Below are 68,707 nucleotides of genomic sequence, written 5' to 3'. Positions count from 1 at the left end.
GCCTGCAAAGTTTCTTTTGAGAAATCAGCTGACAGTTTTATGGAAACTCCCCTGTAGGTAATTAACAGCTTATCTCTTCCTGCTTTTATGATTCTCTCTTTATCTTTAACCCTTGGCATTTTAATTGTGATGTGTCTTGGAGTAGATTCGTTGCATTCATCTTGTTTGGGATTCTCTGTATTTCCTAGACTTTGCATGTCTATTTCCTTTGCCAAATTAGGGGTTTTCTTTCATTATTTTTTCAAATACATCTCCAATTTCTTGCTCTTTCTCTTCTCCTTCAGGCACCCCCATGATGAAAATGTTGGTACATTTGAAGTTGTCCCAGAAGCTGCTTACATTATCCTGACTTTTTAAATTCTTTTTTCTTCTTGTTCTGATTAGTTGTTTTTTGCTTCCTTTATGTCCAAATCATTGATTTAATTCTCAACTTCATCTACTCTACAGTTGTTTGCCTATAAATAGCTCTTTTAATTTCAATTAGTATAACCTTCCTTTATGGCTGGATCTTTTTTATGCTGCTGAGGTCCTCACTAAGTTCCTTGAGCATCCTTGTAACTAGTGTTTTGAACTATGCCTCTGATAGGTTGCTTATCTCCATTTTGTTTAGTTCTTTTTCTGGAGTTTTTATCTGTTCTTTCATTTGGGCCATGTTTCTTGTCTCCTCATTTTGGCAGCCTCTCTGTTTGTTTCTATGTATTAGGTAGAACTGCTATGGCTACCTGTCTTTGTAGCATGGCCTAATGTAGTAGGTGTCTTGCAGGGTCCAGTGGCACAGACTCCCCTATTACCCAAGCTGGGCATAAGGGTGTGCCCTTCATGTGGGCTGAGTACACCCTTCTCTCATAGTTGACCTATCATTGTTTTTGACAAGTCAATGGGGGGGAGGAGATTTACCCAGACCAATCAGCTGCAAGGACTGGCTGTGACCACTGACCATCAATCTCTGTCCTTTGTGGAGGATAAGCTGTGCAGGGGCAGGGTGGTGGTGCTCCAACAAGGTCTGTAGCTGTCCACTGGTTGCACTGACCCTTGGATTTCCCAGGTGGTCCATGCCAAGGTCAGCCCCTACCTGTGTTCTGCCTGGGGCCACTCTGCATGAGTTATAAAACAATCCAAGATGACTGCTACTTGTGCTGGGCTTGGAGGTTCCCAGTCGAAGCCAAGATGTGAACCTAGGCTGGCTGCTGCTAGTACTGGGCCCGGGGTCACTTAGCAAGAGGTATAGGGGCTGCGGGCTCACTGAGGCTGGCTGTTGTTTATTTGAGAGGATTTAGGGAGTTGTGAAGCATAAGCCAAGACCAGACATTCATATGGAAAAGCCACTCTTAACAGCTTGAGTGGGCCCATAAATTGGGTTGGACGGAGCCTCAAGGGATCCCAGGGTGGGGCAGACAGTGCTGGCCAGGTTGATGGAGTCTCAGATATGGCACCCTCCTGCTGGCTCTGTGCCTCTGTCGGAGGAGGGTTCTGAAGAGAGACAATGGCGTCTGCCCACCTTTCTGTCTCGAAGAAAACTGTCTCCCAGCCCTCACCTTGATGCCAGACACTCCCGTTCCTCTTCATAGGCTACTGGTGTTTTTTAAGCTGCTACCCTGATGCTGGAGCTCTGAGGGATTGAGTCTGAATGTTTGGGTTCTTTAAGAGGAACTGCTTGGGACTCTAGAATTTTCTTCCGCTGACTCAATCCTGGCTTGTTTTTTCAGCCAAAAGTTATGGGGACTTATCTTCCTGGTGCTGGAACCCTGGGCTGGGGGACCTGGAGTTAGGTTGGGCTCCTCACTCCCTGTGTATCCCTCCTGAATTTTTATCCACTACATGTGAATGTGGGACTAGCTAATTCCACATCTCTACTCCTCCAAACAATCTGGATAGATGTAGGTTCTTCAATTCCGTAGTTTTTGGACTTCCATTCAACTCAATTTTTGGTGTTCCTGAGTGAAGGTTGTTCTATAGTTTAGCCATAATTTCAATGTGGTTGTGCAAGGAGGTGAGCCGTGTTCACCTACGCCTCCAACTTGACCATAAGTCAGAATATACATTCTTTTCATATGCACTTGAAACATTCTCAAAAATAGATCACATGCTAGGACAGTAAATAAGTCTGAACAAATTCAAGAAGATTGAAATCATATCAAGCATCTTCTTGGATCATAATGGTATGAAACTAGAAATCAACTACAATTTAAAAAACAAAATATTCAAACAATGGAAGTTAAATAACATGTTATTAAACAATGAATGGGTTAACAATGAGATCAAGAAAGAAATTTAAAAATTACCTGGAAACAAATGAAAAATAACACACAACAACCCCAAATCTATGGGACACTGCAAAAGCAGTCCTGAGAGGAAAGTTCATAGCATTATAGGCCTACTTCAAGAAGCAAGAAAAATCTCAAATAAACAATCTAATCCTATACCTAAAAGAACTGGAAAAAGAATGCTAAACAAGCTCAGAGTAAGCAGGAGGAAGGAAATAAGAAAAATCAGAGTGGAAATAAATGACATATGACTAAAAAAACAATACAAAAGATCAATTAAATCAAGAGCTGGTTCTTTGAAAAGATGAACAAGATTGACAAACCTTTAACCAGACTTATCCAGAAAAAAAAGAAAGGACCCAAATAAATAACAACTGACATCACAGAAATATAAAGGATTGTAAGAAAATATAATGAACATCGATATGCCAACAAATTGGATGACCTGGGTGAAATGAATAATGGAAATTCCTAGAAACATACTATCTTCCAAAACTGAATCAGAAAGAATTAGAAAACCTGACTAGACCAATTACAAATAATGAAATTGAAGGAATAATTAAAAATTCCCAGAAAGCAAAAGTCCTGGACCATATCATCTCATGGGCAAAATTTACCAAACACTTAAAGTAGAATTAACACCTATCCTTCTCAAACTATTTCATAAAATTCAATAGAAGGAAAAACTTTCAAACTCATTTTACGAGGCCAGCATTATCCTAATTCCAAAACCAGATAAAGACACTACAAAGAAAGGAAATTATAAGCCAATATCCTTGATGAAAATATATGCTAAAGTACTAAAAAAAAAAAAATCAGCAAATTGGATCCAGCAATACATTAAAAAGATCATACATCATGATCAAGTGGAACTTATTCCAGGGATGCAAGGTTGGTGCAATATTTGTGAGTCAATAAATGTGATACATTGCCTAAACAAAATGAAAGGTAAAAATTTCACGATCATATCTATAAGTGCAGGAAAAGCATTTGATAAAATCCAGCACCCACTTATTATAAAAACTCTCAGCAAAGATGGATCATACCTCAACATAGTAAAGGCCATATATGGTAAACCTACAGCCAACATCATACTCAATGGACAAATACTAAAAGCATTTCTTTTAAGATCAGGAACAAGACAGGAATGTCTGCTTTCACCACTCTTATTCAATATAGCACTAGAAGTCCTAGACAGAGCAATGAGACAAGAAGAAGAAATAAAAACATCCAAACTGGAAAGGAGGAAGTAAATCTGTCATCATTCACAGATAACATGATATTGTACATAGAAAACCCTAACGTCTCCACCAAAAAACTACTAGATCTAATAAACGAGTTCAGCAAAGTAGCAGGATACAAAGTTAATACTCAGAAATGGATGACATTTGTATACACTAATAATGAGCTATCAGAAAGAGAAACTACAAAATAATCTTATTTACTACTGCAACAACAAACACAAAAAGGTACCTATGCTTGACTGGTATGGCTCAATGGGTTGGGCATTGTCTGACAAAGCAAAACATAATCAGTTCAGCTCCTGGTCAGGGCACATGCCTTGGGTGTGAGCCAGGTCCCTGGTAGTGGCTTGCAAGAGGCAACCTATCCATGTTTCTCTCAAACATCAATGTTTGTTTTCCTCTCTTTCTGCTCCCTTCCCTCTCTCTGAACATAAAATCTTTTAAAAAATAAGGTACTTACCATAATAGTCTCCAGTTCCAACCATATTGCCACAAAAGGTAAGAATTCCTTCTTTTTTACCGCTGTGTAATGTTCCATTGTATAAATGTACCAGTTTTTTAATCCACTCATTTACCAATGGGCACAGTGCAGGGGTTGACTATGGGAGTGACAGGTGGGCTGGGTGGAGAGGGACAGATGGGGAAAATTGGGACAACTGTAATAGCATAAACACTAAAATATTTTTAAAAATAAAAAAATAAGGAACCTAAGAATAAATTTAACTAAGGAGGTAAAAGACCTGTACTCAGAAAACTATAGGACATTGAAGAAAAAAAATTGAGGAAGATACAAATAAGTGGAGGCATATATCTTGTTCATGGATTGGAAGAATTAACATCATCAAAATGTCCATACTACCCAAAGCAATTTATAGATGCAACACAATTCTTATTAAAACACCAATGGTATATTTCACAGGTTTAGAACAAATACTCCAAAAATTTATATGGAACCAACAAAGACCCCAGATAGCCTCAGCAGTCTTGAAAAAGAAGAACAAATTCAGGGGGAGCACAATACCTGATATCAAACTATATTACAAGACCACTGTAATCAAAACAGCCTGGAACTGGCATAAGAACAGGCACATAGATCAATGGGACAGAACAGAGAGCCCAGGAGTAAACCCACATCTTTATGGTCAATTAATATCTGACGAATGAGGGAAGAACATACAATGGAGTACAGACAGTCTTTCCAATAAATAGTGTTGGGAAAACGGGACCAGTACATGCAAAAAAACCCAACCCCTCCAAAAAAACCCAAAAAGCCCCCCCAAAACTAGAATACCAACTTACATCATGTGCAAGAATAAACTTAAAATGGAAAAAAGACTTCAATGTAAGTCATGAAACCTTAAAACTCCTAGAGGAAAACATAGGCAGTAAAATCTCATACATCTCTTGTAGCAATATTTTTGCCAATATATCTCCTAGAGCGAGGGAAACAAGTAAAAAAATAAACAAACAGGACTACATTAAACTAAAAACTGAAAGAAACCATCATCAAAATGAAAAGGGAACCCACGGTATGGGAGAACATATTTGCCAATAGCACATCTGAGAAAAGTTTCAATTCTAAGATATATAAATAACTTATAGAACTCAACACCAGTAAGATAGACAATCCAATTAAAAAATGAGCAAAGGACCTGAAGACACTTCTCCAAAGAGAACATGCAGATGGTTAATAGACCAAAAAAAAAAAAAAAATTTAATGTTCTACTCATTAGAGAGAGACAAATTTAAACCATACTGAGATATCACCTCATGCCTGTTAGAATGGCTACCATGAATAAATCAGCAAACAGCAAGTGTTGGCAAGGGTGTAGAGAAAAGGGAACCCTAGTGCACTGCTGGTGGGAATGCAGACTGGTGCAGCTACTGTGGAAAACAGTATGGAGTTTCCTCAAAAAATTAAAAATGGAACTAATTTTTGACCCAGAAATTCCATTTATGGGTATGTATTCAGAGAAACCCAAAATACTAATTTGAGAGAATCCATGCACCCCTATGTTCATTGCCTCATTATTTGTAATAGTCAAGATATGGAAGCAGCCCAGGTGCCCATTAATAGAAAAGTGGATAAAAAAAGATGTAGTACATACATACAATGAAATACTACTAGGCCATAAAAAGAAAGGAAATCTTGTCTTTTGCAACAGCATAGATGGACCTGGAAATTATGTGCCAAGTGAAATAAGCCAAAGAAAGACAATACCATATGATCTCCCTTATACTGGAATCTAATGAACAAAATAAACAGGAACAAAACAGAAAGAGAGGCATGGTTACATGGAACAGAGTGACAGCTGTCAAAGAGACAGGGGGATACTGGATGAATGAATATAAAGGAATTAGCCAAAGAACATATATATAAAATCACGTAGACACAGACAACAGTGTGCTGATGGCCTGAGGGAAGGGGGGTTGGGCGCTGGGTAAAAGTGAACAAAGCAGGGGGGAGCAGAATGGGGATATTTGTAATAAAGTATCAACAATTAAAAGAAATTAAAAAATAAAAGAAAAAACTACTTTTATCATGAGATTATTGTAAGGATGAAACATGCTCATACATCTGAAGTGCAGAAGACAGGGCTGAGCAGAAGGTATCTTAAAGAGTGTCAGCTGTCATCATCACCTTCCTGTCATTGTGTCTGTCCCTCTATTTTTGGGGTGTATTGGACAAAGAACATCATTCCAAGGCAGGACCATGTATCCTTGTTAGCATTTGTGGCCATGAAAGCTGCTGCATGCTGTCAAGTGTCCCAGAGACCCTGATTTATTCAGTCAATAAAAGTTTATTAAGCATCTACTATTTGCCATTTTAGGTACTAGGGACACATCAATCTAAAAAGCAAAAATATACACCCCCCGCCCACCAAATGAACAAACAAATCACGCAAAATCCCTGTCCTCATAGAGTTCATATTTTATCGGGGATTCAGAAAATACACAAGCAACCCAATAAGAAAACATATATAGTATGTCAGAGGGTGGTAAGTGCTGTTGCTATGGATAGCGGTCAATAGGAGCACCAGGGAGTCTCCCCCATTGGCCAAGATGACTGTAGGGAGAGGTTCTTTTACACTGAGCATGCCAAAAGCTAGACATATGAATGAACAGGGCCCAGAATGTGCCAAAAGCTAGAAAGGTAATGGGTGGGGGAAGCCCTCCCCTCCCATTCTCTGTAAGAAATTCAGGCTTCAGCAGGAATATGGGATAGTTTTCGAGAAGGAAGTCCACCATTCTCCCAGGCTGCCCAGCACCCGAATAAAACCTCTTTCCTTTTGCACTAGCACCTGCCTCATGCACTTGGCTTTTGTTGCGGCAGGCAGCCTAGCCTCGTTTTGTTCCATTACACTATGAGGGGAAAGTGAAGAAGGTAATGGAGAAGGAGAGGGCTAGTGGGAGACTGCAGGCTACAATTAGTCAGGGAGGTCTAACTGGGAAGGCAACATTTGTGTAAAGGCCTGATGGAGGGAGAGAGGAAGCCATGGAGATATCAGTGGGGGGAGGGGGCACGGACAGTGGGGGGGACATTCCAAGGACAGGAAACAGCAAATGAAAAGGCCAGGAAGCTGTTTGCTGTGTTTGAGACATAGCAGGGAGCCAGCGTGGCTGGAGTGGAATGGGTCAGGCGGAGGTTGGGAAGTGAGGTCAGGGAGGCAACTGGGCAGATCACTGAGGGTTTAGGCAACAATGTGGGGACTTTGCTTTTCCCAGGAATGAGATGCAGCTGGGGAGGTCTCTGAGCCTGGAGGGCCCTGACCTGATTCTGGGTTCACAAGCTCCTCCTGACTGCATGTGGGAAGCAGATTGTGGGGATGGGGACCAGAGCAGAACACCGAGGAGGAGGCAACTGTGATATCCATGAGGGAGAGGACGGAGGTTGCACCACCGTGGGAGCAGAGGAAAAAAGGAAGAGATGATTGCATTCTAGACATAATTTTAAGATCATGGATAAGGATAGCCTGACAATTTTCTGAGGATGGTTGACCTTTCCATATCTGGAAAAAAGTGGGAGAGGAGTAGAACATAGGACATCAGCCTGCCAGCTTAGCTAGGCTGGGACCAGACCTCAACCCCACTTGTTGACCTTAGGCCGGCTTAGAGAGGAGGGAGTAGGTCCCTGCCTGCCCAGCCCCTAGCTTCAGCCTTCCCAGGGTCTGGGGGTGGGATGGGGGTGACACGCCCAGGAGGTGAAGGGCATTGCTAACTCCACTATCTTATCAGAGAGACCAAGCACATACCAGAAGTCACGTCACAATGAGTTCTTTCACTCAGCAAACACTCCCTGAGGCTAGCTGGGGCTGGCCCTGGGCTAGGCAAGGGAGGGCACAGTGGGGACTGAGACATCCTAGATCCTGGCCTCATGAGTCCAGGGGGAAGATGAAATGACACCAAATAGTGACAGCCAGAGTGGTCAGGCATGTGAGGGAGCAATTATGGATCAGAGTGGTCAGAACTGGGACAGGGAAGCCTGGGGTCCATGATAGCCCAGGGGAGGCACCAGACCCAGCCTGGTGGATGGTCCAAGAAGGTTTCCTAGAGGGGGGAACATCTGCACAAGAACAGAAAAGAGGAGGAGCACTGAACATGGGGCACGGGGCGGGGGGATTTGGGGGGAGGAATGCAGGGTGAATGTTTCAGGCAGAGGAAACGCATTTGCCAAGGTATTGATATGCTCCTTTTGGCAAACAGAAGGCCTGGGGAGGGAGGTGCTCTGAGTCCTAAAACATGAAAGGTAAATGCCATTAGGCCTTGTAGGGCTAAATCCCTAAAATATGTTTCACATGATTCCCAGAGGCTTGTTAAAATTCCCCTTAAAACTCACTGTTCACCATTTAATAGTATGTCCTCTGCCCTTTCTCAGGAAAAAGACTTTTTAAAATTGTTTGTAGTTCTCAAAAATCTCCAATGATCCATGTGCCAGGCTCAGAGAAATCTTTCAGTACAATGCCAAATGGATCATGTTACACTTGCCACATTCTTGTGAGAAGCCTCTGCCTCCAGGTCGTGTGGGGAGTTGCTTGCCAGCTTGAAATGGCAAGGCACAGTCCACCTAGGGTTCCACTGCAGGGTGCCAAAGTTGCTGGCACACACCCGGATCCTGCCTGTGGGCAACAGCCTGTGTCCACCCCCAGGCACAGATTAGGATTTCTTGGACTCATAATGAAAGAATAAATGCACAAGCAACCCCCACACGTTCTGTTCCTAAGGGACAGAACTTGAGTAGCATCGGAAAGCTGTGCAATCAAAGGGGCTGGTTAAAATGTTTAAGCATCAACAGGGCCGGGCATCCACCAGTCAGAATGGACAAGGCTGTCGGGCTGGAGTCTCGTCAGGCTGGGCTGTCAGCCCCTTGAGGTTGTCAGGTGTGGGAGGTCTAGAGCTCAGGCAGCAGCTGCTTCTATTACTTTAGTCATCAGTACAGCTGAGTGCCAGTGTGGCTGTGAGTGTTTTCAAGAAAATAAAGAGATCATAGAACAGCTCTCTGGTCATTCTCTGAGCCTCTTGATATCCCCAAATGTCTGACTTCTTCTAGACTCAAAAATGATGTTTGTCTTGACAAGATGCTCTGTGAAGGGAATGCATCACAGCATGTCCCCGCCAAAAGTGCACAACCTCAATCTCATCATGAGGAGCCACTGGCAAACCCTAACTGAGGGAATTCTCCATAATAACTGACACTCTTTCAAAATGTCAAGGAAAACAGAAAAGACTGAGAAAATGTCAGATTGGAGGAGGCTCTGGAGACGTGACAACTTAATGCAAAGCATGATCCTGGGTTGGATCCTGGACCAAGAAAAGGATATGAATGGGAAAACTGAGGAAATTCAAATAAATTCTCTAGGTTAGTTGGTAATGTCATATCAATATTAATATCTTAATTTAGTTATTGGACTGTGGTTATGAAGACAGTATCTTTATTTACAGGAGACACATACCTGAGTGTTTATGGATAAGCATCCTGTTTTCAACTTTCTTTCAAATGATTCAGCCAAAGCTTAAAAAAAGTCTACCTATCTACCGATCAATTGATCTATCCGTCTGTCTATCTAGTACAAATGTGAAATCATTAAGTTTAGGTTAAGGGTAGGCAGGTGGTCATTTTACTATTCCTATAAGTTGTAGATATGACATATTTAAGATAAAAAGTTAGAAATTATCATAAAATAATAAAACTAAGAAATGAGAAAACAAATGAGTCGGATACCAGAGAAGGACAGCCCTGGAGTTCTGACAAATTTCTGCACAACATCGCAGGTCAGCCATCTTCTGCCAATGATAGTGCCTGAATCTCTGCATCTGTGACTGGGCCATAGGTTTCCTAATCTGTGGAGACACAACCCCACCTCTGCCCTAGGCCCTGGACACTTTGGCAGGTAGTTGGCTGATAGGCCAGGCTGGGAAGACTGGAGACAGTGAGGGGCACCTGAGGAGTTCCCAATGACTAAGACCTCCTGAGGGCCTGCCCAGTGCACCAGATTTGTTGATGCACATTCCTAACTGGGGGATGAGATGGATACTATTCAACATTCAGGAATGTTTATGGAGCAACTACTGTGCGCCTGGGTCACTGTTTTGAGTGCTCTGCAGACATCAGCAAACACAACTTAGTCCCAATCTTCCTTCTAGTGCAAAAGATTGTCACCAAACAAAAATAAAATACAAAGTCACATTGGGATAAGGGGTGTGAGTAAAACAGGGTGAGTGGATGGAGCCTGATAGGGGTGCGATATACAAGTGAGGACTCTCTGAAGAGGTGACATTTGAGCTGAGACCTGGAGGTGAGAAAGAGCCATGCAGAGAGCTAAGGAAGAATACCAGGCAAAAAAGCTGCAAGTGCAAAGGCCCTGGGGCAGAAATGACCATAGTCTGTTCAAAGCGCAGCAAGGAGGCTGAGTGCCAGTAGAACCATAGTAGTGACTGAGCCAGGAGAGGTGAGCTGGAGCTATATCTTGCCAGAATAATTGTGGTGTTTATTCTGAGAGAAAAGGGAAGCTGCTGGAGTGTTGTAAGCAGGGGAGTGACACAAGTTGTTTTACAAGTGTGGCCCAGAGAGATGAAGTCCCCGTAAGCAAGTGGGCACTGTAAGAGCAATCAACGTGACTGTGGCCCCACCTGCCTCTGGTTTGGGTTTCCTGTAGCCGGCTGGGAGTAATCAACTGGGTGGGTGTGGAAGGAGCTGGGACTTTCTCAGGTGACCTTCCCCAGAGGAGAAGGACATCACCAAGGCAATTATCTTATCGGATCTACCCACACCTGCCCTGGAGGCATTTTCTACCCCTGAGGCCTAAACCTGAGATATCTAGGACCCACCATTCAAACAGCCCCTCATTGCTGCCCATAGAGGTTCCTGCCAGGGGGATTGGGAGGAGGTCCCCGTCCTCAGATGTGGCACCATACACCAAGTATCAAGATCAAGCCAGGACCCTGGGGCACACCTTTTTCCCACTTTGCACTTTGGTTTCCCATCTGGGCAGGTTGGGGTAGAGACAGAGGAATGACTGAGAGCTGTGATGGCTATAGCTGGATGTGTGGAGTAACTCTAGGAATCCTCCTTGAACCCTTTCGAGCCTCAGTTTCCCTCTGTGCAATGGGAATGATAGTGCTACTTTCACAGAGGTTTGTTGCAAGGGTCCATGAGGATACATATGCACAGTACCTGGACACACTTGGCACTGCAGCTGTGAGGTTTTGTTCTTTTTTGTTGGTGATCCCTTATAAGGGCCAGGCTCCATGTCCAATGTGGGCTGGAATCCTGTTCCTGATACTTACTTGTTAGACTCTTAGGCAAAGTTCTTAGCCTCTCTGTGCCTCAGTTTCCTCATTTGAACAGTGGAACATAACTTTATGGGGCTGTTATGAAGAATAATGAAACATTTGTACAAAGCACAGGGGAAGACCCAGCACACAGTAAGTACTCCATGAATGACAGCCATTAGAGCAACTGCTGGGAGCACCCCCCAACTCCAGGTGTGGCACGTGCAATATGGCCTAAAAATGGACCTTCCACAACCAACCTATTTGGTTCTGAGTTCTGACTCTTTTGCATCCTATCTTGGGGACGATGAACAAGGGACTTTGCCCTTTTGTGCCCCATCTATAAGGCAGGGTAAGAATAGTACTCACTTCAAAGGGGGGTTGTGTGGTTAAATAAGTTACCACATGAAAGCCCTCAGCACAGTGCCTGACACACAATGGCACATATGTTTGCTATTTTTCTTGTTACTATGGATATTCCTACTGGTTCCCTCAGTGGCAGGTTGCAATAGGGCCTGGGCAGGTTGGGCAGCCCAGAAAGGAATACCTGAGCTGCCCAGACCTAGAGGTTACCCCAAGGAGCCCCATAATCAGCTGTAATCAGGCTAGTCCTGCCCCACCTCTTCCCTCCCTGGGTATATCAAGGCTAGTCCAGACCCAGGATCTGTCTTGGCAAAGAAGGGTGGCTGCACTGGGAATCATGGGGAAGGCAGTGAGTGGGGCCTGAGGCCAGGGGTCAGGGGCAGGGATTGGAGGCAGGGGTTCCAGTGGATTCTGATACCTCTCCTCTTCCCCTGTTCCCAGGAGAATTATGAGTTGTACTCAGTAGAACTGGGTCCTGGTCCCGATGGAGACATGGCAGCCAAGCTGAGCAAGAAGAAGGCAGGCAGTGGAGGGGGCAAGAAAAAGGAGAAGCTGGAGAACATGAAGAAGGAGATGGAGATCGTAAGCATGGACCTCAGGGGCTGGGTGGAGGTCTGGGGTGGGGGCCAGTGAGAGCTGGACAGTGAATGTCCTGCCCCCATACACAGAATGACCACCAGCTGTCAGTGGCAGAGCTGGAGCAGAAATACCAGACCAGTGCAACCAAGGTGAGCTGGGGGCAGAGGGAGGAGTGGGTTCAGAGAAGGGGAAAGGTGGAGAGGGAGAGAAAGAAGGAGGAAAAAGGGAAGATGTATTAGTGAGAAAGCGAGAGAGAGAGAGAAGACAAGACAAGCAGAGACAGGGAGAGAGGCAGAGAGATGGGCAAGAAAGAGAAACAGGGGCAAAGACAACAGGAAGACAGAAACAGAAAGATGAGAGGGGAGAGAGATGCAAAGAGAAACATAAAAGATGGAAGAGGAAAGGAACAGGAACAGAGACAAAGATGAAGAAAGAAATGAAGAGGTGAAAGACAGATGAGGGGAGTAGAGAGAGGGAAATGGGAAGGAGAGACAGAAGAGCCACCCCCTACAGAGTGTATGGGGAGAGGAAAGCCCTTAGCAGCCTCTGCCACCTAACCCCATTCTGTCCCCAGGGTCTATCTGCCAGCTTGGCCACGGAGCTGCTGCTGCGGGATGGGCCTAATGCACTGCGGCCACCAAAGGGTACCCCAGAGTATGTCAAGTTTGCACGGCAACTGGCAGGTGGTCTGCAATGCCTCATGTGGGTAGCTGCTGCCATCTGCCTCATTGCCTTTGGCATCCAGGCCAGCGAGGGTGACCTCACCACTGATGACAATGTGAGTGGTGGGTGCTGGGGGGCAGACACTAGACATAGGTACCCAGAGGGCAGACATTAAGTGTGGAACTCAGGACACCAAGGACATAGGGTGGGGATACAGAGACACAGAAATGCAGTTTGAAGCCATGATCATGTAGGGGATGAAGGACATTTGGGAGTGTAATAGACCCAAGGTCACAGAAGACACAGCAGAGAAAGTATCTCAGGTATGGAGGACATAGGCAGGGATATAAGAACAAAGAAATGCAATGCTTAAGATATGGGACTTGGGAAACAGAGGACATGGGACAGATTAAGGACAGAGAGGACACAGGGGACATTGGGACTCAGATATGGGACACAAGGGCATAGGGACATAACACTCAGGACACAGTACATGGAGAGACATAAGACATTAAACACAGAAGCACAGAGACAGAGAGGATATCAAGATGCAGAACAAGAGAACATTAGATATATGACAGGGGTCAGAACAGGAGACATGGGGACTTAGGGACATGTGAAACTGCATGTGACATAGGATGGAGACTGAGAAATACATAGACTTGGAAGACACTGGATATAGGGACTTGGAATTTGGAACCTGAGACACTGATTGTGGAGTTCACAGAATACGAAGCACAAGATCAACAGCTCATATACATGGAAATGGGGACATGAGGACACAGGAACTATTGGTTGTAGGGGACACAGAGGATGGCAGGCAGATTATAAAAACAGAATATGAAACTTGCAGCACAGGAATGATAGGACATGGAAGCATGAAGAAACAAATGGCAGTGGACATGTGGAATGCAAGATTTGAAGGGTGCAGGAAAAGGGAACACATACTACCAAGATGCATGGTGACATGGGGCACATATCATAGGATATGGGGACATGGGAGGTCTAGGACTCAGAAGCCAGAGAATATGGTATACAGGGACACAAGACACTGAGAATACAGGGCAGTTGAATGTGGGATATGAAGAATATGAGGATAGGAGATGAAGGCCATAGGGAATAGGGCATGAGGTTTCCTAGTAGAGCGGAGAAAACCATGGCAGAAGTGACCACGAGAACTCCAGAGGACCAGGGAGCAGACAGGAGGCCTTGTAGAGGGATCTTCCAGCTCCTACTCATAAGCCAGTCTCCCCTTCTCCTCCCCTAGCTATACCTGGCACTGGCCCTCATTGCTGTGGTTGTGGTCACTGGATGCTTTGGTTACTATCAGGAATTTAAGAGCACCAACATCATCGCCAGCTTCAAGAACCTTGTGCCCCAGGTGGGTTCCCCCAGCCACTTACCACCTCAGATTCCAGAGACTCCACATCAACTCAGGCAGGCTCCTGGCATCTGTGTGGCCCCCTCTAATCAGGCCCAGCCTGCCCTTTGTCCTTGGCTTCCAAATCTCCCCATAGGTCCTCAACTCACCTCCTTGTTCATCTCCCCAGATCCCTACTGCACTCAGCAAATTCTACCCCCATCCACTGCCCACTGCAACTCAGTTTCCCCTGCCCCACAGCAAGCAACTGTGATCCGAGATGGGGACAAGTTCCAGATCAATGCAGATCAGCTTGTGGTGGGTGACCTGGTGGAGATGAAAGGCGGGGATCGAGTGCCAGCCGACATCCGCATCCTCCAGGCCCAGGGCTGCAAGGTGGACAACTCCTCGCTGACTGGAGAGTCTGAGCCACAGACCCGCTCCCCCGAATGTACACACGAGAGCCCACTGGAGACCCGCAACATCGCCTTCTTCTCCACCATGTGCCTTGAGGGTCTGTGAGGCCCCTGCCTACCTGTCCAGCTGACACTCCCCATCACTGCCTCCACTGCCTCTCTTTTGCTACTTTCTGAGACACACTGCCTCTCACTTCACATGTCTGCCACCTCCTTAGGCCATACTATTTCTCCAGGTCCCATTATTGCTACCCTCTTCCCACGTCACACTGCGTTACATTACTGCCCCCCACTTCAGTTCACACTGCTGTGCACGCCCCACTGCTGCCCTCCCAGTTCTGAGTCACCCTTTTGGCCCCACTGCAGGCACAGCACAGGGCCTGGTGGTGAACACGGGCGACCGCACCATCATTGGGCGCATCGCATCACTGGCATCTGGAGTGGAAAATGAGAAAACACCCATTGCTATTGAGATTGAACATTTTGTGGACATCATTGCAGGCCTGGCCATCCTCTTTGGTGCCACGTTTTTTGTGGTGGCCATGTGCATTGGCTACACCTTCCTGCGGGCCATGGTCTTCTTCATGGCCATTGTGGTAGCCTATGTGCCTGAGGGGCTGCTGGCCACTGTCACGGTGAGTTGTGGAGGCAGAAGAGAGGGGAAGAGAGCTGAGAGCACTGTCCACCTGTCCATTCATGCAGGCTTCCCTCCACCCTCTCCCTATCTGTCCATCTATCCATTCACCTCTCATCCTCCCACCCACCTTCCCATCATCCATCTTTCCGTCCCAACCCTCATCTCTCCCCCTATCCATCCACTCAGTAAATATTCATCGAAGCTACTGTGGGCATGTCCTATGCCACATGCTGTGAGGACTCAGAGATGGGCAGGCAGGGGCCCTGACTAAAGGAGGCTGAAGCTTGAGGTGTGAACTGCGTTCAATAGTCAGCTTGGAGGAGGCTGAGGCAATGTTCATTTTCTCATTTTGATTATGCTGATAAGAGAATTTATAGAACCTCAGCTAGGGCAGCTTACAGAGAGGCCTAGCTATGTTTATTTGGCCAAATTGGGGAGACAACTCAAGTAGAAAACACAGGCTGGACAAAAGCGTGGAGGCAATAAAAAGCCTGGGTTTTGAGAAGAAATGCGGCAAGCTTAGTCCTGTGGCTGAGGTGAAGGACCCTCAATGCTGAGAGGAGAGAAGTGGGACTGGAAGCAACGACTGGCCCCATGCCGATTTTCTCACTCTTCCCCCAGGTCTGCCTGTCTCTGACAGCCAAGAGGCTGGCCAGCAAGAACTGTGTCGTCAAGAATCTGGAAGCAGTGGAGACCCTGGGCTCAACGTCAGTGATCTGCTCTGACAAGACAGGGACCCTCACTCAGAACCGCATGACTGTGTCCCACCTGTGGTTTGACAACCACATCCACTCAGCTGACACCACAGAAGATCAGTCAGGTTTGGGAGTGGAAGGAGACAGGGGCTGGGGCAGGCTCTGGTAGACAGTGGAGGCTTAGATGGGAGCTCTGAGGTTATTGAAGGGAACCCGGTGGCGGGGGAGGGCTTTGGATTAATGGAGAGGAACTCTATCCAGATGGGTCCAGGGAGGGGGCTAAGCTCCAGGTCTGTGAAGGGGCTTGGTATGGAGTCTCACAGGAGACTCCCTGATACTGGGTCTGGAAAGAAGGCTCCGTCCCGGAGTATGAAGGAAGTGGTTGGGTCCCACAAAGGTCTGGGGAGGGGAATCAAGTCCAAAATCTACAGGGAAGGTCTTGGTTCTGGTGTGAAAGTGCCACCACTCTGGGTGTAATGCCGCGTGTAGTCCCCTCGCGGACCCAGCCTGGATGCCTGTCCTTCAGGGCAGACGTTTGACCAGTCCTCGGAGACATGGCGGGCGCTGTGCCGCGTGCTCACCCTGTGCAACCGCGCTGCTTTCAAGTCGGGTCAGGATGCGGTTCCCGTGCCAAAGGTGAGGGGGGAGGCTCTCGCGGGATACCGGGAGCCTGGGCCCCCCCCACCCCCCGGCTCGCACCTCACCCCGTCCCCATTCCTAGCGCATCGTGATCGGGGACGCGTCTGAGACGGCGCTGCTAAAATTCTCAGAGCTGACGCTGGGCAACGCTATGGGCTACCGCGAGCGCTTCCCCAAAGTCTGCGAGATCCCCTTCAACTCCACCAACAAGTTCCAGGTCTGAGCGCCGGCCCACTCCTGCCCACAGCAAGCCTGGCTCACTGTAGGCCCCACCAGCATTCAGGGCTGGCCTAATGCGCAGGGGGGGGGGGGGGGCGGCGGGGGGGTCCTTCCTCTCCCCCCTCTCCCCCACCTGTCTCCTGTCTCGTCCCCTGGCCCCTTAGCTCGCTCTCGGCCATGAGGCCGGCGGTGGTGGTAGCCCGCAGTACAAATCCGGTCAGCCCAACTGCGGCTCTAATCCAGTCCATTCCCTGTGCCCAGGCCTCTAACTACAGCCCCATCCCAAGCCTGGGCCTCTAGAGAGGACGTGCCCACCGTACTTTCTCAAGGCTCTTTCCGCAGCGCCCCTGCGCCCTCAGCCCCGTATCTACCCCCTTGACCTCGTCCACAGCTGTCCATCCACACGCTGGAGGACCCACGGGACTCGCGGCACGTGCTGGTAATGAAGGGCGCCCCTGAGCGCGTGCTGGAGCGCTGTAGCTCCATCCTCATCAAGGGCCAAGAGCTGCCGCTGGACGAGCAGTGGCGTGAGGCCTTCCAGACTGCATACCTCAGCCTGGGAGGCCTGGGCGAACGCGTGCTGGGTGAGACCCCCAAGGTGGGATAGGGGGTAAACTGGGGTGCAAGGAGGAGCTAGCACAGCCTGAGGCCAATCTTTCTGGGACAGCTCTGACCCTGCCCTTTCCTACCCCTGGCTGACAGCTGGCTTGCCCCAGTCTACACACTCCCCTTCGTTTTACCCTGTCTCACTCCTGATCCCTGTCTATCCTCAATTCCTGTCTTGGAGCCTCTCCAGACCTGTCCTCACCTAGGTCTTCCCTATTCTGACCTGAACTGACCCTGGTTTTCCCAGCTGTTGCCCCAACTGACGACCTGCCTATGCTTTCACCTTCACCTTTTAGAGCCCTCTTGATCCTTTGACCTTCCCAGATCCCTGCCTCAAGACTTTCTCCAAATCTTGTCCTGACCTCTGACCTCCCCCAATTTTGTCCTGACTCCTTAAACTTCTCAAACCCCTACCCTGGAAGACACAGACCTCTGGTCCAATCCTGCAGTTTTCATTTTACTTGCTGTGTGACCATTATCAAGAATTTCCCCCTCTCTAAGCCTCATCTGCAAGATGAGGCGGTTAGTAGGCTCATAGGGTGGATGTGAGGATGGATTCAGATAATGCGAATGAAGGATTCAGCACAGGGTCAGGCATCCATGGGTGCTTGGTGCAAGAAGCCTGGTTATTTTGCTCACCACCTGGCCTTGCTAACAAAAGGTCCACCCGAGGCTCCTCTCTGACTTTCCTGTTTTCCGTAGGCTTCTGCCAGCTCTACCTGAGTGAGAAGGACTACCCTCCTGGCTATGCCTTCGATGTGGAATCCATGAATTTTCCAACTAGTGGCCTGTGTTTTGCGGGACTTGTATCCATGATAGACCCGCCCCGGGCCACTGTCCCTGATGCTGTGCTCAAGTGCCGCACGGCAGGCATTCGGGTATGCCACTCGGGAAAGGACCAGGCGGGGCAAGAACACAAGATGGTAGTATTTGGGGATGAGGAACCCTGTGATATCTGAAATTAGCTTGAACCAAAAAGGGAATATATTGGTTCATGAAACTAAAAAGTTCTGAGGAATGAAGCTTCAGATATAGCTGGATCCAAGTGTTCAGTGTCATTATGAATTTGCCCTTCCTCCTGTGCCAGCTCTACTTTTCTCTCTCCTGACTTTATTCTCAAGTAGTCCCTCCATTTTGGTAGATAGAGGTGATCAACTCCCTGCCTTCCCCTCCTCGCCCCGATCCCCAGCAGCTCCAACTTACCGGGTTAGCCATCCACAGAAGGAGTGCCTCTTTTGCAGTTGCACTAAATTGGGTTGCATGTTCATCCATGAACCAGTCACTGTGTTTGGGGGATGGAATACCTTGTTTGTTCAGGTCTGGGTTTACCTGTCCAGTCTTGGCCAGGATCTCAACTTCAAGCTGAGGGGAGGAGTGGTTTTCCAAAGACAAATCAAGGGTAGGGGAGCCAATGCTGAGCAAATGTCATCCAAATCTTTCCTATGATCTGTAAGACCCTACAAGATCTGGGCACTGTTACCTTTCTAAGCTCATTACTCAGTCCTCTACCTCTTATTCGCTCCTCTCCAGTCATGTTGTCCCACCTGCTGTTCCTCCAATAGTTCAGGCATGTTATTTCCTCTCTCATTTTGCATTGGCTGTTCCCTCTGCCAGGAATGCTTTCCCCCCAGATTTCTATGTGGCCAACTTTTGCCTCTTTCAGGTGTCTGCTCAAATGTCACCTTCTTGATAAGGCTTTCCCTGGACACACTTAAAATTGAACCACTACTTTTTTTTAAATCTAATGCTTGCCATATCCTTTACACAGTTTAATTTTTCCCCTCCTTCTAACATGCTATATAATGCATTTCTAATTTAAAACTTATTCTGTCTCCCACACCAGAATGCCAGCTCCATGAGGACAGGGATTTTTGTCTGTTTGTCCCTGCTATTTCCCAGGCATATAGCTGGTGCTTACAATTGGTTGAATAAATGAATATATGTATCACAAGGGAAGATGGAGATTGGGCTGATCTGAAGGGGTCAAGGATCTTCTGGTCCTCCCTACAGGTGATCATGGTGACAGGTGACCACCCCATCACAGCCAAGGCCATTGCGGCCAGTGTGGGCATCATCTCCGAAGGCAGTGAGACAGTGGAGGACATTGCTGCCCGCCTCCGTGTGCCTGTGGACCAGGTTAATCGGAAGTAAGTCCCCTTAAGCCCTCCCTATGGTTCTTTCCACACCCTGTGCAGACTGAGGCCCCAGCAATGCCCTCTTATCTTCCTCCCCAGGGATGCTCGTGCCTGTGTGATCAATGGCATGCAGCTGAAGGACATGGACCCATCAGAGCTGGTCGAGGTGCTGCGTACCCATCCTGAGATGGTGTTTGCTCGCACCAGTCCCCAGCAGAAGCTAGTGATTGTGGAGAGCTGCCAGCGACTGGTGTGACCCTGCTAATGAACGTGGGCAGATGGGCTGGGCTGGCTATGTGATGGCCTTTAACTGACCACCTGCCCATTCCCTGCAGGGTGCAATTGTGGCTGTGACAGGGGATGGTGTGAATGACTCCCCAGCCCTGAAGAAGGCAGACATTGGTGTGGCCATGGGCATTGCTGGCTCAGATGCTGCCAAAAATGCAGCCGACATGATCCTTCTGGATGACAACTTCGCCTCCATTGTGACCGGCGTGGAGCAGGGTCTGGGCTGGGTCAGAGATAGGGGCAGGCAGTGTGGGTACAGGAGAGTGTGGGCTGTGATGAGGCTGAGGTGTCTGCTGTACTCCCATAGGCCGACTGATCTTTGACAACCTGAAGAAGTCCATCGCCTACACATTGACCAAGAACATCCCTGAACTGACGCCATATCTTATTTACATCACTGTCAGTGTGCCCTTGCCCCTCGGGTGCATCACCATTCTCTTCATAGAACTTTGCACTGACATTGTGAGTCTACAGCCCCAATGCCTCCCCCCGCCACTCATGCCCATAGACATATTCCCATAGACAGGATGACTAGAGACCACCATGGACACTCTTGGACACAGATCAACACAGATAAGGTCTGTATCTACAACAGCCAGATGTGGAGACACAGCAGGCAGGCAGATAGACACAGGCAGAACCATGGACATGGACACAAAGGTGGACACTCAGGTAGGCATGGCCAAAACCCATGGACACACATGGTCTGAGATACAAACACTCAGATAAACAAACATATTGACAGAGAGAGATGTCTGGCTAAACTTGGATTACAGACATCGTTCAACAGGTATGGACAAAAAATACCATCAGGTAGATCTTAAGGCAGACAGATGGGAAAGAGTCACAGATACAGCCACAAATGTAATCAGATGCTGGACATATTGACGTGTTTATTCAACAATTTACACAGTGCCTAGTCTGGGCCAGGCACGCATTAATTTACTTAATTTTGTCCTCTTAACAACTCTATGACATGGGTTTTATTTTTCACCCTCATCTTACTGATGAGCTCATTGAGGCATAGGCAGGTTGAGTAGTTTGCCCCAGGTTACACAGCTAATAAGTGGCACAGTGGGGATCTGAAGCCAGGCAGTCAGATGCCTGAGAGCCTGTGTTCTCGATCAGTGTACTCTGCTGCCACTCTAGTCACACACATATAGGGTGGGGGTTGGGAGGAAAATACAGAGACAGAATGGATACAGAGAAACAGAGATAGTGACAAACATAGAGGAAGAAACACAAGAGCAGAGACACAGTCACAAAGAAAGAGACCAGAGACAGGAACAAAGAAACAAAGGGAGAGAAAGAGAGGCCAAGACCAGATTACCCCAGAGCAAAAACAGAGACAGAGAGAGGAGGAAGAAAAGGAGGAAGAAGCAGCAGCAAGGGAGGAGACAGAGACAGAGACAGAGATAGAATATGCAATAGTGAAGATAAATACAGATGCTCTAATGGAGATGGACACCAGGACAGATGTGGAATAGGCATACCAACACTCTGGTTAGGGATCAGCTGGATCCAGGTTGTCCAGGCAAGTGTGGTCACTGCTGGTCCTGCCTCCTAACTGCAGTTCCATCCCTGCCCATTAGCAGTGGGGAGGAGAGCTCTAGAGAGTAGGGGACAGGCATCCAAGCAAACCCTTAACCCAGGTTCCTTCTGCTCCTGGCCAGTTCCCATCTGTGTCCCTGGCATACGAGAAGGCTGAGAGTGACATCATGCATCTGCGTCCACGGAACCCAAAGCGTGACCGATTGGTTAACGAGCCCCTGGCTGCTTACTCCTACTTCCAGATTGGTGAGTGGGCATGGGGCTAGGAAGCCTGGGGCTCTCCTTCAGGGCTGCTAAGTTGCCTTGGTGTCTCTCATTGTAGCTCTGGCTTGCTCTGGATCTTGAGCTCTGCATTTGGTCCTGGGTCTTTGTCATTCGGAGTCTTTATCTGCACAAAATGATCTCTATGGTCCCCTGTATCCCTTCTCCATCTCTGGTCCTGTTCCCTATGATCCTGTCTCTGGGTTGTTGCCTTCTTTTGCCATTTTTTTGAGTTCTCCAGGTGTCTCTGTCACTCTGCCTTGTCTTTTGGGTCCTTATCAATCTCTCTTGGGGCCCTTGTCTCTATCTGTGTCTCCATATCTATCACTGCCTATGTTCCTGTCATTCTCATGTCACTGTTTGTGTCGCTGTCTCTGTGTGTATGTTCTTGACTCTATGTATCTGTTTCTTTGTGTCCCTGTCTCTTTGTGTCTCCATCTCTTGTCTCACTGTCTCTCCCAGGTGCCATCCAGTCATTTGCTGGCTTCACTGACTACTTCACGGCCATGGCCCAGGAAGGCTGGTTCCCACTGCTGTGTGTGGGGCTGCGGCCACAGTGGGAGAACCACCACCTACAAGATTTGCAGGACAGCTATGGCCAGGAGTGGGTGAGTCCCACGACTCCCTCATTTCCAATGCCACCTATCAAGTGTGTGTGGTACATGTGCGACTGATCTCAGCCAGAGCATCCCAGACACTTAGACTCAGCCAGCTCTGGGGTAAAGGACCTTTCCTCTTACTGTATCAACCTCCAAACTCCTACTTCTGATGATCCCAGCTGCAGATGGGTCCTCTCCCTGTCCTGGCAGTAACATATCATCTCAAGTGTGAAACCAGGTCCCCATTCTGTTATTTTTCCTGCATCACTAACACAGAGTATACTAGTAAGCATACATGGCTGACTTTAATGAAGGTTTGGAGCAGAGAGAGGCCAGACCTGGTTGGCAGGTGTGTTTAGCTTGCCCTGTAGAGTTACATATTCCCTTAAACATTTATTGTTGTGATTTTCAATGTAAACCTTAGAGCCAGACTGCCTTGGATTCATGGTATACTATTGTTCCTAACTGCTTAGCTACCCTGGGCAAGTTGTTTTGCCTCACTGTGCCTCAGTTTTCTCACCTTTAAAGTGGAGAGGACACTGATGTCTACCTCAGTGATGTTCAGTGTGGTTCCCAGGCCAGCAGCATCAGCACCACATGGAAACTTATTTGAAATGCAAAGTCTCAGTCCCCATCCCAAACCTCTGGGGTCAGAAACTCTGGGAGTGGGGCCTGGAATCCATGAATCTGTGTTTTAACCAGCCCTTCTGGGGTTCTGAGGCACACTGAAGTTTGGGTACCATCAATCTACCTCATGGGAATATTGGATTAAATGAGATAATATGTGTGAAACACTTGTACTTGGAGCACAGGAAGTCTTCCCTGTACAATTAGCTGGTATTAAAAATAGTTATATTGAAGAAAGAGATTTAATAGTGACTGCCACCTTCACTGCCCTTTTCCCCATGGGCCCACCTGGTCCACTTCACTTATTTTTGCCATCTGACTGGCCCTGGAGCCACTGGACTTCGCAAATCCTGCCTTGGGAATCCAATTAATTTTTCCCAGGTCCCTTCTTTTGGGTACCCAGGAAATTCTACCTCCTTTCTTTTATTGTGAAAGCAATTGGCCTGACCTGTAATCTACCCACACACTGACATCCTAGCTCTGCTAGACCAAGGTTTCTGGGCCTCACACTGCCAGATCCTGCACCTCTCCTTTTCCTCTACCCTAGACTCTGATGCAGGGGAAAGAGCTTTTAAGGATTCCTGGACCCATACCCTGAGTGCCTAGCTGGCTGCAGAGGCTCTCCATCTGGGCTCAGGCTGCTTTTGTTCCTTCTGGCTCACAGACATTTGGGCAGCGCCTGTATCAGCAGTACACCTGTTACACTGTGTTCTTCATCAGCATCGAGATGTGCCAGATTGCCGACGTGCTCATTCGCAAGACACGCCGCCTCTCTGCCTTCCAGCAGGGCTTCTTCAGGTGTCCAGCTGGCCCCAGCCCTACCCTCAAGCCCTAGTCCTGACTCCCATCATGTTCTGACCAGGGCTTACCACAGCCAGCAAAACCAGCACTGAATATACAGGTGTGCCGGTGCCAGGTGCTAGCATTCCTTATCACAGCTGGTCAGTATCTCCCATCACATGCCTCTCAACTGACCCTTCCACGTTTCATCAGCTAAAGGGGTGATGCTGACAGGGCCAGCATCCACTATTATAGAGGTGCAGGCCATTCTGGTTTAAATGTTTAGAACATCTCCCTGCTGCTAATGACATCTGACCTCCTCTGACACAGTTCCTTATTTCTATCTGGCCCCCAATTCCTGATGGCTGTCTTTGTCCTGAGCCCAGCGGTCCCACTCTGTCCCACCCTGTCCCACCTGCAGGAACAAGATCCTGGTGATTGCCATCGTGTTTCAGGTCTGCGTCGGCTGCTTCCTGTGTTATTGCCCTGGAATGCCCAACATCTTCAACTTCATGCCCATTCGGTGAGGGGTCATTGAGGTGTGAGTAGAGGGATGGGCATGTGGGACACAGTCCTGGGGATCACCTTCAACTTGCCATCTTCTGTGCCCTCAGGTTCCAGTGGTGGTTGGTCCCCATGCCCTTTGGCCTTCTCATCTTTGTCTATGATGAGCTCCGGAAACTTGGAGTTCGCTGTTGCCCGGGCAGTGAGTGTGGAAACTGGGGACTTTGGGTGGCGTGAAAATGCTTTCAGAGCAGCTGTCCTGACATTTGATCTTCAACACTTGACCTCCAAATCAAACTATTATAATCTCTGAGCCCCTGGCCCCATACCCTGACCCTCATTCCCCCAGCACTGAGTCTTTGCTTTCTCTCTCCCAGGCTGGTGGGACCAGGAACTCTACTATTAGAGGGACAGCAGCCTTTGTGTCATCCCTGCCTCCACCACAGCCAGATGGGGTCAAGACTCATGGGACTGTCTGGATCAAAGCGTCTGAGCAATCAAGAGTCCTAGCCTGACCTGTGTCTGCTCCTATAGCCCATGGCACCCAAACATGGAGGGATCTCCCTGTTCTCCTTCCCCATCCAAAGGGGGCCCAGCTTCCTGGAGGAGCAGTCACTAGACCAAGTCCTCTGAGCTGGCCTGGTGAAGCCTCCACCCAATGGCTGGGGTTTGGTGGGGTGAAGGAGCTAGCAGCTTCTGTGAGGTAGGGTACCTGGGGACTCTTCTTTAAAACACCCTTGTGTCTGCATAATATTAATAAACCAGCTCACAGTTACAGCTTTTTAATTCAGTGCGACACCATCTTAAATGGTTTTCATGAGCCCCTTTGGTCACACAATGCTCCAACTTATGGGCTATTTGTTCAGGGCCTTATCTCCAGTTCCTAAAACACAGCCTGCCATGCAGTAGGTACTCAATAACCCTTCTTTGGGGAAAGAATTCCCATTTCTTTGCCTAGGATTACAGCATTTAAAGGCATGATGGATGCGACCTTAGGCACCATTCAGAGCACTGCTTCGACCACCCTCTAACCTAAACACTGCCTCTGGGCTCTCTCCTTTCTCAGCACTCTTCCCTCTGGGGAGGATCCTTGTCACAGGGTATCAAAATTTTTTCCACCTCAGGCAGCCCCCTCTGTCTATACTTCACAGGTGTCTCCATTCTGATTCCACTTGTTCATTCCTTTGCTGCAGCAACTCCTGGAGGTTAAACTCACAGGCTCTTCCTTCTACCCTCTCACCTGAAAAGTTAAGCTTCCAATTGCCAGAAACTCACCTGTCCCTGGGCCCTCCACCTCCCTCTGGTTACGCTTTTCCTGGTCCCCTTTCTTGTCTCTCTTCCCTTTTCTTGAATGAGACTCTCTGGCTGGGCCCTTGGCTTCTCCCTCCTCTTCACCACAGTACCCCTGCCCCCCTTTCAGTTTTGTTTCTGCAGTGATACCTACATCTGTCTCCAGCCTCAACAGGCATGTCTGAGATCAGCCACGCTGGTCCCTGCATCACCCTCCAAACTGCTCCCATTCACTGTCCCATCAGTGGGTTCCTTCTCCCTGTAAAATGTGATGAGTCCTCCGGGCTCTTCAGTCCTTCCTCACCTGTCATCTCCCCAATCCTCCCACCCCTCAGGGAAAATAACATACAGCCTACTGGTCACGGCATCTCTAATCTGCTTACAGCCACTCTCCTACTTGTCATCACTGTCCTGGTCCAGTCCTGGCCTTCTGGTCTGTCTCTCCACCCACAGTGGACACGGAGATCTTCCCAAAGCCAGATCTCACCTTGTAGTCCCCCTACCTAGAACTCTCCATGGCTCGCCACTGCCCCTGGTTTACTCCTTACCCAAGCCTCAGAGCCTTCTGGCATTTGGCCCCTGCTGACTTGTCTCACAAGTCCCCTTGAACTTGTTCCAACCAGTTATGTTTTGCTGGGAAGGCTGTGACTTCAAGGCCTCAGGCCTTGACACCTGCTTTTTTTGTCTTTGACCACTGACTCACTTTTCAGGTCTCAGCTCATGTGCATCTCATTGAGAGAGCCCAGCTTGCCCCTAAGTCTGTTAGCTGGCTCCTCTGGGCCGCCACAGCCCCTGTGTTTTACCATCACAGCCCTAATAAATGTAGTTTAGCTCACCCGTCCTACCACTCCCACCAGGCTTCACCCATTACAGCCCTGATCTTTCTGGCCTGTGCTCCTGTCCCCCAACTTCTCTGGTCTGTCTGTATTCCATGAAACCTGGGATTAGTTCACAGACAGCTGGCCATGAGAAGGGGGCCTGGGTCAGAGTCCCTGCTCAGCAAATAGTTGTTGAATAATTCCTGCAAACTTCACTTGTTCTGGTAAGAGTCAAGAGCTGGGTGGTACATGGGGTAGGAGTATGGGAGAAAGAAACTCCATTACACATCCGCCCACCTGGGCTGGGAGAGTGCCTGCTATAATCCCTTTTCAAGTCAAAGTCAGGGTGACCAATCAATCACTTCCCACACCTCTCCCAAGACACCTGTGGACCCTGTCTTGACTATGGACAAGGAGATGGGGCTAGATGGTAGTTGTATGTTCCCTCTGAAAACACCAAGATTGTCATAGCAGAGCTGAACAAAACTGTGCCTGGTGTTTTCCTAGGCCCAGGGTTAATTTATATTATGGCAGGACTACCATAGTCTGAGTGAGGCAAGGGACAACTGCCCTATCCCATACCCTGGGGGATATCACTGGGAACACCAGGGCTGGGGTGCACTTTCCTGAGCCAGCAGGATTTGCATCAAGGTGGAGCAAACATGATATTCAAAGTCCTGCTTCTGACATCCTTCTCAGGGAGGGGGAGAAAATGGGTCAGGGAGTGGACCCCACTTGAACAAGGAAGTGTTAGGGTGGTGAGGGTGCCATCTAGAATATCGAAATCGAAGGGCTCAAATGCTCTATTTGGCTGCAGCTATCTCTGAACTCCACCCTAAGAATTCTCAGGTCAGGATTTGATCTGAAGGCCACAAAACTGAGTCAAAGTACTGAGGAGCTCAGAATCACAGACGTCTACCCCAAGGGCCCAGTGTGTTAATAGGGAGCCCTAGATAGTTGTAAGGAGGCCGAATTAGTAAGACTGGGGTTTCAGAGAGATGTCCTTGGCTGCCATTTAAAGGGTGGATCAAAGGAGATTGGGGGCAGGTGTCTAGAGGGTGACTAGCCAGGGAAGGGTCTGTGTGGGAGAGGGCCCGATTAAGGCTATGAGGTCCCCAAGGACCCTCTTTTCAATTCTAGCTCCCCTCTATCATCTGTTCTATGATTTGCCACTGCTCAAAGATTATATACTTCAAGCCCTTAATCTAGTCTGAGGCAAAAAAGGAGCTGAAGAACTGCTCCAGGAACACAGGACAAAATCAGGGCCACCTAGCTTCCTAGCCTGTCTACCTGGCTCCAAAGCCAGAACAAGGGTTTCTGGGATGCAAGTGAGCATGGTATTGGTAGACAGTTCTGGCGAGAGAGGTAGGCAGAAACAACTTTCCAAATACTGTTTATTTCACGAAAACCTGTAGACAAGGAAAAGGTATATGGGACACCAAGCCTAGGAGTGCACGTTGACAACGGCGACATACAAGGCAAGGGTGCTGAGGGCCAGCAGCCCCGTCACTACTGCTCGGGCCAGAAGTGCCGTCCAGCTGCCCAAGGAACAAAGGTGGACGAAGGTCCTGTGGGGAAATGTTACAATTAAAGAGGGAAAACAGAGAACCCATCCCCATTCGGACCCAGCCTGGAACCCCACCCAGCTCACTCCATGACAAAGGCCTTATAGACACTGAGGAACATCAGCAGGAGGACGGCTGGCCGGAAAGTGTGGTACAGGTCATAGCGTGTTATCATCCACACCTGGGCAGATGCGACGATGTAATGGACCTGAAGGGAGGCAGGAAGTCAGGGCCGGGCCTTGAGGAGTGGTGCCACCAGCAAAAAGTTGTGTATGGGAGAGTGGGACTGCGTACCAGACTGATGTTGGAGTCAATGCTCATCTGGATGTACTTCCAGTCAAACTCAATGCCCCGGGCTCCAACCCAGAGAGGGATGCAACTGAAGAAGGCAAAGGGAAGGATTCTCAAGTACCCAGAAGTCCTCAGCACCCAGAATCTGAGCCCCCACCCTAGAGAACCTCCCCAAAACCCAGGTGTCCTTTTTCAAGAATCTGGGCTCCAGGCTGCTGCACACACCGGGACATAATGAGCTCCGCGGTGGCCCAGCCCAGGGCAGCAACCATGATCTTGTATTCCCCTTTGCCGGCATTCCGGGACATGACAAGGTTTAGGCCTACTAGATCTGCCACATCCACGCTGGCCTTCATGAACTCCTGCGGGTCAGGTTGAAGCTTGAATAAGCACAGGTGCCAGGGCGCCTCATTTCTGCACTCCCTCCCCCCTTCCTTGCCCCACTCACCCCAATGAAGTCATAGATGCCGCCTTCCCAGGTGGGAAAGAAAGTGGCCAGGAACAACATCTGAGAACAGAAAACAGAGGTCACCTCAAGGTGAGGAAGATAAACTATGGGGGTCTTGTGGGAAATTACTGTGTACATGGTTCCAGGGTTCCCATGTGGAGAGGAACCACCAGATGGGGGGCAAGATTACAGGACCAGGGGAGATGAAGAGTAAAGACCTAGTTCTTTTACGGTGATCACAGGGGATCAGGGACAGACCTGGAGGTGCCTGGGCATTTGCAGTCAGTGTGGTGGCTGGCGGTTCCCTCTTAACTATACAATCGAGTTTTCTCAATTTTACAAAAATAGCTATGCAATAGTTGCTTGGACCTCTCTTCAGGTTCCACCCTCCCAAAGTTCATCTTCTATGTGTAGTGCGGAGGACCGTCCCACACAGCGGGATGGCAGCAGGGTGGAGCCCTGGGTCAGGCAAGCCTAGGAGCTAGGTGCGCGGCTCCGGACGCCCTCACCTTGCAGAGCTGCACGAAGAGGTAGGTGACGCCAGCCTGGACGCACTTCCAGAAGGCATTGTACTCGGACCTGCAGGAGCGGGCGGTGAGGGCTCGTCCGGGCCCGCGCCCCCCGCCCCGCGGCCGCCCCGCACTCACAGGCCGCTGCACTTGTAGGTGATGAAGTAGGGGAAGTAGGCCAGTGCGAAGCAGTTTCCGAAGTGAAACAAGGTCATGGCGCCGCCCCGGGCCCGGCGGAGCGCACAACCCTACCTTAACCGCCTGGCGCCCCAGCCCACACCTGGCGCCTCGGCCTCGGCCGCGGCCTGCGCGGCCTTCTGGGAGCTGAGTCTACGGCGCTGGCGCACTGACGTCACGAGCGCCGCCAGGGCACTGAGCGCGGCCGCCTGAGCCTGCGCGGGCTGGTGCGCCAATGGGGTTGGGGCCGAGCCGAGCGCTCAGAGGACGGGTGGTTGCCGCCGGAGGGAAAAGGCACTGAACCCCGCGGTGAACGGCGCAGAGATACGGGGCGCAGCTGTGAGCACTCTGTTTTTATTTCACTGGTGGCCAAGCGGGGCAGTCCCCTTCCCCAGGGCGCCCTCCTTCCCCTGGGGAGCCGAGGGCGGGAACGGGAGGTAGAGGTTCTGGGCCGGGAGCACAGGCAAAGATAGGATGGGCTGTCCTACTTTACTTGTCTCGGCTAAACATGTAACAGAGGAGGTCCACCACCCGGTGACTATAGCCGTATTCGTTGTCGTACCTGGGGAGGGGCCAGGAGTGTCAGGGCATTTCTCCCTATCTCTCCCAGTCTCCCCGCACATTCTCTGGCTCCTTCCCCCTTACCATGAAATTAGTTTAACGAAGTTGTCGTTGAGTGCGATGCCGGCTTTCGCATCGAAGATGGACGAGTGTGTATCGCTGACAAAGTCCGTAGAGACAACCTGGGTGTAAAAGTTTCGAAGGTAAGTGTGGGTCGCAGAGCAAGGACCTCCAGGAGTCCAGGTTCTGACTCAGGCATATTGGCCATCCATTCATCTACAATATTTGATGGGCTCCTACTGTGCTCAGGCTGTGGATGTGAAACAGCCTGACGCTGCACCAATAAATATTTTCTGAGAATAAGGCAGACACTTGGAATGGGCTGGCAAGGAGGTTCTTGAGTGGAGGCAGCTAGGCTTGGTCTGGATGGCTAGGGGGGTCCAGCCAACTCAGATCAGTTTCTCAGCAGTATCTGAGGTAGGAGGAGCTGCAGCACAGAGGCTCTGAGGGTTTGGGCCCTGGTGTGGTAGAAGGCCACAGGAAGGTTTTTAGCCCGGGGGGGGGGGGGGGGGGGGGGTGTGATTTGATTTTGTTTTAGCGGGGGGCGGGGGGGGGGGCGGGGGCGGGGAGGTGGATGGGGATGTGATTTGATTTTGTAAAAACAAGAGGCCCTGGTGACTGTTTGAGGGTGGACCTGAAGGAGCTAAAACAAGGAGACAGCACCAGAGATGATACTATTGGGAGCAAAGGAACAGTGACATCTGTTCCTCACAGGCAAGGCACCTGGCCATGGCCTGCCCTGAGCAAGTGTTAAAAAATGGGATCCATTGTCTTGTTCATGAAGCATGTATTGAGCACCTGCTGTGTGCCAGGCCCTGGGAAGATGGCTGGAGCTATGAAAGTGAAAAGGCAGTCCCCAAATCCTTGCCTTCCTTGAGTGCATGTGCTAGCACGATCAACAGTGAGTATGAAATGAAATTTCAGATGAGGAAAAAGGCAATGGAAAGAACATCTTGGTGAGGAGGAAGACTGAAATAAAGACTTGGAGAAGATGAGGACAGATATATGGCCACCTGGGGGAAATGCTTTCCAGACCAAAGAAGCACCAAGTGCAAAGATTCTGAGTCAGGGAGATCTGCCTTCCCAGCGTTGCAGTTCCTATCTTGATACATTATGAGCAGCTCCTTGGCAAATGGGGAGTCGTGCTCACTCCCCAGAGGGTTCCTCCTAGGGTGTCCTCTCCTCAATCCCTACCTCATCCTCCGTGTAGGCAAGGATGCCAGCCATGGGCCCCTTGGCTGCTGCTTTTATGGCGTCCTTGATGGCTGAGTATGGGGTAGGCTGGGCCAGGCGGCATGTCAAGTCCACGACAGATACATCTGGCGTTGGCACCCGGAATGCCATTCCTGTCAGCTTCCTAGAGAATCCCACATTGGAGTGGGAATCAGAACCCAGGGACTTCTCTGTCCATCTCCCCTCACCTCCATCCTCCCCTCATTAGACACCTCAAGGACTGGGGCCACTTCGGCCCTCCCAAGGTATGCCCCCCTTCCTGGTTGCAGCTCCCTGCCCTCATACCCTTTGAGGTCTGGTATGACTTTGCCCACAGCCTTGGCAGCCCCTGTGGAGGCTGGAATGATGTTCTGATGGGCTCCCCGTCCGTCTCTCCAGGCCTTCTTTGATGGCCCATCCACTGTCTTCTGGGTGGCCGTGTAGGAATGGACTGTGGTCTTTGGGAAGAAGGGGACTGAGGTGAGGCCTTCCTGCTCCTAAGCTCCCATACCTCTTTTTTCCAGGCCCGGAGTGATGAACCAGATGTGGTGGTTGGTGGGGCCACCACCACAGATCACAGGAGGGACACCTGCAGGCCAGGGCCCAACCTTGCCTGAGAGTTACACAGGGTTTTAAGAGACTTCACCAAAGGCGGGCCTTTCCTCTTGAAACCTGTCTCCTCCTATTAACTTCACACACTAAGCAAGTCCTAAGAGGAAGAGGTACAGTTTCCCTGCCATCCATCCTTCCCCAGCCTTCAACTCACCATCAGTCCTTCCACAATCCCAAATCGCTCATGAATGACCTTGGCGAGGGGGGCCAGGCAGTTGGTAGTGCAGGATGCATTGCTGAAACAGCCCAGTGTGCAAGGGCACTGTGAGGTGAGGATCAGAACCACCCTACTACCCTTACCTCATTTTGGGGATATGCTCATGGGTTTGGTTTTGTGAAGAGTCAGGATGGGGATGAGCGGGATCATTGGGGATGCCTTCGGACTGACGGAGACACCAGGGGTGCAGCTGGGGAAAGCTCCCCAAGCATGCTCTCCAGAAGTCATGCATTTCTAACGGTTTTAGGGGAACGTGAACATGGTGGCTGTTAAGACTTTGGGAAGGAGAAGCAGATGGACGTGAAAGAAATACCAGTGGGGGTGTGGGTGGGGAGGCTGAGTTGGTCCCTCCTCATCATGGGCTGACATGTCTTCTGGGCACCACCCACCAACTTCAGGATGTTGCTGCCCCTTACCTGACAATTTTCATGGAGCCAGGGTTATAGTCCTTTTCATTCACCCCCATGACAAACATAGGTGCATCTGGTGAGGGTGCGGAGATGACCACACGTAAGGCACCTGCCGCGATGTGGTTCTAGGGAAGAAGGAAGGAGCACTGGTGTCATGAATTCATAAGGTGCTTACCACCACCACCCCCCCCCACCGCCCCCCGGCCAGCCCTGGGCACACCTCTCTCCCACTTACGGAAGCTTCCTCTAAGGACAGGTACACGCCTGTGGACTCCACCACAAAGGGGCTCCCAACAGACTTCCAGGGGATATCTTTTGGCTGTTTGCTGTGGAGGGGTGGCAGCACTGTGCATGAATCTCCCTTGCGTGGTCTGGCTTTCATAGTCCATGGATACCTTCCCACCTGGCCTGCAGCCATCTCTTCTCCCCACCCCACACATACTTAGGTGTCCCAGATGGATTTGACCCTGCTGATCTTGTCTTTCACCCCAAACCTGCTTTCTGGGCCACTTTTCTTGACTGCCCCACCCCTGCTATGCCTGGGTGTATACAAGCTCCCACCTCCCCTACTCAGGCCTCACTCACCCCTTGCCCTTAGAGGACCACCCCTGACTACTCCCAGTCAGGTCAGGCCCTTTCTACATATGCTGTCTAGAATGTAGACCCCAGAAAGGCAAGGCCTGCCCCACTGCTTTGGGTTCCCTGCCTTGGCAACCTCACCATGGCCCGATTTGCCTCTTTTATCTCTGCCACAGGGCGGGCAAGTCCCTGAAGACAGGCAGTACATCATGGGAACAATGGGGGTAGGGGGTGTAAGTGAAGCCTGAGGCCACCCTGCAGTCAGCAGTGGTTAGTGGTTTACATCAGAAAAGTAAGGACCTTTACAGTTTCCTGTTTTTTAAGTTTACATTTTTACTTGATAGTTTATCAAATGCTTGCATTTGAAACTATATGTTAAACCATTATTGCTGTTTTCTGCTTGGCTTTTCCCTCACAGGGCTTATTACAACTGCAGTATTTGCTTTTGTGGTTTTTTGTAAGCATCTATCATCTTCCAGACCACTCTGTGGCAACAGGGCTGGGTATGCTTCCTTTGTCATTGAGCCTGCTCCCCCCACAGGGGTTCAGTCAGTGTTTGTAGGGTTATTTTTTATGAGCCATCCTACACATGTTTACTGAACACCTGCCATGTTCCCACGTTCTAAGTGCTTCGCCTTTACTCAGTCATTTAACCTTTACAACCTTCATTCTTCAGAGAAGCCAAGGCAGAAGTGAAGGGGTGGGAGGAAGAGCTGGCTGGGAGCATAGGCAGGCTGGCCCCAGGATCTGTACTGGCCGCATGCCAGGATAAATGACTGAGTAGCTTCCTTTCGTCTCCTTGGGCCACCACCACACTGGGCACTTGCTCTGTCAGGTCACACTTTTCATCATCTGGCTCAGCTAGCTTTCCTCTGAGGACCTCCATTTCCTCCCTTCCAAGTTGGGGAAGGGGCTACTCAACAAACTCCTCTGCAGCAATTATTGAGTTGGCATGGGGCAAAGAGGTGGCACCTCAGGAGACCCCAGCCCCTTCCTCTAGGCTTTAGGGCCCTGCCTTGCTGTCCAGTGGCCTGTTTTGAGGATTCCATTCAGTTATTCCTCAAGGAAGTACTGAATCTACCCAGAGCCAGGGCCTGCACCATAGGTGCCAAAACAACAGTGATGACACAAACTAACAGCTCTTCCTGCAAGGAGGCTGTGGCCTTGTGGGAAAATGTCCTTCCCAGTGCTCTCTACACACCTATTAGCTTTGGCTGTGCTACCCACTATGAATGTGGTGGAAATGATCATCATCCCCATCAGTAACATGAGGAAACAGGTCCAACAAAGTTCAATTCCCTTGCCCAAGGTCAACTGACTAGAAAGGGTGGAGGAGGGTAAAGTACACACTAGCAAGATTGCTTTTGTGCCTGGAGAATGTGCACAGCGCAGTGATGGAGGGTGGACCGGAGGGGGGAACAACCATTGCAGTGACCTGACAAGGCCAGCACCCGAGTAGGAGTGCACCCGGGGGGAAGACTGCTGCAAGAGGCAGGAATGACAGCGCCCCGGTTGAGGAAGGAAAGGACACAGTGTGTCAGTAACGACCTCTGTGCTGGAATTGGTTTTGGTATGACTTGGGTCAAGCAGCTTCTCCCATTCTCACCGATGCTCCAGTCCCCGTCTCCACCACACTTCCACTCCCTGCACCCAACACTGACCACCTCACCTTAAGCCTTCCTTGCCTCTCTTCATCATTCACCTCCCCAGTGAATGAAAGGAGAGGGGCTGAGAGTGGAGCTGCTGGGAGGAGCACTGGTAAGGCTCGTGAGCAGGCAAGCACAAATGCGTATAAAATCAGGGCTGGCAGTGGCTAACAATTTACTTTAGAAATATAAAGTAGGTTTATTGTTTCTCATTTTATAAATTTTTAGGTTTTTTTAATATCTTGGCAATGTTGTGTTTGAAGTATATTAAACATCTAATATTGCTTTTGACTTACCGATTCTGAACATGGCTTTAAATGAAGGAGGAAAATTAATATCAGTGGGAGCTATGTGAAATGGGTATGAAGAAGCATTGCGTAAGTATGGAGGTGCTGGATTGGGGTCCCAAGAGGTAAATGGACAGTGTGGCTGAGGTTATGAAAAGGCTGAAGCATAAAGCTCATAGTGCTTGTGGGGCCCTATCGGGAGGTGGGATTTTATTTGTGGGATGATAGGACAGTTTCAGCAGGGGAGTAACTGGGTCTAGTTGATGTTTTAAATGGGCCTCTGTGGCTGCTGTGTAGGAACTAAGTGGAAGCGGTTGGCTAGGTGGCCGTGCTCGTCCCTGGGAAGGGAGATGAATAGGTTTGGGGTTGAAGGAAAATCAAGAGGTGAGTTTTACACATGTTGCATTGATTTGTGTGCGAGAAAACTTGCAAATGTGTGTTAAATAAAAAGTAATTGTTGAGTACAGTGGGGCCTCTTTCCATCTACCATTTTAGCAGCCAGAAACTTCTCTGAGACCCCCTCTCCAAACCAGTACCAAGAGGTATGCACACACACAATCTGGGGGGTTATGAAGCTCATGTGAGAGGCTGGAAACAGCTGCCCTTACCACTGGAAGACACTGATTTCCTGGTTATCCACGACCAGCCGTCCATTCTTGTATTCCACAGTCCCCTTGTATCGGCCATGGGTGGAGTCATACTTAAACATGTACACCTGTGGAAGACAGAATGGCTCGTAGTCTTGGGGTTGCAGGGGTGGGGAAGCAAGCATCCCTGAAGAGTCCCTGCCTTGGCAAAGGTTCCACATTGCAGTTGGGAGCCTTCTAGAAAGCTCCTTAAACCTTCTCTCCACCCCAGTCTTACCCTCTTGCCTGCTGCTCACCATGTATTCTGGGTCAATGAATGGATCATTCACTGCCACCACCTTAATGCCTTTCTCCATGCAGGCACGCAGCACCAGGCGACCAATGCGTCCAAACCTGTCCAGGGACAAGTGTTGTGGGATTGTCTTCAGAATCCTTGGCAAGCAGGCAGAGGAGGGGACAAGAAAGAAGGGCTAACAGGAGGCTCCTCAAGGAGACTGGGTGGGACTCCTCAAACTGGGGGAAGAAGGCAGCTAGCCCTGTGTGGGCCACTATCATCTGAGACCTCGCTAGCCTCTTAACTGATTGACCTACTTCCTCACTCATCCATCCTCTGTCCCATTCCTCACCATATAGCTAGATGAAGCTTGTAGGACTTCAGGTCAGATGATGTCTCTTGGTCTGAAAACTTCCATACTGTATCAGAAAAACCAGATCCAAACTTCTAACCATGGCCTGCCAGGCTGCTTTCCACTGCACTCCCTCTTCTCCCTTGCTGCACATCAACACACTGGATTCCTGCCTGTCCTTTGTACACTGAGCTGCCACCTCTGCTCCAGAGCCATTGCTCGCTCTACAGCTGTCACTCGGGCTTCACTCCAGTATCACCTCCCCGAGGCCTTCCCTAACACCCCAGCTAACACTGGCCCGTCCAGTCTTACTATACTCTATACTTCATACACACATCCCCGAACCAAATGTTCCTTATTTGACTGTTGTCTTCCCACCAGAATATGAGCACTCAGAGGGCGGAGCCCTGACTGCCTTCTCCCTGTTTCTCCAGGGTGGACAGAGTGAAAGCACTGCTGGGGAGAAATGTGGAGATGCCGCATTCTACTAGTAACCAGAGGGAAGCCTGGGCCCTAAGGCTTCAGAAAGGGATCAGGGGCCAGGGCTGACTCACCCATTGATGCCAACAGTGAGTTCCTGAACCTCAGGAACCTTAGGTGGAGGAGGTGGAACCTCCTCCTTGATAGGCTGCGGCTGCGGCTGCGGCTGCGGCTGTGGCTGCGGCTGCGGCTGCGGCTGTGGCTCTGCCTCAACTTTGGGCCCTGGCCGCGGTGGTGCTCTGGTCACTGTTGGTAGGGGGATGGGGGTGGCAATGAACTGCACCCTCACAGTGAGAGAGAATGAACCATTTTTCCACGCAGAATCTGCTGCTGGATTCTGACTCCTAGTGACCAACCATCTAGCCCAGTGTTTCCCAAACCTATCTGATCCACAGAATGAGCAGATGGGCTTGCTTAAAATATCAATGCCAGGGTTCCTTCCCTGGAGAGTCTAATTCAGTGGGTACTATGTATTTTTAACAGTTGCTTAGAGTGATGTTCTGTGACTCAGTTTCCTTTCTAAAATGGAGATAATACTTGTCTCAGAGGGTCACTATTAGGATTAAGTCAGGAAATATATGTAGTGCTTATGACAAGAGTCTGGGAACATTCCACATATTGTACATTAGTATTTCAAAGATATTTTCCTGAATGGTCTGCTAATTTGTGTAGCCTAGTGGTCCCCAAACTATTCTGATAAGGATCATCCGGGAAGCCTCTCCCAAGGAAGTAGGTCTGTTCTGATGCCTGAGTGTCTCAAAACAAGCACTTCAGGTGATTCTTATCCTCAAAATACAGGTGTATCATAACATGGATAGAGACCTTTATCAGCTTTTGCCTCTCTAAACACACTCCCACTCCCATACTGCATATTAAAATACCTATGCTTGGCTCTGGCTGGTGTGGCTCAGTGTATTGAGCACCAGCCTGTGAACTGAAAGGTCATCGGTTTGATTCCCAGTCAGGGCACATGCCTGGGTTGTGGACTGGGTCCTTAGTTTGGGGTGTGAGAGAGGCAACTGGTTAATGTATCTCTCACACATTGATGTTTCTCTCCCTCTCTTCCCCTCTCTCTAAAAGTAAATAAAATCTTTAAAAAATATATTTAGAAAAAGAACAAAAAACTTCGTGCTTGGAGGTGTGTTACCTGAGCTGCAGATGAAGTCTTGAGAGGAGGCAAGATGTGGAAACTGTGTGTGTGTGTGTGGGGGGGGTGCTGCCTGACAGAGGGTTTCGTACTGGGGATCAGCCTGATCGTCAGCCCTGGCTCAGCCACCTGGCATGTATGTGGCCTTGGGTAAGTTAATGAACTTCTCTGGCCTGTTCCCTGTCATCACATCTGACCTCCACTTGGGGGCTTCTCTGAGGACTCGGTGGGATCTCAAGGCTGAGTAGGTGCTGATTTTAATAGAGGGGAGGAAGTCTGATACAAGTTCATGAGGAAAGGGAGAGAGAAGGGGTTGGGGAGAGACTGGAGGATGAAGTTGGGAATTGCATTTGGCAGTAGAATCAAAAGCACCTGATAGGTGGTGCAGGCTAGGAGCTAGGGGCTAGCTGGCCTGTTGTCTTCCTGACCTTTCTGGGCTGCCACAGACCTTGTGGCCTGTGGCTGGACTGAAGTATTAGTGTTTTTTGGTGGCAGACACTCTTGTCAATATTGGTGACCTTAAGGATGTTTATATTCCTTAGGGTTCTGTTTCTGCTACCACGAAAAGAGATTTGTCCGTCTGGGTTAAGAGTAGGGATGACTCTGAGACTTTCATAGAAAACTAAGGTGGTCCTCCTTTCCCAATTTTCCTCAGCCATTCCCTCCCCTCCCCTCCTCCACTTTAGCGGTAGGGTTGATGGGGAAAGCTGCTGCGCTGGGAAGGTGGAGCCGGGAGGAGCTTCATCGCTGAAACATCACCGGGTGGGTGAAACACAGGCACAGGTGCGCTCTCCCAATTACAATGACGGTCCCATTTCCTGGGTTCCACCATAGACTAAGTTCTGTGCTGAGGTCCGCGTGCATCGACTCACAGAATCCTATGAGGCAAGCGCTAAAACCCACTTTACAGAGGGGAAACCGGGGCCTGAGGTCACAGAGCGAGTAACGAGCAGGGAGATTCAAGGTCCATAGCCCTTACCCTGTCAGCTGCTGTATCTTACAGGATCTCCCCAACCATGGAGCCTAACCAAAGCCCCGGCCACGCCCACCCCCGCCGGGCGGAGTTTCCCTGCTGCCCCCTTCCCTGCCGTGCACGACAGGGCTCATCGACCCAGGGAAGTGGTTTGCGCTCCCTGAAAAGGCTTCAGTGAGCGCACTTGTAAAGTACTTGGCACAGCCCTCGCAGGTCTCAAGTGGCCACACTTAGTGCAATACAGGGAGGGACGAATCCCACCAACTCCCAAGCGACTCTTCCGCCCTGGTCGACAGAAGCCTCCATTTTATGCAAAACCCAGCTCGGGGAGCGTACTTAACCCCAGTGGCTGTCCTTAGAGTTGGGGTTTTGCCTACGCCCCAGCACCTGCTTCTATCCTTCCACCACTCCCTAGAAATTAACAGTCCACTTTCAGAGTGGGGGTCGCCGTCACTTCCACCATCGCTGTAGAAACCACTTTGCCAGCAAACTCAGGTTGCCCACAGGGGTGGGGGCCACTGGAGACTGGGAGGAAAGGGGATCCGGATGGAAGACCCGCTTCCGGCCAGCGGCCCCCTGCCTCCTGTTCCCTCCCCGTTGGACTCTCAAGGAAGGAGGGGGCTCCGACCAGGCCAGCGCTACTCCCTGACCGACCCTCCCCCCAGGCGCAGGGGCTCTCCACCTCCTCCCTCACCGGGGCATGGCTGTCGCAGCAGCTGGACAACGGTGACATTGGTGAGGACGATGTCGCGTTTCGACATGGCCCCTTAAGGTTTCATGGCCTAGCCACCCGGGGACCCGCCGCGATGTTACTGCGACGCAGGGCACCTAGGCTAGGGGCACCAGCTTCCTGCCGTGACGTCACTGGACTATGACATCACAGAGGCTGCCGAAGGGCACATCCCAGGGAGGCCTCTGCCATCTGCACGCTGTGCACCACCATTTCAAGGCCACAGCTGGTGTCTAGAATGGGATCCAACTTTTTACTCTGGTGCTCAAAGCCTTCTCCCCTCTCTCTCCCTAGACACACTGGCTCCGTGCTGTTCTTGACACACTCCACCCCTCATAGTTGTCCTAAATGTTCCTTTATGCCTGGAAGCCCTGCCAAAGACTTTCCTTACCTGGCTGCCTCTTGGTTTCCCCCAGGTGTTACCCTTTAAAAGAGGTCCTCCTGACTCCCTATCTAAAGTTCTCTCTCAGTCACTACCTGCCATCGCCCTCACCTCCTCAATGTATCCACCTTTCAGGAAGACTTGTCTGACTTCTCATCCTGGGTTATATGTTCCAATGTGCAAAACTACTTCAGGGTTACACTCGCTATTATTTTCATTTCCCTCACAGCATATGCCTGTCTCTAAAAAATCATCCTGTTTATTCGTTTACTAATTTTCTCTGCCCACTAGACCAAGCTCAGAGTGCTTGTCTAAGTCATCAGTTTTCTATCCCAATTGACTAGAAGAATGGCACTTAAAAGGTGCCCACTCAGTAAATAATACCAGAATGAATAAATAAGTGTCACCTCAGGTTTCTTCTGGTCCTCACTCTTAAAGCAGTCTCCAAGTCATATCCTCTCATAGAACCCCATTCTTGTGGCTTTTCATGTAGTTTGTAATATCTAGTTATGATTTACTTGTTCACTGTCTCTCCACAATTTTCTTCACCACAGGGCCTCTAGCACCTAGAACTGCATCTGACACAAAGCAAAGCTTGAATAAATATTTGAGGAGGAACAAATGGACAGACGGCTCCTTTCCCCTAAAGCACTGGGGGGTGGGAGTTTGCTTGCACAGACAGGCACCTCTACCTGCAGGGCCAGTTGACACAGCTATGACCAAGATTTAGGGGCGTGGGGGCTTGGGCCAGGAAGGAGTCACCATCCCAGAGAGAGGTGTGGAAGCAAGAAGGGGCACAATGACATAACTTCTTCCCCAGACTTCCATGAGAACTCAGTTTGCTAAGCACCTGTCATGGGACAGGGTGAGGGCGAGGCCTTCCTGCTTGGATGGCCTAGGAGAGGTGGAACTGAAACTAAATTGGGTGTACATACAGACGGGGAGATTTCAATCAACGAAGACTAAAAAAGGTAAGTAAACAAAGGGGGACAAACTTTACATGTATGATCAGGGCAGGGCAAGACCACACAAATAAAACCAGGACTTAAAAGGGACTGACTTTGTACCACTTTATAATGATAAATATGAAAAGCTCAATGAAATAAAAATATTTCTAAGAGAATACAAAGGATCAAAACTGGTACAAAAAGAAATAGCATATCTGAGTAGGACAATAATATGAGACAAAGAGTTAAGATCTGTTCCCAAGGCTGATTAAGATCCTGATTTATGGCAAAAACTGCCAAAACATCAGGAACAAGTATTTGCCAGTCCATAGAAGCACTGCAGATCCTGACCAGAGCTGGAAAGGCTGCGGCAGCTCCTGTCCAAAGAGGATCAGGACAGGGCATGTGCTCAGGGGCCCCGTAGATTGGCAAGCACACTGTGGTACCCTCATGGCAAACTTCTTGGGAGTGTTTTGGGGGAGCTGTGATGGCTCAGTGACTAAAAGCTCCTCGAGGACAGCAGCACAGCTATGCTACCAAAACCAGTGGAGGATGCCAGCGGATCACAGAGACAGATGCCAAAGTTCTGAACCCAACAGTAGTCAATGGAAATGGAGCACCAAGGAGACAGGCAGAGGCTGACAGATACGGTAGGATGGGGCAAAGAGACAGGTGGAAAGAGAAATGGAGAAATCGCACCTGTCAGCCTCAGGGAGGATTAGGATTCTGGAACTCCTCACCCAGCCTGGGAAACTCCCTCACTTAGGCACTGGATAGAGCAGAAAAGCCACACCTGAGGTTGCCCAGGGACTTGGCTTAGTCTCTGGAGTGTGAAACTGGGAGACAGATTTGGTGAGCTCAAGCGTGGAGAGATGGTACAATTAGTCACCCTCTACAGACAGAGCTCAGAGAAGGCAGAAACTACTCAGCCTCTGAATCTGGGATGCCTGCTTCTGGGTAAAGCCAAGTGTCCAGGATCCGGGTGGAACTCTGGGTCCTCCAAGGGGAGTGGGTCTTGTCCTTGTTTGAGCAAAGCCTGAAAACACGTGCAGATTCTCACCACACCTGGGCACCCACACACATAACTCTGCCACCCCTACTTGCTCACACCCTGCACATTCCTTCCTGCCTGGCCTTCCCACTAGCAATCCCACCTCCACCCCCTCTCTCAGTCTCTCCCCTTGGCACCAAAACCCAAATATCTTTCATCCCTGCACCCAACTGTACCCACCCACTGGCTCTTGTCCTTCTGATCTGTGCTTCCCTCTAAACTAGCTCCAGATAGATATTGTGCCACAGACGTACCATCCACCACCTGCCCTTCCTCCTGATGCCCCTCTTTACACCTAGGCCAAACTCTCAGCTGTTTTCCCCTCCAAACGATGCTGCCATGTCAACACTGGGCTTCAGGTGGGGACTTATGAGTCTCCAAGGGGCGGAGGTCAGGAAGAATGAGATCCTGGCCCCCAGCCCAGGTTCTTGCTGACAGTTTCCTGTTGCTCTGGGTCTTCAGCTCCTCCCCATGGCTGCCTCAACCGGCTTTTCAGGAGACACTGCGTCCTGTCCCAGCTCATGGCAATCAGCCCCCTGCCCTTGCCCAAGGGCTGGGAGGCAGGAGGCTAGGGTTCTGTGATGAGAATGTGATCTTGGCTTCAAAATCTACAACCCTCCCCAAGAGACCCTTGGCTGCCTTGGGGACCCAGGCACCCTCCCCCGACCCCTAGTCCCCAGCACCCTCTGAGACTCAGCCCCAAGCCTGGCCTATCTTTTCTAGGCTTCTTCTAATTCACCCATTTTTTCAATTTATAAATATTTGCTGAACTCCAGGCAATATTCTAGAGGTTGGGGATATAGCAGTAACCAATTGACAAAGGCCCTGTCCTCTGGATGTTTGTAATCTGATATGTGAGACAGACAATACAAAAGGTAATTTTGGATCATCGTAAGTGCTATAAAAAACAAAGGATATTACAGAGTATAATTGTAGATGACTAGGGAAGGTGTTTTGAGAAGGTAACATTTGAGCCAAAGACAGAATGAGGAGGAACCTGCTATGGTTTGAGATCTCAGTTCCACGTGTCAGAGGACAGCAAGTGCCAATGTCATGAGGCAGGAATGAGCTTGGTGTGTTTGAGGGCGAGGAAGAAGTCCTATGTGGCTGGAGCATTATAAGTAGTGGGACCAACAAGAAGAATGAGAACAAGGTCTGATGATTCTCTCAACTCTGAAAGTGCTCCCCTCCCCTGATTGCACCTCCCATCTTTCTAGAATCTCAGTGCTGGGAAGCTGGATCCTTGATGTCCTGAGAGTGAAGATGCTGAGGAACCAGGGATAGGGGGTGGTGGTTGGAGGTGGGGTTGGGAGAGAGGAGGCCTGGCTAGTGGGTGAGGAATGAAAAGAGGAGGTGGTTGGAAGGGCAGACATCTAGGCTCTGGGGTGGAGGGCCTGAGCTGGGCAAAGAGCAAAGATGCCATATGAGTATTCTCCATTCATGACTCACTCTGTCTTCCTCCTCCTTTTTATTGCTCAACCCCAAGTCTTCCTGGGAAATACCTCCTTGACTGGGGACCAAGTCAGTGCCTCACGGGGGTAACTGAGTCATGAGGGGTGGAGAAGAGGGAGGGAGGCAGAGGATAAATAGCAGCCTGGCTTCGCTCGTTCCTCTCTGCATCCTCTCCACCCTCCCAACAATATGCATCTTGCTAGTTTGGTCAGTTCCTGCTCCCTCCTACTGCTACTGGGGGCCCTGCCTGGATGGGCAGCCACTGATGACCCCCTTGAGAAGGTCATTGAAGGGATCAACCGAGGGCTGAGCAATGCAGAGAGAGAGGTGGGCAAGGCCCTGGAAGGCATCAATAATGGAATCACTCAAGCTGGAAGGGAAGTGGAGAAAGTTCTTAATGGACTTAGCAACATGGGGAGCCAGGCCGGCAAGGAGCTGGACAGGGGCGTCCAGGGGCTCAACCACGGCTTGGACAAGGTAGCCCATGGGATCAACAATGGCGTCGGACAAGCAGGAAAGGAAGCAGAGAAGCTTATCCATGGCGTGAACAATGCTGCTGGACAGGTTGGGAAGGAGGCAGACAAAGTGATTCAAGGGGTCCATCATGGGGTCAACCAGGCGGGAAGTGAGGCAGGAAGGTTTGGCCAGGGGCTCCACCATGCTGCTGGGCAGGCTGGGAATGAGGTAGGGAGGTTTGGCCAGGGGCTCCACCATGCTGCTGGGCAGGCTGGGAATGAGGTAGGGAGGTTTGGCCAGGGGCTCCACCATGCTGCTGGGCAGGCTGGGAAGGAGGCAGAAAAGTTTGGCCATGGGGTTCACCATGGGATTAATGAGGCTTGGAAAGAAGCAGAGAAGTTTGGCCAGGGGGTCCACCATGCTGCTGGGCAGGCTGGGAATGAGGTAGGGAGGTTTGGCCAGGGGCTCCACCATGCTGCTGGGCAGGCTGGGAAGGAGGCAGAAAAGTTTGGCCATGGGGTTCACCATGGGATTAATGAGGCTTGGAAAGAAGCAGAGAAGTTTGGCCAGGGGGTTCACCATGCTGCTGGGCAGGCTGGGAATGAGGTAGGGAGGTTTGGCCAGGGGGTTCACCATGCTGCTGGGCAGGCTGGGAATGAGGTAGGGAGGTTTGGCCAGGGGGTTCACCATGCTGCTGGGCAGGCTGGGAATGAGGTAGGGAGGTTTGGCCAGGGGCTCCACCATGCTGCTGGGCAGGCTGGGGATGAGGTAGGGAGGTTTGGCCAGGGGGTTCACCATGGCATTAATGAGGCCTGGAAGGAAGCAGAGAAGTTTGGCCAGGGGGTCCACCATGCTGCTGGGCAGGCTGGGAAGGAGGCAGAAAAGTTTGGCCATGGGGTTCACCATGGGATTAATGAGGCTTGGAAGGAGGCTGAGAAGTTTGGTCAGGGGGTCCAGAATGCTGCTGGGAAGGCTGGGAAAGATGGGGACAAAATAGTCCAAGGAGTCCAACCTGGGGTCAGCCAGGCTGGGAAGGAGGTGGAGCGATTTGGCCAGGGAATTCATTATGCTGCAGGGCAGGCTGGGAAAGAGGGAGACAAAATAGTCCAAGGAGCCCATCCTGGGGTCAGCCAGGCTGGGAAGGAGGTAGAGCAGTTTGGCCAAGGGGTCCATCATGGGATTAATGAGGCCTGGAATGAGGCAGAGAAATTTGGTCAGGGGGTCCACCATGCTGCAGGGCAGGCTGGGAAAGAGGGGGACAAAATAGTCCAAGGAGTCCAACCTGGGGTCAGCCAGGCTGGGAAGGAGGTGGAAAAACTTGGTCAGGGGGTCCACTATGCTGCTGGTCAGGCTGGGAAAGAGGGAGACAAAATAGTCCAAGGAGTCCATCCTGGGGTCAGCCAGGCTGGGAAGGAGGTAGAGCAGTTTGGCCATGGGGTCCACCATGGGATTAATGAGGCCTGGAAGGAGGCAGAGAAACTTGGTCAGGGGGTCCACTATGCTGCTGGGCAGGCTGGGAAAGAGGGGGACAAAGTGGTTCAAGGGACCCACAATGGAGTCAGCCAGGCTGGGAAGGAGGTGGAGCGATTTGGCCAGGGAGTTCACCATACCGTTGAACAGGCTGGAAAGGAGACAGACAAAGTGGTCCAAGGGTTCTACGAAGGGGCCAGCCAGGCTGGGAAGGAGGCAGAGAAATTTGGCCAAGGGGTCAACCACGCTGCTGGCCAGGCTGGAAAGGAAGCGGAGAAACTTGGCCAAGGTGTCCACCATGCTGCTGGCCAGGCTGGAAAGGAGGTGGACAGGTTGCAGCAGAATGTTCATAATGGGTTCAACCAAGACGGCAAGGAGGCCAACCAGCTGCTGAATGTAGGTGAACAGGGGTTGGGGAATGGGGAGAAGTGGGCTGGGGGAGGGAGAGGTTAAACGCTTGAGGTAGTTGGGACATCTAGGTAGCCTACACATGGTGAAAGAAGCTTAGGCAGCTATGTTATTGTGTCCCCCTTCTTCCTCTCCTTTACAAAGAAGCTGGTGGTTAGCTGGTCAGATGGATCAAGCCATCTTACCTGAAAGCTTTATACCAGACAGTGTGAGTGTGACCCAGCCCCACCTTCAGGGAGCTGCCCTCTTAGTTAAGGAGTTCTAGAGGGAGGAACAGGAAGCCTCTCCTGGGGGACAGGAAATGGTTGCTGAACCAAGATCTATTACAGTGGGAGCAGAGTGAGTGTTGAGAAAATGCAGAACATCAGAGTGTGAGCATGAGGAAAGCTTTAGAGATAAGCCCTTTTCTATTTAATTTGAGGTAGTCAGGGTAAGAAGGTTGACTTGACTCCCTAATTTTCAGATAAGGACACCTGAGCTTAGTGAGGTTTAAGGGGATTTGCCAAGGTCATGGGGCCAGCACACGTCTTTGGCAAATCTCAGGTCCAGGCTCTTTCTCTTCTTCCACACTACCCCATCAGAGCAGGGCTCCTGAAAGATTTCTGATCCCCATTTATGTAGAGGGAACAGACAATGGAGGGCAGGAGAAGTAAGCAGTGCTGTGCACAGCTGAACAGGCACCAAGGAGGGGGTTTGGCTATAGAAGGCTGACTACTGCCTGCCTCAACTCTCCACTCTTTAAATCTCCATGATGAATCTATGGGACACCCTCTTGAGGGCTGGCCCAGGCCTCAAAGCCCATAGCCACACTGGCTGCCAGGCAAATGAGCCCAGGATGGTGGGTAGGAAGGAAGAGGCTATGTAGAAAGTGTGTATGAAAGGGGAAAGGGGTCTGAGACAGATGGTAGGAGAAGGAGGTTTGTGGTAGGGCTCCAGGCTGCAGCACTGCTGAGTGTCTGGGATAGGATTAAAGATGGGGATCAACCCGAGTTAGGGATCATCAGGCTCATGTGTGTATAGAAGGGGTAGAGTTGAGGTCAGGGCTGAGGTTAACTATGGTCCTTGTATTTGGGTGGGTCCTCTGGCTTCCCTTTCTAGTCAGGCTTCTTTTCAGTGATTAAGAACATTTCATTAACTAAAATAAAAGGGAATTGGGGGAAGATTAGTCAGTAGAGGCAGATGTCCTTCCTGGCTTTTCTTCCCATCCCCCACAGAATAACCATGGCAACATGACCTTTGGGTTTCTTTCTGGACAGTGAGGGGGTAGGAGGTTAGTCATCCTAGAGGGCAGCAGGTAACTGGAGAAAAGGAACTTGGAAACCTTCAAGGGCTGATGGGTTGTAATGATGGTCTGGGTTTTGTCCACAGGGCGGTCATCCAGGCGGATCCACCGTCCATCACGGAGGGGGCGCAACCACAACATTAACATCTGGAGTAAGTCTCCTGAGCAAAGCATGGACTTGGAGGTGGGGGAGTGGAAGCCGTCCTAGGATGGTGGTGGGATGGGTGCTGGGTACTGACCCTCTTGTTCTTGAATTTCAGGCTTCGGTCAACAAGCCCTTCATCAACTTTCCAGCTCTGTGGAGGGTGAGTGGCCACATGGTTTCAGATTTCTCCTCTGTCTTGGGAGATATTTGTACACATCCTTACCATTGCCTATTCATGGATAACTTCACTGTGGACAGACTCTCAGGCTTTCAGAGAGCATCCAAACCATTTCCCAGCTCTGCTTATCCCTTTCTTTACCTGCTCCTTGCCCTTTGCATCCTGCTTTCATCTTTTGGATGCTTTTAATTCCCACTGAGGCAAACACAAGCTGGCAGAAAAGACCTCCAGGGGCACGTGTGCATCTGTGAGCCAGGGAGAGAGGGGTGGCTGAAACCATCCCCTCCATGTGCCCACCATCTCTCCTCATCATCTTCCCTATGACTCCTGGCTCCCTACTCTTTGTTAATCTTGGTGCTAACTTCCTTAAGATATTCCCCAGAACATAGGCAATTCCTGGCCAAAGTAGCCAGCCTCCCTCTTGTTTCCCTAGGGGCGGGAGGACATGAGGGCAGAAATCTCACTGCCCCTATGACTGCACACCCTGCATTCACTTCTTGTCTCCTCTTTTCCAGAGCGTCGCCGACATCATTCCCTAAACTGATTCCTGGCCTTGCTGAGAAGACTGACGTTCCTGTTGTCATATCAGCTGAAATGACGTGAAGGAGCTGGGGATGGGGGTGGGGGTAGATTTTGGGAGTACTTTAAGGGAATGATACTGAGATTTGTGAATAAATATGACACAACATACTCTCATCATGGTCCACATGCTCCCTAAGGAGGGCTGTGAGGGGGGAGGCTTGTTTTTTTTCTTCTTGCTTCTTTGCTGAATGAGCTGGGGGTCTGATGTACAGGATAGGTTAAGCTGCAGAATGCGGCTGCTCGGATCTGTGAAGGTGGTTATAGGACAAACCATGTTTCATTAGTTTCCCAAGTTTGTGATGAGCACTAGAAGGGGTGTCACACAGGGAAAGCCCCTCAGCACTCAGGCCAGCGGTGGGGCAAAGACCCCCGGTGGGGAGAGGGCAGGAACTCAGGGGGAGCCAAAGGGGGCAGCATCCTCATTCAGGAGATGTTGCACCAAAGCAATAACGATGATCACTTGGATTTATTATACAATTTAGGCCTGTTAGGCTCTCTGACAAGTACTTCACATGCATGACATCACTGAAGCCTCCCAACCACGCACTAAGTAAGAGGTACTGTTATTGCCTCATTTTATTGAGAAGCATGTAGAGGCTTGCACAGGTTAAGAAACATGACCAAGGTCACATAGTCAGTATTTGGATGGAGAAACAGCCTACGAGCTACAAGGGATATTCTGAAAACAAAGGGATCTTTCCTTGTTTGGCATCAGTAGCTATGGGAATTACTGAAGAAAGAGAGGGCACAGAGATACATTCGAGAGATCCTCTCACAGGGAGGACCAAAGGCTCAGAGGGAAGGCCAACTGATGGCACAAGGGAGAACTTCTTCACAAAGACAGGAATGGTGACTCAGGAGGCCCTGTTTTCAGATCTGTGGATGACTCAAAGCCCAGGGGAATCATCATAGCAGCTACTATATACTGAGCACTTACTAGGTCCTAGGGCCTGTGAGAAAAGCTGTTCATGCTCTGTAACTATTTAAACCTCCCCCAACCCAAAGGCAGAAGTGGTCTTATGGTCCCTATTGTATGGATGGGGAAGCAGAAGCTCAGAGGGACCAGGGCACTTGCATGGGGTAACCTATGAGAAAGCAGCAGGTCTTCGATTGCCAGAACCTAATCTTTCACGGCTGCCTCTGAAGTCTCCAGAGCACCTGCTAAGTGCTGGCCTGATGGCTGGGAGACCTGCATTCCAATCCAGACTGTGTGCCTGCAGGCAGCTTGCTTCCCTTCCAGGGGCCACAGTTGCCTCCTATATAAAGCAGGGACCGTGTGTCTGTAGGCGAGGACTATAAACATGCCTTCTAGCTTCAAAATTTCAGCAGTCGTGGGACCAAAAATAAAAGACAGTGTTCTTGCTCTTGGGTAATTTATAGGCTTCTTAAGGAGACAAGGCATATAAACAGAATATGAAAACAAATACAAGGCAATGAATGCAGCAGTAAGAACTAAATGATACTCCATGGAGGGGAGGTAAAAGTGATGTTCCTAACACTTTATATTCATTACATTTTTCCTTACCTATAGAATACCATCATTTTATCACTTATATTCCTTCTCTCCTCCTACAATATTTTATTTTGTAATATTTTATTATTTTGAAAATGTTTCTAACTCAGCACAAAGATGTAGAGCTTTAGTGTGGATACATGCATACCCACTATTTAGATTCCACCACTAACATTTTACTATGTTTGCTTTACCACACATCCATCCATTGCACACATCTCTGGATCTAGCCACATATCAAAACATTTTTTGATGTACTTCAAAGTAAATTTCAGACACCTGTTTCCTGCATTAAAAAATAAAGCATTCACTCATAGCACACATTATTGAAAGTCTACTCTGTGCTGGACACCATTTCATATGGATTGCAGGGCTCCCTCCTGAAAGGGGATATTCAAGGGAATCATTCTTTCATAAAAAGTAAGAGCTTTCATTGATTTTTATCTGTATTCACATTTTTGTAATGGATTTGCTCACCAAACAGGTATGGGATAAATCAATATTTACTGGAGTCAATCCTGGGAAGCTTTGGAAAAGAAGAGTGTAGTCAGTTTTGAAGAGTAAAATAGGCACAGGATATTCTTGCATTGAGTCCTCGCATGCTGTTCCCTCTGCTAGAAATATCCTCTATATGCCTTCCTTTTTAATTAAGGTATAGGTGACCATTTGGGACAACATGGATGGACCTAAAGAGTATTATGCTAAATGAAATGTCAGAAAGTGAAAAACAAATACTGTATGATTTCATTACATGTGGAATCTAAAAAGCAAAACAAATGAACAAACAAAACATAAACACATCTAGACACAAAGAATAAATCAATAGTTGCTAGAGGGGCAGGTGGTGGGGAATAGGTGAAAGAGGTAATGGAGAATTAGAGGTACAAACCTCTATGTCCCTTTTGCCTCTCATGTTCATTCCTCCTCGCCCGTCAGGCTTCAGCAATCTTGACCACTCAATCTGAACAAAGGGCCACCTTTTTTATTCTCTTTCATGGCACACTATTTTTTTTTTCTTCATAGAGCTTATGACAATTTGTAACTATATATTTACTTGTTTCATATCCATTTTCTCTCTAGATTAAGAGGTTCAAAAGGCGAGGTCGAGACCAGGCACAAATGGCTGGCAACTGGTAGAGGAGAGGCTTGAGCAGACCTGGGAAAGGCCTTGGAATAATTGTGAGCAAGAGTGAGGCACCTGAGACAGATAGGTGGAGTCAGGCTAGGGAGTAACGAAGATGGGAGGGGCCAGTTTCTGTGGATACAGAAGGACAGGGAGAGGGGTTTGGGTGGGACCACACAGCCATCTTTGTTCTGTGTTTACTATGCCTTTGCCAAGCACTTACAGACATTATTCACTCCATCCTCACAACCTCCCCATGAAGCAGGTACCATGATTATCCCCCTTACAAAGGATAAAGCTGAGGTTCAGAGGAGGGAAAGAGTTGCTGAGGCTAGCCAGCTGGTAAGTGGTGGCAGTGGGGCTCTCTCAAGAGCACTTCCCTGTTGGTGATCTCTGCTAGTGAGGTGGCATTCTTCCCTGGTACTTCTAGGCGGGGGGCCTACTTCAAAATAAACCCTCTTTAAAAATAAGTTTCTGCATTTGACCCTTTTAGGAGGTGTGTGTGCGTATGTCTCAAAATTAAACAATTGCCAAGAAAGGCTTCCAATGTTAATGTGCCCAACACTAGCAAGAACATAAGTTGAGTGCTCTGTGTTGCAGGTACTGCTCTAAGCTCTCTGAATTATTACCTCATTTAATCTTCACATTCACCCCTCTTACAGATAAGGAAACTGTTGTAGAGATGGATTAAAGTCATGGCTAGTAAGTAGTAGAGCTAGAATTTCAGCCATGACTCCAGAACAGGCACTGTGGATGAGGTAAGCCTGTAGATGCCAGTTTGAGACCTAGGACCCTATAGGAGGAAGCAGAGACACTGCCCATACCCAAGGCCTCATCTCCTCTCTATACTTGAGTCCAGCCTCCACACCCCTCCCAAGCCTCCTCCCTGATCTCTGTACTCTCCTCTTCTCAAAATAGTCTGTTCCCCAGAGGAATCCTGTTAACACCTGAGTCAGATCACAGCCTCTCTCTGTTCCAAGCCCTTGACTCGTTCCACCTCAGAATAAAAGTCAGTCTTCACAATGGTTACCTATTTCCGAAGTATATAAAGAACTCATACAACTCAACACCAAACAAAAAATCCATTAAAAAATGGTCAGAAGACCTGAACAGACATCTCTCCCAAGAGGACGTACAAATGGAAAACAGGTATATGAAAAGATGTTCAACTTCACTAGCTATTAGGGAAATGCAAATCAAAACTACAATGAGATGCCACTTCACACACCTGTTAGGATGGTGATTATCAACAACATAGGTAAATAACACTTGTTGGAGAGGTTGCAGAGAAAAAAGGAACCCTCCTTCACTGCTGGTGGGAATGTAAACTGGTATGGCCACTATGGAAAACAGTCTGGTGGTTCCTCAAAAAAAAAATAGAGAACAGCAATCCCTCTTCTGGGTACCTACCCAAAAAACTCAAAGACATTCTTTTGCAAAGATATATACACTGCTACGTTCATTGCAGCATTATTCGTGGTGTCTAAGACATGGAGACAATGAAAGTGTCTTTCGGTCGAGGATTGGATAAAGAGGACATAGTACATATATACATGGAATAGTGCTCAGCCATAAAAAAAGATAAAATACTGCCATTTGTAACAACATGGACGGACCTTGAGAATATTATTCTAAGCAAAATAAATCAGTCAGAACAAGCTAAGAACCATATGATTTCACTCGTATGTGGGATATAAAACTGAAACTCATAGATACAGACAACTGTATGGCGGTTACCAGAGGAAAGGGAGTGGGAGAATAGTGAAGGGTGAAGGGGGCCAAATCCACGGTGACAGAAGGTGACTTGACTTTGGGTGGTGGGCACACAGTGCAATATTCAGATCTAGTACCATATAAATGAACACTTGAAACGTATATGATCTTATTAACCAATGTCACTCCAATAAATTTAATTTAAAAATTGTCACCCCTTCAATTTCAGCTCCTCCCATTTCCTCCCTGCTCCAGCCTCGGAGCCTTTGCACTACCATTCTCTGTTGGAATACTCTATCCCCAGATATCCTCATGGCTCAGGCTCTCACTGTCTTTGGGTCTCAGTTCATAGATCAGATCACAAAGAGTTCTTTCTTGACCATCTGATTTAAAATACTCTTCTCTATTCCTTCACTCTACTGTGTTTTTCCTCACAGTGCCCATCACCCCTTTATGTTTACTGCCCAACTAACCCCACAATGAATGTGAGCTCCCTATGGAAAATTATTTTGATGATCTTGTCCCATGGGCTTTCCCCTGTGCCTAGAACAGGCATGGCACAGGGTAGGTAGTCAATAAATATTTGTTGAACGAATAAAGGTGTAAATTAGAGAGAAAAGTTAAAACCAGAGGGTCTTGAACATGATGTAGTCATGTCAGATTTGTAGATCCTGTCATGTACAAAACAAGGGAGGGTTGGTGATATAGGGAAAAAAGCTGTTTGGAGTCAGGCAGTCTTGGGTCAAATTCCGACAACTCCATTTTACCATAATCTTTTTTACATATGATCTTGTGTATGTGCTTAACATGTTAGGACTCAGTTACTTCATCTGTAAAATGAGAATAATATCTACTTCACGAAGATTAAATGAGATCACGCATGTGAAAGCACCCCATCTTCTTTTGGGTTCATGATGGGTACTTAATAACTATGCTTTAAAACTGATTTGAGGTGATTCCTCAGGTCCAGAGATGTCCAAGGGCAGTTTTTCTCCAAAGGTAGAACATAGGACTGCTGATGCCAGAGGAGAATTTAGGTGGTCTGTACACATGGTTTGAACCACACATTGAGAAACTCTTTTCTCAATTTCCTTTGAAGCTTTCTGATATGTTAAAAGGGAAGACTCAATTTCCATCCTGCTGTGCCTCGAACATCTCTCTCATACTTGCTAATTTCTCTTTTTAACAAAGAGGATGCAGGAACTGCAGCCATCTATAATGTAATACCACTGTATTACCATTGTAATACCATTTGCTTCTCTCTATGATTTCCTGATACTTTCTATTTATGGGCAAATGATTCTGGCTTTCTACTTCCAGCAGCAATATAAAATATTCTTAAAATATATTAAGAAAATAAGCTACCATAAAGAAAAACATTAGTAATGAGTACATGGCAACAGCTACATGCCATTGTGAAGGTGGTGTCCCATGAAGGAAGTGTGGGAAGGAGTCTTAGCAAATTCTTTGCCTGCTGCCCACAGTCTTGTCCTGGGGAAGTGGGAATAGGGTCTGGGGTCTCCATCACCAATCCTGGAGACCCCAGATTTATTTTCCCTGCCTATGCCCTCTGCCCTGCAACAAGGTGCTAGGGCAAAACCCAAACCGATTCTATCCAAAGAAGAATGAAGGCTTTGAAAAGTAGGGGGAGGTTTGAGACATTGAGATGACAGAAAATACTGGGGGTTGGGGCTTAGAAGTGAAAGCAGGCTGGGCTTGGGCTTTGGCTCTACCACACATTCACATGTGCTCTCTGAACCTCAAGTTCTCCATCTCTAAATGGGGTAATAATAAGACTGATCTCCAGGGCTATCTGAACCTTAAAGTGCTTAAAGTCCAGTGCTGGACACATATAAAGCCCTTGATAGATTGGGACTGCTGCTATTATTATTATTATTATTATTATTATTATTATTATTACCACCGCCATTTATTATCATCATTAGAGTCAGAGATGGAATAACAGGGAGGTAGGAGCTGCTGAGGACAGACAGGGATTGTGTTTACATGGTAAGAGGTATTGAATGTTACAAGTTAGGGTGTGGATGTTGGGGTGGAGAGAGAGACTGACTGGGAGACATTGAGAAAGGCAGATGGAAACTGGCCCCTCCTAACTGGGTGATGTATCACAGTGATACATGGCAGTGGCAAGTGGGAGGGCCTGGGGCTCCTGGGAGTATAGAGGCAGCCATGCTTGCTAAGCAGGGATGAGACCTGGGGAGAATGCCGGAGTTCTACATCCTGAGCTGGGACCCAAGAAAGCATCATGCTGCTGACCTAGGGCTCCTGCCCTTGTGCTAATCCTTGTCCCTTGCCAGTGCCCTCCTGGCCCCTGGGGGAGGCTAGGCGTTGGGTGGGGTGAGCTGGTACTATCCCAGCCCTCCTAAGAGGCCATGAACTCACACACATGTCCCCTCCATGATGGGTAAACAGGATGGCTGCCTGGGTCAACCACTCCCTCCCTAGGTCTTTCCCTCCTACTCATTCCCTGGGGGTGGCTGGCCCGCCCAGCTCCCCTGCTCCACACCCAGCTTTCTCAGCCAAGAGCGACCAGGATGCTAACTGAGACACTCTGATGACCACTCTCAGGGGCGTGACCACTTCCTTCCCAGATGCCTGGGGTCCCTACTGAGACCTGAGGCCAGTCTCACAGTTCCCAGGCTCTCTGTGGGCTGGAAGGTGTGGAAGAGGGGGAGAGCAATCAATCACCTTTAGGTGATAGCATGGGAGAGTAGAGAAATGGGAGAGGCAAAGACCAAAGGAAACTGAGAGAAAGGCCAAGAAAAGGCACCTGACTCCCATTCTGGTCCCCTCGACATAGGCTGGTTTACACCTAGGGTGGGGCCTATTCCACTGGGTTCCCTATCCTTGCCTCACTGGCAGGGCCCGGCCTGTGACTCCCCTCCACCTGCTGCCTCTAGGAGACACCAACAGCCTATCTCTCCAAATGCCCCCATCCCCACCCTGCGCCCCAAATTCCTTGGGTTGGGAAACTGGAACACTTTTGCACCCATCTCATTCCACTTCTCCCTCCCTCCCTGATGCACAGGCTCCCTCTCTGTTTCAACACAGACTCTGAGACTCACAATTACAGCTCATTACCTTATCGGTGGCTGGCCCTGAGTCACTGCGGGGAGGGACTGTGGGCTGCCCAGCCCTGTCACCTTCTCCCAAGCTATGTTATAAGGAGTAGTGACAGGGAGGAGGACTCTGGGAAGGCAGGGGAGTTGGGGAAAGGAGAGAGAAGGTTGTAGACCAAGAGGGAGGGAAAACAAGAAGTCAGAAGGAAGAAGAAAACAGAGGAGGGCACACGTACACAGAGGAAGATAAAGGGCCAATAGAAGGAAATTTGGGGGGGGAAGTGAGGCAGAGATGAAGTTACAGGGGTCCCTGGCCTGCCTCCTGCTGGCCCTGTATCTGGGCAGTGGGGAGGCTGGCCCATTGCTAAGTGGAGGGGCAAGTGCCGAAACAGGTATTGGGGAGGCCATTGGACACGGGGTGGGAGATGCCATTGGCCGTAGAATCGGGGAGGCCATTGGGCAAGGGGTTGGAGAGGTAGCCAGCTCTGGACTTAGGGAGGCCATGGGCCCAGGGATGGGTGATGCCTTTGGCCATAGGGTCGGGGAGGCCATCCGCCAGGGTGTTGAGGCAGCAGCCCATGCTCTTGGAGACACTGGGAGTGAGGCTGGCAGACAGGCTGAGAATATTATTCGGCATGGAATAGATGCTGCCCACAGCTCCTGGCAGGGGATGCCCAGCAACAACGGTGCTTGGGTGAGTGGCTGGAAGGAAGCTGGGTGTGGAAATGGGTGGCTGTGTGCAGCTGGGTTGAGAGTCTTGGGGATCAGTTGAAAGGATGAAGGAGTCTCTTATTTGTGACTGAAGCAGTTTCCTTCCATATTATGTATGATTTCTCTACCACTTTGGGGTCTCTTCCTATACCCTGCTCTGGCTCCTCTTCTAGTTGCTCTGTCTGCCCCTCCCCCCATCCCCATGACAGGGTGAGAAGGCCATACACTAAGTGGTCGCATGTTGTCCTTGCAGGGAACCAATGGCCAGCCTCCATCCAGAGGCCATGGCATCTTTGGTTCTCAGGGTGGCCTCGGATCCCACAGTCAGGGCAATCCTGAAGGTCCAGGGACTCCCTGGGGCCATGGACACTCTGCAGGCTCAGAGGGCAGCTTTGGAACCAACTCTCAGGGAAGCTCCTGGGGCCAGGGAGGCAATGGAGGACCATATGACTTGGGGACCAATGCTCAGGTAAAGTAAGCACTCCAGCCCTGATCCTGCAACGTTCCTCCCTCAAGTCCACACTCTCCATGCCTTCCCCATCCTTTGGATCCCACACTCAGTCTCACTCTCCCCGCAGGGAGCTGTAGCTCAACCTGGTTATGGCTCAATGAGGGGCAACAACAACCCAAATATAGAGGTAAGAGGAAGAGTCTGGGGAAGAAGCAGGTGTCTGGGTGTGTGTGACAGAAAGTGGGAGGGACAAAGAGGAAAGAAAGATGGGGAAGGCAGGGCTTGAGGTAAAAGGCAAGATTGGCCAGGGAAGAGACGGGCGGGCGTGGGCAAGAGACAAGAGAGAAGGGAATGTAAATCGGATGGGGATGGGGATGGGGATGGGGATGGGAAAGAAAGCCAAGCTGTAAGAGGAAGGAGTACCTGGCCTGTGGCAATGGCTCTAGCTGAAATCTCAAAACTCACCTACCCCCTTTCCTCTGCAGTGCACCAACGCCCCACCCTCTGGTTCAGGTGGAAGCTCTAGCAACTCTTGGGTAAGATGGGCACCCTGAGGCATTTGGCACAGGGAGAGCGCAGAGCGGGCAGGGATTGTGCCTGAGCAAGAGAGGAAGGGGACGGAGGAAAGCCGTGTTTGTGTTCTCATTTTTAGTCCTCGCTCTGTGTTCCTTCCCCTTAGGGAAGCAGCAGCAGCAGCGGCGGCGGCGGCGGCGGCGGCGGCGGCGGCTACGGCAACAACGGCGGCAGCGGCAGCGGCTACGGCAACAACGGCGGCGGCGGCAGCGGCAGCGGCAACAACGGCGGCGGCGGCAGCGGCTACGGCAACAACGGCGGCGGCGGCAGCGGCGGCGGCAACAACGGCGGCGGCGGCAGCGGCTACGGCAACAACGGCGGCGGCGGCAGCGGCAGCGGCAGCGGCAACAACGGCGGCGGCGGCAGGGGCAGCGGCAGCGGCAACAACGGCGGCAGCGGCAGCGGCAACAACGGCGGCAGCGGCGGCGGCAGCGGCAGCGGCAGCGGCAGCGGCAGCAGCAGTTCTGGAAGCAACTGGGTGAGTTCTGCTCCTTTGATGAAGGCACAGATGGGGCTGAGATCCCCGGTGGTCCCTGCTGAGGAGACACACTCCCAGGTCTTCCTGCATTCTTCCAGCCCTGGCGTAGGTGGTGTGGGTAGTATCGCTGGCAGTTGTCATCCTGTGGCTCCTTCAGCTTCTGTTCCCCACCTTCCCAGCCCAGCAAACAGGGTTCCTTAGATACGCACTCCAATCTTTCCAGAAGAGGTACCTTCCCTACTTTTGCTCACTCTCTTCCTTATCTCTGCTCCATCATGGTGGAGATTGTCTGCTGTCACCCTATTCCTGCAGTCGTGGCAGCTTGGCAAATCTGACTACGGCTGGGGATGACAAAAGGAAGAATAGAAGTGGGAACAGAAAAACATAGCACTTGTTAGGGAAGTTCCCGGAAGGATGGGGGCGAGCCCACACACGTGGAGACTTAAGGGCATTTACAGAGCTGTGGCATAGATGAGCTAATAAATACAGCGCACACCTGAAGCCCCTCCACGGCAGATGAAAACGCCAGGAGGGGACCACAACCTGGCAGCCAAATTATGGGGAAGCTCCAAGAGGGGCCTGCAGAGAGCCAGCGCGGGTGGCTTCCTTGGGGGTCTGAGAAAGGTGTCAGGCAAGGGGGTGGGGGGAAGCAATAGAACAAGCCAAGTAACATAACTGCTTTAATTCACTGCTCCTTGTGCTACCTGCTTTTACCCCATCTAAGAGCAACCCTTAGGAAAGTGTAGGAAGTTTGATCAGGCTCCCTTCTAGTGGTCCTTCCCCCGTTCCTAGGTCCAGGAGAGAGTGAGGGGAGAGGAGACACAGGGGCAGGGCAGAAGGAGCCTCAGCCTGCCCTCAGGGCCCAGGGTCATGGCTTTTGTGAAGTTACGCTCCAGGGGCCTTTCACCCTTGGCATGCAGTGAGAAGTGGGGAACGACTGCTCAGAATTGGCAAATTATCCCACATTTCCAAATACACTTGGCCACACCTGGCCATCTCTGTGCTCCCAAAACCTTCCCTTAGTGAGTGACTGGCTGAAGAGGGGAAGGTATGGAGGTTGGGGAGAGGAGGTTAGAAACAAAACAAAACATGGCTGGAACTCTTTGGTCCCTTCCAAGTCCTTTTAAGACACCAAATGGACTCTTGCTTTCTCTTGTAGGAAGACAATACCAGCTCTTCCTCAGGCAGCAGTGGAGGAAGTGGAAATAAACCCGGCGTGAGTGTCTAGTGTTCACACCTGCACAGATTCCCTCAAACTGTGGGAAGGAAAATAAGAGGCCCATCAAATGATAGGACAGCACAGCTGGGACGGAGGATGGGGGTGGACTGCTGCTGAGGTGGGGCTGAGGTGGGTGAGCCTTGGGGTTAAAAAGCTGGTCTGAAGGCCAGAATTGGTGTCGGGGTGGGGACCTAGAGCAAGTTTTCTCTTTCTCTGTCCCACAGTGTGACAACCCAGGGAACGAAGTCCGAGTGTCTGGGGGATCTGGGGGTCAGGTGAGAGACAAACTTGTCATTATGTCAGTTCATCATGGCAGCTGCCCGTCCCTCCTAACTCACCTCTGCTCAGCCCCACTCCTAACACTAACCTCCCTCCCCCGCTCCCTTCTTGGGGGGAATTTACAATTTAGGGGGAGAAGCCCAGCACATAAAATTTCTAACAATCTCCAAAGTAATAATTAATTGTAAATTCTATGTAAGTACCCCACTTTATGCCACAGATGGGGCTTTGAAAAATTGTATAAAAACCAGTCCTTTTAGAAATGTAATCATTTCAAATGACCTATTCCTGGCCAGTGAACAGAATTCAGTGACCCCTTTGACATAAGTTTAAATTCATACATTCCCTTCCTGGTTATTCTGGAAACTCAGCCTTTCTGTCAGTACCTGCAACACTGACAGAGGAAGTGTTACACTAATGTCCACACAGGAATCGCCTAGAGGTCTTACGCAAAGGCGGGTTCTGATTCAGCAGCTCTGGGGTGGGGCTGAGATTCTGGTTTCTAACAAGGTCTGGGTGAGTTTGCTGCTGCTGCTGCTGCTCTGTGCCTTGGCGTGAGAGCTGTCTGCAGGGTGAGGACCATGGCCCTGTACTGTATGTCAAAAGGCTCTCTGAAGAGCTCCTAAAATATTGGGGATACTCATCTTTTATGGATAAATAAGTTTTAAGAAAACTTCTCCCATTTTGTAACTATTTTTAGGTTTTAACATACCAAAATCTCTTTTTCTATGGTTTCTGCTTTTGAAAATAAAGGTCTTTATTTTCTTCTAGCATTACCAATACTTATGTAATTTCATTTTTAAATTTAACTCTTGAATCCACCTGGGCTTTACTTGGTTGCATACTGTCTAGTCCCATTCCTCAATCCAACTGGGCAGACCCTACATTTTGGATGCTCCCTCATGAGGGAAAAACCAGATAGAAACAGAAGGGAGGAAACTGGTAAGTTTGACTGAAAAAACTTAACTGGTATTCCAGCCCTGTGTACTGAATCATTTCCACTACTGATTTAAAATATCACTTATAAATACCTTAATATTTGAGGAGAGCTTCTGGGAGCTCAGAGCTTCTATTTTGTTAAATTGATTCATCTGCTCTGAGACAGGAACCACACTGCTTCATTTATGGTACTTTGTAGTGCACTCACATCTGCCAATAGAAGTCCTGCCTTGCTGCTTATCTTTTCCAGTGTTTTCCTACACATTATTAGACATTTATTCTTCCAAATGAACTTCAAGATGATTTTGACAAGTTCCAAAAGAAAGTTCCATTAGGATTTTCAGAGGAATTGTATTAAATCATACATAAATTTGCAGGGATGGACCTAGGATCTAAAACAATGTTCTGTGTTTTACTGCCTTGTCCCTCAGGGCTTCAGAGGACAGGGAGGCCCCAGAGGATCTGGTGACATCAGGGTAAGGAGATGACATGTCTTGAATAGGGATTGTGGCAACAGTGAGTGGGAGTGGAGGTCAATGATCCAGCAGGAACACTAACAGAGCAGATAGTCCCAAGTCCTGGCTTGGCCCAGATTTTACCTATGGGAATGAAGAGGTGTTGAGGGCTGGGATCTACACCAAACAGTGAAAGCAGGACTCTAGAGGAGCCAACCTCTACACTGGAGGAAACTAGGCAGACTCCTTCCGTGCTACCTCCGCTCCCCTGGCTCTCCAGCTAGCCTCACCTTTCTGGCAAATGCAAGCCATCAGCCCAGACTGGTCCTGCCGTTTGAATCAATTCAGTACAACAGCCTGGCTAGTTCCTGCTTCAATTCTGGGTGTGCGGGGGGGCGGAATTCTTTGGTGGCAAATGCCTTTCCTATCGAATTTTGGACAGCCTGTAGACATGGATAGAAACAAAGGTGATTGTGGTACTAATGAGCATTATAAGTGAGCAATAACCTGATCCATAAAGGGGAGAAACAAAATTTGCCAGGGAAGATGGAGCTACCCAGAGAGAAGAGCCTCTCTCAGGGTCTTGGGAAATCCTCAGTCGTATTCCTGCTTCAGTCCCCTCATTCAGGAATCATTTGCCTACATCTCACCCCACATCCTACCTGCTTCCCTGCCAACTCTTCTCCATTTTCTCCCTCCCCAGGAAATAAGCAAGGAGGGCAGCCACCTCTTTGGGGGCATCCAAGGCAATTATCAGGTGAGCAGGAATGGCTTTAGGAGAAGGGATGGTGGAGTGTGGGGATAGAGTGCAAAAAGCCTGGAAAATGGAAAAGAAATATCAGTTTCTTCTTGCCAGCTGCTCTGAATCCATCTCGGATGACTGCCACGAGACCAAACAGGGGCCTGGGAGCCCCATGATCCTCCATGACTCATCTGTTCTCCCTCTTCCAGCTGCAGCCACAGCTGTATTACCTCTGTGAGGGGAAAAGCAGACAAAAATAACAGAAGAATGGCCAAGGGGATATTTTTTAAAAGCATACCTAAGAAGATAGTGTTGAGAAACAGAAAAGAGGTGGACTTTGAGTTAGAAATGAGAGTTCCAACACCAGCTGGGTCACTTGTCATAGGTGCATCCTCAGGCATGTCAGTTGACCTCTGTGAGCCTTGCCTTCCTCTTGGGTAAAACGGGGCCAGTGAAGCCTAACTTCCTCATCCCCACAGTTCCTGCAGAGTTTTCTGCATCATAGTCCCACCAGAGGGGTTCAGGGTCCGACATGGCGACAGATGCTGGGGTAAGCTGCTGGGCAGCTCTAAGTTTCTTTTTCCTCATCTGAAAAATGGAGATATTCTACAAAGGAACACGGCAGGCTAAGGCACAGGGCTTGGCCAGTAGTAGGACTATACACTGGGGAGCAGGGAGGATTATTCTAGGAAGCAAATAATGAGTAATTATAGGAAGACTTACTGGAGGTATGGTTCTTAGGTGCTGGGTAAAGAAGAAGAGAGATAGCTTTACAGAGGGTACACGGTGCCCAAGCAAACGCAAAGATGAGTGGGCCAGGAGCAAGCTGATGGGTGCTATGCACGACAAAGTGCATAAGCCTTGAATATTAAGTCCCTTTTTTCACCCATCCAGGGACAAGGGTCCAGTCGAGGCAGTGAAGCTGTCAGTGGAATCAATAACTTGGTGAGTGGAGGCATCACCCTACTTTGGGCTGGGACCCTCCAGACACCCATAGCTCCTGTCCCTGCCTCTTGTTCACAAAATGGGTTCTTAATCTCATTCCATTTGTCTTTGGTTCCTTAGAACTCTCAGACATCTCCTGGGCTCTTTGACTTCGACACTTTCTGGAAGGTGAGTTCAGCAAGAGTGCTCTGCTCATTCCTTTTTTGAAAACCAAAACCCTGTCCCTTGTTCTCACAGGATGAAATCTTTCTATAACAACTATCAGTGGTGACCCTTGACCTCTTTCATCCAATTTAGCCAGTGTCATTTTTTTCCCCCTGCAGAACTTTAAATCCAAGCTGGGTTTCATTAACTGGGACGCAATAAACCAGGTAAGAGCTGGAAGGCAATGTGGGGCAGGGGGGGCACTAAAGTGAGTGCTTGCAGATAGACAGGATTCATTTGAGGTGGCTTCTTGGAGGAGCAGATATCAGAAGAGGGGCAGAGAAGAGAATGGTGAGCTCCATCTCCTTCACAGTCAGGGGCGAGGAGCTAAGGACTTCCTCCAGAGTGAGGAGTGAAGACAGGGGGACTATACATAACATTCCTGACAAGGTGTGGGGGTTTTCAAGCCCAAGCTGGAATATCTGGATTTGACTGGATGATAACTGTAGGCAAAAAGTCCCTGAAGATTCCTGGAGCAGGGGTCTAAGCTAACCTTGACGTGGTCCGTTACTCCCTGAAGTTCTGTTCCTTGAGTTCCCTCTTAGAACCTATTTCTTTGCCCAGGATGAGAGGAGCTTTCCCGTTCCGTTACCTCCAGACAAGGAGCTACCAAACGGGTGGGAGTCCCCCACCCCTTCTTAAAACAACACTATCTCACTACTAATTTCGATCTTTGCCCTTGAAATAAACCTTGGCTGCCCCACACTCCTGTCTCTGCTCCTTTTTTATATCTCCACTGTTATCCCAGGGGGCCTTGGAAGTGGTGACTTCAGCCCCACAGCTTTGGGAAATGGGCTGGAGGTGGCATGGCAGGTGAAAAGGCAGGAAGCTCTGAGAGCAGGTCTTGGTCCTGAGGTTTTGCTGCAGTTAGGTTCAGCCAGAGGATGGGGCATGGGATAGAGAAGAACACGGTGCATATGCTAGGGATGGGAAAACAATGGATGGCTCCATAGATCTAGCTTCTCTCTTCTTCTGCTGGCAAAAATAGTTTTCTAGACCCTACAGACACCAAGCTTCCCCCCAAAACTTGGTTGCAGTGCAATTCTGAAAAATGGTGGGAGCAGGAGTAGAGGCTTAGGTGATCAAGGGGTCAGGCTCCCTGCTAACCTGCTTCCCACTTTTCATTCACAGGGCCAAGTCCCATCTCCCAGCACTCGAGCCCTCCTTTACTTCAGCCGACTTTGGGAGGTAGGACAAGCCTCACTTTTTGAGGAACTGGCATCCTGGTCATCTTGTCCCTCTCTCTACCTCCCTCAAGGCAGCCAACCCCCAGCTTGAACCTACCTTTCACAAAATTCCCCCTCTTTTTATTTTTGAGATGGGTAATCTCACCCAAATCTTATCACTAAAAATTCTAACACCCTTAATAAGCTTATCTTCATATACCCCTCAACCACACCCAGGCTCCTAAACCCATTCTTGTATGTGGTCTAGAAACTCTCCCAGTGAGCTGCTGCACTCCACCCTCTGCATTCTGCCTCCCTGTGGCCCACTCATCTCTCCTTCTTCCCCTAGGATTTCAAACACAAAACTCCTTTCTTGAACTGGAAAGCAATTATTGAGGTAAGGGTGGCAGAACCTCTTGTTTTGGGGTCAGGAAGCTCAGCCCTGGAGAGGTGGGGTTCTGGGCTCTTGGCAGTGTCTTGCAGATTCTGTCCTAGTTACTTGCTCTCTCTGCTGAGGGAGGGTACCTCCCTCCTTCCCACTTTCCTTTATGCAACGCTGAGTGGGAGTGGGGTGGGAGGGAGAAGCTGTGAGTCACTGAAGAAGGAGCAGGGTGGCAGGTCCTCCCTAGGATAAAAACCGAGGCTGAGGGTTGGGGCCCTGAAAGGCACAGAAGCATGAAGCTGACTACTCTCTCCACTCTGCTGCTGCTCCTGCTGGGCATGGCCCAGCTCGGAGGGAGCCACCGCTGGGTGGGTACTGCAAGGTGAGCAGGCGGCAGGGACCATGAGGTGAGGAAGGACCTCAGAACTGGAAAGGGGGACACTAGGGAGGAAAGCTGAAGGGAAATAGGTGTGGGGGGAGGGGTCAGGTCATTGTCAAGTGAAGGAAGGTGCACAGGGTCTGAATATCTGGGTTCTGGGGAGGATGGGCAGGACCTCTGGGTTTTCCACAAAGCCATGCCTCGATTCTGCATGGTTGGCGGCCTTTGGGCATCAGATCCCTTAGGCACTGAGGCAAGGGTGGCCCGCTCACTCATCCACACGGGACAGGCATCTAGGGCCAGACAGATGGGGCCATGCAAAGAAGAAGGCCAAGGCCTTCCAGCTGATTGTTGTCATGTACCAGTGTGGCCACGTCACCTGATTCTTCAAGAAAAGTTAGAAATTTGATTTTGAATTGCTCACAGTTAAATTAATTTTAAAAATGCAAACCAAGTAAAAAAAATGTCTGGAGGCCTGTGGTCAACCAGTTTGTGACCTCAGTCATAGGGCTAATAGTGGGGTTAGCATTCAGTGTCAGGTGAGGAAAAGGCAGCGGGTTACGTCAGAGTTAAGGAGAACATCCTAACCCTGTGTGTACGAGAGGCAGTGGTGACCGGGCTCATGTAGAGAAGTGATGATGGAAGAAACTTAACTTCTCTCCCACTGCTTAGAAACTTCCCCTTGCCTCAGCTGGGGGAGCGGAGGGGGCAAGTGCATCTACAGTGTGTCTTAAGGACACACATCTGCATCTGCTTCCTTGTATTTCTCTCTTTTCTTTCTCTTCGACCCTGAGGTAACGTTATACACTTCACTTTGCCTCTGCAGGAACAGCATTTGTGAACAGGGATAAAAGGGCCTGTGAGGGAAGAGGGGTTTGGGGTCAGCAAAAAGTGGGCTGGGGCTGAAGGGCCTGTGTGGGGACCTCACATTTGCCATTCTAGCTTGGTCTCAGGCCAGGCTGCCAACGTTCCTGGTGCCTGGGTGGGGATGGTCTTGCTAACCTGCACTGTGTGTGGGAATCTGCCTGTATCTATCTGGGCCATCGGTTTCCTCTAGGCTCACTGTCTTCTCTGTAGGCAGCACTTATGGACCCCTGAGAGGGGCGGGGTGCGGCGGGTGGGATGCTGGTGCTCTGAGTGGAGGGCAGAGCTTAGGCAGCAGGATGTTGGAGTCCCAAAACTCTGGCAAGGCCCGAAGGACCATGGAGACACCTGAACGGTGGCCCCCTCTTCCCTACAGGGTGCCAGTCCATCATCACCACTGCAGAGGAGGGCAGGCAGTGCTGGCGAGGTAAGTCTCCACCCTCAGACCGATTCTGGAGGCCCTTTGTCCCTCTCAGTCTTGTTTCTGAGTCTGGCCAATCTGAAATTCTCCTCCTTCACTCCTCTGCTCTGTAATTTTCTCAGCCTGGTGCAGGATGGCCAGAGGTACCACCTGTAACTTCCAAGGTAAGCTATCTGACATGTGACTGCCTGATTTAAACTTCACTTCTTTCCTTGGTCTCCTTCCCTCACCTCCCATGTAACACTTGAGTTGGGAGAGGGAAGGAGACAGAGCCATTTGGGCTAGGACCGTAAAGAAGTGAGGGTGTGGGCTGTGGGTGGCTGAAGGAGATTCTAGGAAACACATGGCACTGGGAAGGGAGAAGGCAGGGGTTTTGAGAAATGTCCAGCCAGGACAGGGAGGTGGGGTGTCTATTCCAGAGCAAAATGCTTTCATTCCTCCTGTGCTGCCTTACCCCCACCCACTACCCACTGCCCTCTACTTTATTCTACAGAACTACAACTATAACCAGCAGGCATATCCTACCCCTTCTAGTGGGCAGTACTCAGCCAAGACCCCCGCTAAGGTAAGACTTTCAATTGTCCTGTTTTCCCACTGGGATCTCTTCATGGAAGGGAGGGGGGAAGTTTTCCCTGCCAAGGTCCTCTATGTGAGTTAGTTAGAAGTTTCAAGGCTCTTCACACCCACACTCAACAAAGGTTACAAGAAAGCAGTGCCTACATCATGGAGAAAACAGCGAACCACTCCTCTCTGAAAGAGAAATATGCTCCTCAGAAAAACCACGTGAAACATGGCAGAACAAACAGCCTTCCTTTGTAGTATCCGCTCTCTACCTCTTTAACTGCTGACCTTCTGGGGGTGCTGAGGGTAGAGGGAGAGGAGGATCGGTGAGGCTAGCCCAGGAACTCTTGGTTGGTGGGAAATAAATGCTTCATTCCACAAAGGAAATAAAAGGAAAGACATTTGAGAATTTTGTTGCATTCAATTGCAAAGAAAGCAATCTTATAAATTTAGTAAATAAATGTGCCAAATACTAATTGGGCAGGTGAAGCAAACAGGTGGTATTTCCCTCCACCTCTCAAAACAATAAAGCCCTGCCCTTGCGGAGAGCCCTTCCACTGAGAGACCAGAAACTCTCTGCTCACCGGCGAAGAGGTTCATACTACCTCTGGATACTGTGGGTATCCACTTCGCCAATTATTTGTGGTCAATTTCCATCTGCCTTGTAGGCAGAGGGAGACCTACCTATTCTCGTTCACTCCCTGTGGACAGTGTGTATTAAGGGATCACGTTCATATCATCTTGGGTAAAATGTATTTAGGATGATAAGTACTGTTGTGAAAAAAATTCCATGGGCTGACTGTCGACGGTCATTGAGATAACCTGGTCTGAGACTGCGCCTTCCAATGGGCCCTTCCTGAGCTCTAAGGACATGGCAGAGTCCAGAGAGGTTACTGTAGTCTCCACATCACCTACTCTGATCTTCTCTTTACAGGGGGGAGTCACGCTTTCTTCCTCGGTAAGTACTGGGGCAAAGAAAATTCACCTTGTGAGAGAAGGGGCTTGAGGCCAGAGGTTATGCAGGGGACAGTGTGATGTCTTCTCAGACATTCTCCCTGTCCTGCAGGCTTCCCGGGCGCAACCTGGCCTGCTGCAGTGGGTGAAGTTTTGGTAGGTGAGTGTTAGAGTGAGTCCTGCTCAGCTGCACCCAGGATTCGAGGCATGGTCACCGAGGGGCAAGGCTGGGGTCATGGTATTTCCTTTGCTTGGAGTGGATGCTCTAAAGGTACTGAGGAGGTGAACCCAGTGTGGGGTTGTGGAGAGAAATTCAGAAGATGTGACCTACTCAGAAAGCACCTGAGTGCTGAGTGAAGGCCTGATGGAGTGGGACTGGTAGGAGATGCAAGGACAGGTAGGAGAAGGAGAAGAATGGCATACTAGGTTAAGGAGAGGGACAGGGATAGGAATTGTGCAGGGAAACTGTAGAGAGGTTAGCCTTTCAGGTGTAAAGGGCCAGAGGCAGGGAGAAGAAGTGAGTCTCAGTTGGGGGAGAGAGGTAATAAGTTAACTTGGCAGAACGACACGACCTACTTTAGGGGATAGCACAGGTGAGGGGATGGCTGGGGAACAGGTAAGACATGGAGAAACTGTAAGAGTGAAGAAACTGGATGAAAGGATACCTGGTTTCAACTTATTTGGGAGTAGTCACATTCTAACATTGGCTCTTTTCTTCTCTTCTAGAAAAATACCTCCCGTCATGCCTGAGGCCCTGAAAAACTTCAGTCATCAAGGAGCCCGACTGAGCTCTTCCCTCAGCTCTCCCTCTGTGCCAGGCTTGGTCTAGGTGTCGACACCTGTGCTTTCTAAGTTGGGGACCTGGTCTGTCTGTCCCTTGTTTCTTTCCACTCCATGTGGTGTCTCCTTGACCGCCAGCCTCATTGAATAAACCAGCCACTTTCTCTATCTACTCCATTTGTGACCTGAAGTCACTGACAATCCTTCAGGAAAAGCTTCCCACTTTTGAATTTCTCTGTGGAAATAAAACATGAATCTTGTTTCTCTAAGATTTCTTTACTACCATACTGACGGCCTGGATCCGGGAGGGTGGCAAAGTGATTTAGGGCCGGATAGTCTGCCTTCCTCCTGAGACTGACAAGCAACACGGCAGACTGAGCGAGAGAAGACCGGAGTAGTCCTGACAAGAAGGAGCTAGCGTATCCCCCTGCGCCTCAGTTTCCCCATCTGTAGAAAATGACCTTTGCCCGACCTATATCTGAAAGCCATGTGTACTGCCCTTGGAGCAGCCATAGGTGTTTTGCTAGCCTGAAAAAATCAATGAGGGGGCTATTCAAATCAGGAAGTAGGAGTAAAGAGCCTGTTCGAAGGGAGGAGAAAAGTCCCAGAGGGTCAGGTAGAGGGCAAGAACAAGAGCAAGGGGTGGGTACAGACTGTGCCTTAGCCTTGTAAATGCTCTGAATGGTGGATGAAGGGACAGTTGGGTTGACATGGTTAGGAAGATGGGGAGGGAAGTGGCTCATACTGAGCATCTTCTCACATGCAGTGGCCCTGTGTGTCTCCAGGATCCAGCGGGGCAGCAGAGTTGTACTCCGCCAGTGCACCAATGAGACAGGCAGAAGCTCTGGGCACAGGCTGAGTCCAGGCTTACTGTAAGCCCAGGAGCCCTGAACACAGGGCCTGAGAGTCTCCACTTAGAGCCTCTGAGCCAAAGTCCCATTAAGGCCATACTCTGTGTCCAAATTAAGGAGCCCCATCAGTCAACCCTGACATCCCT

The 68,707-nt window shown here is 49.6% G+C and overlaps 5 protein-coding genes across 5 annotated transcripts; 3 read left to right on the top strand and 2 right to left on the bottom strand.

The window, feature by feature from the left end:
• The first annotated feature begins 11,978 nt into the window (after nt 1-11,978).
• Nucleotides 11,979-24,606, top strand: ATP4A (ATPase H+/K+ transporting subunit alpha). Its single transcript, XM_054588869.1, has 22 exons — nt 11,979-11,990; nt 12,083-12,223; nt 12,310-12,369; nt 12,795-12,998; nt 14,151-14,264; nt 14,505-14,757; nt 15,026-15,294; nt 15,918-16,116; nt 16,518-16,627; nt 16,713-16,847; nt 17,241-17,433; nt 18,158-18,333; nt 19,466-19,602; nt 19,690-19,840; nt 19,926-20,094; nt 20,186-20,340; nt 21,552-21,675; nt 22,153-22,298; nt 23,581-23,714; nt 24,118-24,219; nt 24,311-24,402; nt 24,578-24,606. Exons 1-22 carry the CDS (start codon nt 11,979-11,981, stop codon nt 24,604-24,606), a joined length of 3,105 nt encoding a protein of 1,034 aa, XP_054444844.1.
• A 3,080-nt stretch (nt 24,607-27,686) lies between these two features.
• TMEM147 (transmembrane protein 147) lies at nt 27,687-29,453 on the bottom strand. Its single transcript, XM_054588866.1, has 7 exons — nt 29,260-29,453; nt 29,122-29,191; nt 28,613-28,672; nt 28,390-28,526; nt 28,168-28,252; nt 27,960-28,081; nt 27,687-27,876 (listed from the first exon to the last, which is right to left on the bottom strand). Exons 1-7 carry the CDS (start codon nt 29,334-29,336, stop codon nt 27,753-27,755), a joined length of 675 nt encoding a protein of 224 aa, XP_054444841.1. The 5' UTR covers nt 29,337-29,453; the 3' UTR covers nt 27,687-27,752.
• A 334-nt stretch (nt 29,454-29,787) lies between these two features.
• Nucleotides 29,788-39,456, bottom strand: GAPDHS (glyceraldehyde-3-phosphate dehydrogenase, spermatogenic). The gene is made up of 11 exons (XM_054588865.1): nt 39,390-39,456; nt 36,650-36,821; nt 35,766-35,862; nt 35,491-35,597; nt 32,606-32,696; nt 32,377-32,495; nt 31,898-31,979; nt 31,438-31,589; nt 31,114-31,276; nt 29,944-30,041; nt 29,788-29,860 (listed from the first exon to the last, which is right to left on the bottom strand). Exons 1-11 carry the CDS (start codon nt 39,454-39,456, stop codon nt 29,788-29,790), a joined length of 1,221 nt encoding a protein of 406 aa, XP_054444840.1.
• Nucleotides 39,457-43,440: 3,984 nt separating this feature from the next.
• On the top strand, nt 43,441-47,821 carry SBSN (suprabasin). The gene is made up of 7 exons (XM_054588864.1): nt 43,441-44,157; nt 44,212-44,427; nt 44,482-44,789; nt 44,844-45,579; nt 46,960-47,025; nt 47,134-47,178; nt 47,712-47,821. Exons 1-7 carry the CDS (start codon nt 43,447-43,449, stop codon nt 47,733-47,735), a joined length of 2,106 nt encoding a protein of 701 aa, XP_054444839.1. The 5' UTR covers nt 43,441-43,446; the 3' UTR covers nt 47,736-47,821.
• A 7,678-nt stretch (nt 47,822-55,499) lies between these two features.
• Nucleotides 55,500-67,090, top strand: DMKN (dermokine). Its single transcript, XM_054588863.1, has 17 exons — nt 55,500-55,901; nt 56,187-56,387; nt 56,497-56,556; nt 56,855-56,901; nt 57,135-57,370; nt 58,617-58,636; nt 58,864-58,914; nt 60,289-60,333; nt 62,120-62,167; nt 62,323-62,370; nt 63,335-63,391; nt 63,719-63,766; nt 65,371-65,421; nt 65,538-65,579; nt 65,909-65,980; nt 66,911-66,934; nt 67,043-67,090. Exons 1-17 carry the CDS (start codon nt 55,500-55,502, stop codon nt 67,088-67,090), a joined length of 1,500 nt encoding a protein of 499 aa, XP_054444838.1.
• The last annotated feature ends 1,617 nt before the right edge of the window (nt 67,091-68,707 follow it).

Source organism: Pteronotus mesoamericanus, unplaced genomic scaffold (genome assembly GCF_021234165.1).
Source record: "Pteronotus mesoamericanus isolate MK-2021 breed Mesoamerican mustached bat unplaced genomic scaffold, CSHL_Meso_final scaffold_165, whole genome shotgun sequence".
Classification (NCBI taxonomy): Eukaryota; Metazoa; Chordata; class Mammalia; order Chiroptera; family Mormoopidae; genus Pteronotus; species Pteronotus mesoamericanus.
The sequence above is the reverse complement of the archived record's forward strand: the minus strand, read 5'-3'. Positions and strand labels throughout refer to the sequence as shown.

Bases quoted from the DNA above. Each gene is read 5' to 3' on its own strand.
- ATP4A (XM_054588869.1), top strand. The intron at 14,265-14,504 runs GTGGGTTCCCCC...CCTGCCCCACAG, and splicing joins TCAAGAACCTTGTGCCCCAG to CAAGCAACTGTGATCCGAGA. The intron at 21,676-22,152 runs GTGAGTGGGCAT...TGTCTCTCCCAG, and splicing joins TTACTCCTACTTCCAGATTG to GTGCCATCCAGTCATTTGCT.
- TMEM147 (XM_054588866.1), bottom strand. From the start codon at position 29,336: ATGACCTTGTTTCACTTCGGAAACTGCTTCGCACTGGCCTACTTCCCC. The intron at 29,192-29,259 runs GTGAGTGCGGGG...CCGCTCCTGCAG, and splicing joins ACCTACAAGTGCAGCGGCCT to GTCCGAGTACAATGCCTTCT. The intron at 28,527-28,612 runs GTGAGTGGGGCA...CCTGACCCGCAG, and splicing joins GCATCTATGACTTCATTGGG to GAGTTCATGAAGGCCAGCGT.
- GAPDHS (XM_054588865.1), bottom strand. From the start codon at position 39,456: ATGTCGAAACGCGACATCGTCCTCACCAATGTCACCGTTGTCCAGCTG. The intron at 31,980-32,376 runs GTAAGGGGCAGC...GGGCTGTTTCAG, and splicing joins GGCTCCATGAAAATTGTCAG to CAATGCATCCTGCACTACCA. The intron at 31,590-31,897 runs GTGAGTTGAAGG...TTCTTCCCAAAG, and splicing joins GGATTGTGGAAGGACTGATG to ACCACAGTCCATTCCTACAC.
- SBSN (XM_054588864.1), top strand. From the start codon at position 43,447: ATGCATCTTGCTAGTTTGGTCAGTTCCTGCTCCCTCCTACTGCTACTG. The intron at 47,026-47,133 runs GTAAGTCTCCTG...CTTGAATTTCAG, and splicing joins CCACAACATTAACATCTGGA to GCTTCGGTCAACAAGCCCTT. The intron at 47,179-47,711 runs GTGAGTGGCCAC...CCTCTTTTCCAG, and splicing joins ACTTTCCAGCTCTGTGGAGG to AGCGTCGCCGACATCATTCC.
- DMKN (XM_054588863.1), top strand. From the start codon at position 55,500: ATGAAGTTACAGGGGTCCCTGGCCTGCCTCCTGCTGGCCCTGTATCTG. The intron at 65,422-65,537 runs GTAAGTCTCCAC...TAATTTTCTCAG, and splicing joins GGGCAGGCAGTGCTGGCGAG to CCTGGTGCAGGATGGCCAGA. The intron at 66,935-67,042 runs GTAAGTACTGGG...CCTGTCCTGCAG, and splicing joins GAGTCACGCTTTCTTCCTCG to GCTTCCCGGGCGCAACCTGG.